Source organism: Gallinula chloropus, assembly GCF_964237585.1.
Source record: "Gallinula chloropus genome assembly, chromosome: 22".
Classification (NCBI taxonomy): domain Eukaryota; kingdom Metazoa; phylum Chordata; class Aves; order Gruiformes; family Rallidae; genus Gallinula; species Gallinula chloropus.
The window spans coordinates 1,210,518-1,282,171 of NC_140107.1; the positions used below are offsets into that span (position 1 = coordinate 1,210,518).

General features: G+C 49.8%; 1 protein-coding gene and 1 pseudogene across 2 annotated transcripts; both read left to right on the forward strand.

Annotated features, from left to right (window-relative positions):
* Positions 1 to 12,018: 12,018 nt before the first annotated feature.
* LOC311199975 (olfactory receptor 14C36-like) lies at positions 12,019 to 12,942 on the forward strand (the record flags this gene model as incomplete). The annotated part of the gene is made up of 1 exon (XM_084274125.1): positions 12,019 to 12,942. One exon carries the CDS (start codon positions 12,019 to 12,021, stop codon positions 12,940 to 12,942), a length of 924 nt encoding a protein of 307 aa, XP_084130251.1.
* Positions 12,943 to 25,605: 12,663 nt separating this feature from the next.
* On the forward strand, positions 25,606 to 26,533 carry LOC311199976 (olfactory receptor 14A16-like; annotated as a pseudogene). Its single transcript has one exon. The product of its transcript is annotated as an olfactory receptor 14A16-like (transcript).
* The last annotated feature ends 45,121 nt before the right edge of the window (positions 26,534 to 71,654 follow it).

Here is a 71,654-nt window from a genome sequence, read left to right on the forward strand (position 1 = left end):
ATCAAGAGTGAATTTCGTGACCTAGGGCGCTTTGTTGGGGGGACGGGTGCCCAAATAATATTTTCTTCTATCCCCACTTGTGGGAGGTGGGGTTCAGAGTGGGTCAGGAGAACACATGAATTGAATCAGTGGTTGAAAGGCTGGTGCCTGCACAAGAAGTTTGGGTTTTTTGACCAGGGGATGGTGTACTCTGCTCCGGACATGAGTACTGCTAATGGGGCTCGCCTGTCCCATAGAGGAAAGCGGATCCTAGCTCAGGAGATGGCAGGGCTCATTGATAGGGCTTTAAACTAGTTAGGAAGGGGGAAGGGGATATTACAAAGGCCGCTGGGGTAAGGCAGGTGCTTTGGGAGTCACAGCACGAGTTGATGGAGGAAATAGATAAATGCCAACAACACAATGGCAGACTTCGGGATGTTGCTCCACATGAGAGTAGGGATAACTCTGTGGATTACCCCGTGAACTCCTCAGTGGAGCCGCTTTTGTCCATCCCCTATCGAAAAACTCGCTGTGAGCTATTGGGGATATCTGCATCTGCTGCCCCACTAAAATGCCTATATACAAACGCACGTAGCATGGGGAACAAACAAGAAGAATTGGAGATCTTTGTGCGGTCACAGGGCCACGATCTCATTGCCATCACTGAGGCGTGGTGGGACAGCCTGGATGACTGGCATGCTACCATGGATGGCTACGTGCTTTTTAGGAAAGATAGGCTAGGGAGACGAGGTGGAGGAGTTGCTCTTTATGTTAGAGAGCACCTAGAGTGTATTGACCTCCAGCTGGGTAGGGACGAACCACTTGTCGAGAGCTTGTGGGTAAGAATTAAAAGGCAGGCCAGTATGTGTGATGTAGTCGTGGGCGTGTACTACAGGCCCCCTGATCAAGAGGAGTGGGTTGACAGTGCATTTTTCAAGCAATTGGAAGTAGCCTCAAGATCGCAGGCACTGGTCATTATGGGGGATTTCAATTACCCAGATATTTGCTGGGCAAGCAATACGGCCAGTCGTCTGCAGTCCAGACAATTTCTGCGGCATATGGAAGACAACTTCCTGATACAGATGGTGCAGGAACCTACGAGGAGAGGGCGGGTGCTGGACCTTGTTTTCACTAACAAGGATGGGCTCGTTAGGGAGGTGAAGGTCGGGGGCAGCTTAGGACAAAGTGACCATGAAATGATCGAGTTCAAGATCCTGAGTGGAAGAGGCAAGCCAAAAAGTAGGACAGCTACCCTGAATTTTGGAAGAGCTAACTTTGATCTCCTCCAAAATCAAATAGGGGCTATCCCTTGGGCTGCTCTGTTTGAAGGAATGGGAGCCTGCGAGAGCTGGCTAACATTCAAACAGCACTTCTTCCAAGCACAGTATAGGTGCATCCCTTTGAGTAAGAAATCGGGAAGGAGAGGTAGAAGACCTGCGTGGATAAGCAGGGAGCTTTTAAGTAAACTCAAAGGGAAGCAGAAGACCTATAAACTGTGGAAACAGGGTCTGGGATCATGGGATGAATATAAGGATGTTGCCAGGGCCTGCAGGGATGCAACTAGGAGGGCTAAAGCCTGCTTAGAAATTAAGCTGGCAAGGGACATAAAAGATAATAAAAAGAGTTTTTTCAGGTATGTGAATAGTAAAAGGATAACCAGGGATAATGTAGGTCCCTTGTTAAATGAGGCGGGTATCTTGGTAACGGGAGATGATGAGAAGGTGGAGATACTGAATGCCTTCTTTGCCTCGGTCTTTACTCCGAAGGCTTCTCGGGACCCACAGATACCAGACGAAAGTAGCAGTGGTTGGGGAATGAACGGCTCACCTCTAGTTGAGGTAGGGGTAGTCCAGGAGCGACTCAAAGGATTGGATGCACACAAATCCATGGGTCCAGATGGGATACACCCACGTGTGCTGAGAGAACTGGCGGAGGTGATTGCGGAGCCACTCTCTATCATCTTCAATAGGTCCTGGACTACAGGAGAAGTGCCTGAAGATTGGAGAATAGCCAATGTGACTCCAGTCTTTAAAAAAGGCAAGAAGGAGGATCCCAGTAACTACAGGCCAGTCAGCCTCACTTCTGTCCCTGGAAAGGTGATGGAACAGTTTGTTTTGGATGCCATCTCCAAACAACTGGAAGAGAAGAAGGTTATGAGGAGTAGTCAGCATGGATTCACCAAGGGGAAATCGTGCTCGACCAATCTCATAGCCTTCTATGATGTCATCACCAACTGGGTGGATGGAGGGAGAGCAGTGGATGTCGTCTACCTTGACTTTAGCAAAGCTTTCGATACTGTCTCCCACGACATCCTGATAGAGAAGCTGAGGGAACAAGGGTTAGATGAGTGGACAGTGAGGTGGGTCGAGAACTGGCTGTCGGACCGGGCTCAGAGGGTCGTGATCAGTGGAGTAGAATCTGAATGGAGGCCTGTGACTAGCGGTGTTCCCCAGGGCTCGGTGTTGGGTCCAGTCCTGTTTAATATCTTCATTGACGATCTTGATGAGGGTATAGCATCCACCCTCAGCAAGTACGCCGATGATACAAAGCTGGGAGGATTGGCTGACACGCAGGAACACTGCGCTGCCATCCAGCGAGACCTTGACAGGCTGGAGAGCTGGGCTGGGAGAAACCAGATGAGGTTCAACAAGAGCAAGTGTAAAGTCTTGCACCTGGGGAGGAACAACCGACTGTATCAGTACAGGCTGGGGGATGACCTGCTGGAAAGGAGCTCTGTGGAGAAGGACCTGGGGGTCCTGGTTGATGACAGGTTGGCTATGAGCCGGCAGTGCGCACTGGTGGCTAAGAGAGCCAATGGGATCCTGGGATGCATCAGGAAGAGTATGTCCAGCAGGTCGAAGGAAGTGATGCTCCCCCTCTACTCTGCGTTGGTCAGGCCCCACCTGGAGTACTGTGTCCAGTTCTGGGCTCCATGGTATAAAAAAGACAGGGATCTCCTGGAGAGAGTCCAGAGAAGGGCCACGAAGATGATTAAGGGCCTGGAACATCTCCCATATGAGGAAAGGCTGAGTAAGCTGGGTCTGTTCAGCCTGGAGAAAAGAAGGCTTAGGGGAGACCTAATTAGTGTTTATAAATATCTTAGACTTGGGACGCAGGGGGATTTGGCCAGCCCCTTTTCAGTGGTCTGTGGGGACAGGACTAGGGGCAATGGCTGTAAGCTGGAGCATAGGAAGTTCCACACCAACATGCGGAAGAACTTTTTCACAGTGAGGGTGACGGAGCAGTGGAATAGGCTGCCCAGGGAGGTGGTTGAGTCTCCTTCTCTGGAGATATTCAAGTCTCGTCTGGATGCCTATCTGTGTAATATGAGATAGCGAGCCTGCTTTGGCAGGGGGGTTGGACCCGATGATCTCTTGAGGTCCCTTCCAACCCCTAAGATTCTGTGATTCTGTGATTCTGTGATTCTGTGTCTATTACAGGCCGCCTGATCAAGAGAGCCTTCCCCTCATCCATTTACCTGCTTAATGAATGAGGGGAAGGCTGTGGATGTGTCTACCTGGAGTTCAGGAAAGCCTTTGACATGGATTCTCACAGCATTCTGACTGAGAAACTGGCTGCCACTGGCCTGGACAGGTGGACCCTCAGCTGGGTTCAAAACTGGCTGGATGGCCGGGCCCAAAGGGGGGTGGTGAATGGAACCAAATCCAGCTGGAGGCCGGTCACGAGTGGCACCCCCAGGGCTCAGTCCTCGGTCCAGTTCTGTTCAACATCTTTATCAATGACCTGGATGAAGGGATTGAATGTTCCCTCAGTAAGTTTGGACATGACACTAAACTAGGAGGAAGTGTTGATCTGCCTGAGGGGAGGGAGGCTCTTCAGAGGGATCTGAACAGGCTGGACTGATGGGCTGAGACCAACAGGATGTAGTTTAACATGGCCAAGTGTAGAGTGCTGCACATGGGACAGAACAACCCCATGCAGTGCAACAGGCTGGGGGAGACTGGCTGGAGAGCTGTCAGGCAGAGAAGGGCCTGGGGATGTTTGGTGACTGTCAACTGAACATGGCCAGAAAGGCCAATGGCATCTTGGCTTGTATCAAAAATAGTGTGGACAGTAGGTCTAGAGAGGTGATTTTGCCAATGTTCTTGGCATTGGTGAAGCTGCACTTGAGTACTGTGTCCAGTTCTGGGCTTCTCACCATAGGAAGGATGTTGAGGTCCTGGAGTGAGTCCAGAGAAGGGCAACCAGGCTGGTGAAGGGGATGGAGGGCAAATCCTCTGAGGAGCAGCTGAGGGAGCTGGGGGTGTTCAGCCTGGAGAAGAGGAGGCTGAGGGGAGACCTTCTCACTGCCCTGACAGGAGGGTGCAGAGAGGTGGGTGATGGTCTCTTCAGCCAGGGGAAAGGAGATGGAAGAAGGTGAAATGGCCTCTCAAGCTGCACAAGGGAAGGGTCAGATGTTAGGAAGAAATTTTTTACTGAAGGGGGTGTCAGGGCCTGGAACAGGCTGCCCAGGGAGGGGGGTTGAGTCACCTTCCCTGGATGTGTTCAAAAAACAGGTAGATGAGGTACTTTAGGGATATGGTATAGCATAGGAAGGGAACAGTTGGACGCGATACCCTTAAAGGTCTTTTCCAACCTGGTGATTCTGTGATTCTTTTTAATGTTTTCAGAAATGACCAGAAAACAGGACTAGAGGGTGTGTTAAGTAAATTTGCATATGACACCAAATTGGGAGAAGCTGTTGACTCTGCTGAGTGTGGAGAAGCCTTGCAGAGACCTGGACAGGTCAGAGAGCTGGGCAGTCACCAACACCATGGAGTTTAACAAGGGCAAGCACCAGATCCTGCACCTGGGAAAGGGCAGCCCTGGCTGCACATTCAGACTGGGGGGGATCAGACGCTGGAGGTATTTGGGGGGTCTTGGTAGACAGCAAGTTAAACACGAGCCAGCAGTGTGCCCAGGCAGCCAGGAGGGCCAAGCGTATCCTGGGGTGCATCAAGCATGGCATTGCCAGACGGTCCAGGGAGGGGATGCTGGTGCAGCCTCACCTCAAGTGCTGGGTGCAGTTTTGGGCACCAGAGTAGAAGTGGGACATGAGAATATTGGAAAGTGTCCAGAGGAGGACAATGAGGATGGTGAAGAGTCTGGAGGGGAAGTCTCATGAGGAGGGGATGAAGTCCCTTGGTTTGTTCAGCCTGGAGAAAAGGAGGCTGAGGGGAGACCTCATTGCAGTCTGTGGCATCCTGAGGAGGGGGAGCAAAGGGGCAGGCGCTGATCTCTCTTTGGTGGTGGCCAGTGATAGAACCTGAGGGAACAGCATGAAGCTGTGACAGGGGAGGTTTAGGCTAGATATTGGGGAGAGGTTATTTACTGAAAGGGTGGTCGGGCCCTGGAACAGGCTGCCCAGGGAAGGGGTCTCAGCACTGAGCTTGACCAAGTTCAAGAAGCATCTGGATGATGCACTCAGTCCCGTGCTCTGAGTTGGCTGGCCCTGTGTGGAGCCAGGAGTTGTACTGGATGATCCTTATGGGTCCCTTCCAACTCAGGAGATTCTATGATTCCATGACCATGACTGAAAGCACCACTTAGCAGTGGATCTGCACACCAGCACTTGTGATTGCTCTACAGATTTCCCTTCCACTTGGACCATTCTGACACCTCCCAACTATCCAGATGCTGCTCTGAGTTTCAGGGGGTTAAACCCTTGCCTTTCTGGCAGTTGTCTGACTCATTCTCTTGTCTTTAGCCAGCTTTTGAGCTGCAGTGATTTCACAGTCTCCCTCCTCTCACAAAAACATTTCTCACTTGGTTAAGCTTTGTGGCAGGTGAACCTCATTGCTGGCAGATTGCACTTGGCACAGAGTGAGGAGTGTTGAATTTAATGATGAATCTTGTCAGGTTTCTTCTGTTGTTGGGAAAATAACTCCCTGTGTGCTGCCTGTGTGCAGCCAGTTCTCTAAGGAAAGCAGGGGAGCTGGTACAGAGGGGCTGTAATGCCCCACTGTGGAGTGCAGCAGAGAGACCTGATGTAAGGACAAGGGATGCAAGTCCCAGTTGGCTGGTGAGAGTTATGGTGGCCTTGTGGAGATGTGCAGCAAGGTTGTCCCCACTGCCTCAATGGACATATTTTCAGAGCAGTCCAGACCTAATTAGGAGGCATCCTGGATCAATCTCAGTCAGAGGTTGTCACCTCTCCTCTAAAGTGAAAATAATAACCTACACCCTTAAAAAGAAATCAGTTTTACTCTGAGCTCCCTTTGAAACAGCTCCAATGATCTGTACATCTCTTGAAGACAATTACATGAAGAGACATAGCTCATTAGGGCTTGATTTTCTTTTTAATGAGCCCTGGGGTGCATTTGGTGCTGAGTCCTTGAAGCTCAGGTACTGAGAGGAGATTACACAAAAAACTCCATGTCAAAAGCAGAAGCCAAAGTACCTGAAGTATTAATGAGTCCCGCTGAGAGCCATTGCTGGCTGAGCCTCCCCAGGGACTCGTTAGAACAGGTAATTGGAGGCCATGTTGGCTGGTAGGCAAAGGCAATGTACAAGCAGCTGAGATGCTGAGCAAGCCTTGGGTTGGTTTGATGAAACATAAAGGCCAAGCCCTGACCCCCAGCCCCAGGAAAGACACGTCCTGTCCCTCAGGCATTGCTCAGGCTCTTCTTGGCTCAGCGTGAGATGTATAACACTGGGGGTAGAACAACAGGATGAGTTTCTCCTCATTATTGGTCTGAAGCCCAGCTAGAAATTCTTCTGTCCTTCATCTAAAAAAGGAGAAAGACCAGGGATACCCTCCATCCCCGATCAGATTCAGGAGGAAACATTATGGAAAGATGAGGACAAGGCTGAGGTGCTTAATGAAATCTTTGCCACTGTCTTTAGTAATAGGAGCAGTTGTACAGAGAGAATCCAATTCCCTGAGCTAGGACACAGGGGCAGGGAGCAGAATGACCCCACCTCAATCCAGGAGGAGATGGTCCTGCTGCACCACAGAGATGTGCAGAGATCTGTGGGGCTGAATGGGATGCAGCCAAGGGTGCTGAAATATCTGGCAAGGGGGGTTCACCAAGCCACTTTCCATCAGTCCTGGCTGACCGGAGAGGTATCAGTAGATTGGAAATCAGTCTATATAACCCCCTATATAAGAAGGGACAGAAGGATGATCAGGGAAATTACAGGTCTGATAGGTTGACTTTAGTCCCAGAGAAGCTGGTGGAGCAGATCATCCTGAGCAGCATTATCCAGTTCATGAAGAACCCCAGGTAATCAGGTCCAGTCAGCTTGGGTTCGTAAAGGCAGGTCCTGTTTGACCAACTGGATCTCCCTCTATGACAGGGTGACCTGCTTCTTGGACAAGGGAAGGGCTCTGGATGTTTTCTACCTTGACTTTAGCAAGGCCTTGGACACAGTTTCCCACCACCGTCTCTTCGAGTAGCTCACTGCTTGTGGCTTGGAAACTGTGGTGGTTCAGCCCCAAACAATGGCTGAGCACCACATGCTGCTTGCTCACTCCCGGAGGAGAAACAGACAGTGCTTCTGTGGGTTGGGATAAGGACAGTTTACTGACAAAAGCACCATAAAAGGGGAACAATTACATCCCCAATTGCACTCACACCCAGTGACAATACAGAGTACCTTACAAACTCAACAATAACAGAGTGCTGCACCATGCAACGACCACCCCTCCCCAGTCAGCCCCTTTGAATGGGAAATTATGTCAGAATGCTGATTTTGGCTGGTATGGAGTTATTTTCTTTTCTAATAGGGGATGGAATATTGTGTTTGGGTGTTGGGAGGAGAGCAGTGCTGATAACATCCTGATGTTACTGGTTGTTGCCAAGTAATCAAGGACTTTTCAGTTGTTCCTATTTCCCTACTAAGGAGAAGGAAGGGGACACAGCCAGGACAGGTGACCCGAACTGGCCAAAGAGTGTATTCCATGCCAATTACATCATGTTCAGCATAAAAGGGGAGCTGGTGGGAGGAGGACGAGGCGGCTCCAGGACGTGCAGTTTGGGGATGGTCGGGTTCCGGGAATGCTCTGGGCTGCACGGCCAGAGATGTGTGGTTCAGTGAGAAACTGCATTGTGTATCACCAGTTTCATATATATTTGCTACAAAGTCCTGTTATCATTATTATATCTCCCTTTCTGCTATTCTAGTAAACTATCCTTATCCCAACCTGTGGGGTTTTGTTTCCTTGGCTTTGTTTTTTTTACCTTTCCTTTCCCTCTCCCTCCCCCCCCTTGGCTTCCCCCACACACACTCCCTTTTAAAGAACAAGTGACTGTGTGGTGCTCAGCTCTCAGCTGGGGGAAAACCACATCTACTAAAATCCAAAACAAATCTATTCTTAAGAACACGAAAATTCTTATATTAAAGTTATATTAATTGTCTCTTAAGCTGCATCTCCATCAATCTATTCAGCATGATTACATTTCATTGAGTCAACAGGGCCAGCAATTCATTGAAGAAGATGATGAGTTGGTTGCTGCTTAGAAACATCCAGTCCCGTTTCCACATGGCATCCTTGAGCTCCTGGTTCCTTATGCTGTAGGTGAGGGGGGGTTCACTGCTGGTGGAACCACCATGTAAAGAAATACCTCTACCAGGTTAAGCTGTCTGTGGAGACTGGACAGGGGCCAATGGCTCCAAGTTGGAGCATAGGAAGTTCCACACCAAAATGCAGAAGAAATTTTAAAAGTGAAGGTGACAGAACCCTGGGACAGTCAGAGGGTTGTAGATTCTCCTTCTCTGGAGATATTCAGGACCCATCTGGATGCCGACCTGTCCCACCCGTCTGAGGACCCTGCTTTTGAAGGGGGGCCCTTCCTTTTGTGAATCAGTGAATCTGTAAATATGGAGAAGATTGAGAGGGGCATCAGGTAGGCAAACAAGTCAGTGCTGACAAAGAAGGATTCCACTCCCATGTAAGGAAGGCAGGTGGAAAAGGCTTTGTGCCGTCTCTGAGGGGATCCTCAGCACAGCCCTGAAGAGCTGCACATAGGACACCACAATGAACACAAAACACCCAAAAGCTAAACAAGCTCTGACCACAGTTTCCCTGAGTGAAGCCTGTGAGCAGGAGAGCTTGAGGATCTGGGGGATTTCATAGAAAAACTGGTCAGCAGCATTGCCTTGGCAGAGGGGGAGTGAAAATATATTTGCTGTGACAATATATTTAATAAGGAATTAAAAATTATCTGCTGCTTTTTGCTGCCAGAGAAAGGAGTGAGAATCTATAAGCAACTTTGCAGACAACAAGATCACTGATGTAGGAGGAGAAGGTCCTCCAAGCCCCACAGTAGAGATACCCTTGTAGCTCATGGAGAAGACCATGGTAAATGAGGCTGTTCCCCCTCAGCCCATGCTGGATGATATGGAACAGTGATTCTACATGCAGCCTATAGAGATCACCATGCTCAGGCAGGTGCAGACATCTGAAGGAGGCTGTGACCTCATAGGAAGCCTGTGCTGGAGCAGGTTTGCTGGCAGGGCTGTGGAGGACCCAGGCTGGAGCAGTCTGTTGCTGAAGGAGGGCAGCCCATTAAAGTGACCCACCCTGGAGCAGTTGGTGATGCTCTGAAGCTCTGTGGGAAGAACTTGGAGGGGTTCATGGAGGACTGTCTGCCATGGGTGGGACCCAATGCTGGAGCAAGGGGAGACTGTGAGGAGTCCTCCCATGAGGGGGAAGGAGCAGCTGAGACAATGTGTGATGAACTGACCCCAATGCCCATTCCCCATCCTCCTGTGCTGCTCACTTAGAGGAAGGAGAGAATTAGAGACGGAGTGGACCCTGGGAAAAACAGGGAGGCATGGTTGTGGGTGTCTTAATTATTTTTTTCTTTCTTATTACTCTGCCCTCTTTGATTGGGTAATGAATTAGATGGGCTTATTGAGAGGAACTCAGGAGAGTGGTCTCTCCCCGTCCTTATCTTGACCTTTCATAACATCTTCTTTCCCTTATGCAGCAGAGGAAGGGGAGTGATAGAGCACCTTTGGTGAGCAGCTGGGTCAACCCACTTCAACAAGAGGTTGAAGAGGAAGAAGTACATGGGCATGTAGAGTCAATGGTCATAGACTACAATAATGATCATGACACTCTTGCCCAGGAGAGCAGCCAGGTAGATGCCCAGGAAGAGCCAGAAGTGCAGGAGCTGCAGCTCCCGTGTGTCTACAAAGGGCAGAAGGAGGAACTGGCTGAGGGAGCTGCTGCTGGAAATCTGCTGACTCTGGGTATGGGAAAGTGTTTTCAGAAGTAAAAGACAGGAGTGAGGAGAGATTTATAACAAGGAAAACTACAATCTTGATCTGTCTTACAAACTCCCAGGTGTGCCTGAGGAGCAGAAGCCTCTCCCATGGGCTCGGAAAGAGTCATTCCTGGTCCTCAGTTATGAGTACAGGTGAATGGGGGTGACACACAGTTTCCATCAGATCAAAGTCCACTCTCATGGAGAAGGGTGTATGACAACTTGCCTCCACCCCCAGTAACTCCCATGGGAGCTGGGACCAGCATCTCCATGGCAGAAGGAGCCTATTTGTGCCACCAGAACTGTGGCAAGAGGAATCCCAGCACAGGTGGGTTTGTGGAAGCCATAGGTCACAGCTGCTTCTCCTTCCAGCCCCAGGGCTGCAAAGCAAGGATGAGGGGTCTGGAATGATTCTCACAGGGGGAAAGAGTCACTACCTGGGGGTCCTGTCTCATATGAGAACAAGGAAACGTGATTGTCCTGCCCAGCTCAGGTTTGATCAGCAGAAACAGCTCTGCTGGACAGAAGAATTTCTCCCCACCCAAGGGAAGGAAAGTCAGTAAAGACTTAGTGTCTTTCAAAGTAGATTCCTTGGAGCTCCAGGGACACCTCACAGGAGACTCTGGGGAACGGAGTATGTGACGTATTCGCCTGCTCATCTGCTGGGAGCTGGGCTGGGCTCCTGGGATGGTGGGAGCTCATGAAACATTACAGCGCTGCAGAGAGACACCTCTGGCCAGGAGCAGCTCCTCTGCCAAGCACACAGGGCTGGGGACACTGCCTGTAGGCACCGAGGAGAGACCTAGGAGGCTGAGAGAGCTGACGGATGCTGAGAGCTCACTGGAGGAGAAATCTCCACAGCACTCTGCCTGGTATGTCTGTGAGTGCAGGGCAGTGCAGGTTCTGTTCCTGGAGGGATCTCCTAAAGCTGGGACATGGGGCAGTGTTGGGGGGTCCGTCAGGAGGACAGGTTCTCTATAGGACCAGAAGGTGCTGCCTGGAAGGGATTGCCTTCTGCCCCATCAGAGGGACAGGGCAGGACAGCTGTCTTCTCCTGGGCATGGCTGAGGGGTGCTCAGGGCTGTCCTTGTGAGCAGGGTCCTTGTGACCTTGGGGTCTGTGTGCTGGGGCAGAAACTCTGCTGCTGACACTGGGGTCAGCACTCAGCCTGCCTGCTGGGCTTTCCACAGGGATATAGACAGCACCTCTGGGTTAAAGCAGTGACCCAGGGAAGGGCAACGTAAGGTCCCTCTGCTGTAAGAAAGTGCTGCCTGGGTCAGCTTTGCTCCCAGCCAGAGCTGATCCTTGAGAAATGCCAAAGAGAATATTTCTCCAAAGGCAGAGTCTTTGCTTTGACTTTTCCTCTCCTGTGGGCTGTGCTGAGTGTGGTAGATGAGAACTTATTTCTCCCCTTGAAAATATGCAGAGAAAATTTGATTATCATGAAGACATTTGAGCTTTCCCTGATCCCTGCAAAAATAGAGGTTCCCAGGGCAGTGCCCTGATGCCAAGAGGGGTCTGCAGAGCAGAGCTGAGCACAGGGCAGGTTGGATGCGGTCTGTGAGCACAGAGCAGGAGGCAACATGGGCAAACAGAAGCAGCTGCAGGGACAGCTCCAAGCAGCAGAGACATTGTCAGGGAGGAAGAATGAGCTGCTCCCAGCAGTGCCCTGGCAGTGGGGATTTGGTACCTCCTGCCAGCCCCACAGTGCTGATATGATGAGGGCATTCCATGAGAAGTAGAAGGGGTTTTCCTCAAAGAAGCATTCCCTAACTTCTCGCTGCCTTTCCCTCCTTGGACAGGTCTCCACACCTGATGGCATCAGATGTCCAACAGCAGCTCCATCAGCCAGTTCCTCCTCCTGCCCTTTGCAGACACACGGGAGCTGCAGCTCCTGCACTTCTGGCTCTTCCTGGGCATCTACCTGGCTGCTCTCCTGGGCAATGGCCTCATCATCATCACCATAGCCTGTGACCACCACCTCCACACCCCCATGTACTTCTTCCTCCTCAACCTCTCTGTTACTGACCTTGGCTGCATCTCCACCACTGTTCCCAAATCCATGTCCAATTCCTTGTGGGACACCAGGGCCATTTCCTACACAGGATGTGTGGCTCAAATATTTCTCTTTTTATTTTTGTTCACAACAGAGTACTGTCTCCTCACTGTTATGGCCTATGACCGCTACGTTGCCATCTGCCACCCCCTGCACTACGGGACCCTCCTGGGCAGCAGAGCTTGTGTCCACATGGCAGCAGCTGCCTGGGCCAGTGGGTTTCTCAATGCTGTGCTGCACACAGCCAGTACATTTTCACTCCCCCTGTGCAAGGGCAGTGCCCTTGACCAGTTCTTCTGTGAAATCCCCCAGATCCTCAAGCTCTCCTGCTCAGATACCTACCTCAGGGAAACTGGAGTCCTTGTGGTCAGTGCCTCTTTTGCTACTGGGTGTTTTGTGTTCATTGTGGTGTCCTATGTGCAGATCTTCAGGGCTGTTCTGAGGATCCCCTCGAAGCAGGGACGGCACAAAGCCTTTTCCACCTGCCTGCCTCACCTGGCTGTGGTGTCCCTGTTTGTCAGCACTGCCATATTTGCCTACCTGAAGCCCCCCTCCATCTCCTCCCTATTTCTGGACCTGGTAGTGTCATTTCTTTACTCAGTGTTTCCACCAGCAGTGAACCCCCTCATCTACAGCATGAGGAACCAGGAGCTCAAGGATGCCATGTGGAAACTGAGGACTGGATATTTCTAAGCAGCTCATCTTTGGCATATCACTGGCCATGGAACTCACATTAGGACCAGTCTATATTTAGTACGAATTTTGCTGGTTGTTTTGTCTTCTCAGTAGCCTAGAGACATGTATTCACTTCACTTTTCTCAGCAGGTTTCCACCTCTGCTTGCTCTTTGGTCATTTCCATGCTGCTGAGCTCTCCAGTGTCTTCCGAGACTTGGAAAACTTCTCATCTTTCAGATGTCTAATAAAGAGTTGTCTCAGAAGTTCAGTGTGTTGATAAGTGACCTTTCTATGTATCTGAACACAAGTTGGTTTGGAGACAATCTGCTCTGAAAGCTGACCCCATTGATATGCTGCAGGATCAGCATGAGCCAGCAATGCGCCCTCCTGGCTAAGAAGGCCAATGGAATCCTGGGGTGCCAAGGTAGATCACTGGCAGGCCCAGTACCTTAGGGCTCAGAGCAGCGTTCAGAGAGAAAAGAAGGGTCCTAACTTTGCTTGATGTCATTTCTGGCCATACCAGTGTCCACCTTTGAACCTGCTAAATGCACAGCAATACATCCCAAACTAAAGGTGTGAGGGATGAAAGATGTTCATGGCCTTACATGTCCCCTGGTATCCCACTAGCACCCCAGGAACATGGGGTCAGGGCTTTTGTAGCCATGGGAGTGGATGTAACTCTGCCCAATGTGATTTCCAGCTTTAATAGTGTCCACCTTCGACACTGCTCAATGTGCAGCACCAGCTCCATGGCAAAAGGTGCCCTGAAAGCTCCCCAGGTAGCCCACTAACAGCCCCATTAACCTTGGGGCTCAGGGCATTCCTAGCCACAGGAACAGTCCTAAAAATGTCATTTTCAGGCTCTACCATCATCCACTCTTGAACATGCTAGATGTCCAGCAGTAGAGTCCCAGGTTCTTTAGCACTTACTGCTGTCATTTTGTTAGAAGCACCGTCAGTTAGAGAGAAATCAGCAAGCACATGTGAACTATTAGTAAAACAGAGATTCCCTTCAGAGAGACCTTGAGAAATTCTGGGATTGGATGAACAGGAACATCAGGAAGATTTCCAAGCAGAAGAGATCTTCTCCTCCTGACCATATTTTCTCTGCGGCTGGAATTAATTCTCATGCTGGTGGCCCCCATAGTTCTGGTGTTTTGGATTTGTAAGTCATAAAGTCTAAATAAATACATTTGTCCCATGCTGAGCAGGGCTTGCACAGCATCAAGGCCTTTTTTCTAGTTCTGCTCCAGAAATGAGTCAGCTGGGAGTGCACAAGTGCCTGGAAGGGGACAGAACAGGCCCAGCTGACCATAACTAACCAAGGGGATTATCCATCCTGCATGACTACAGGAGTGAGCCAACCATTGTGGTGCACTTGTTGTCTGCAAAGGTGGGCTGGTTTCAGGAGGAATACAGTTGATTTTCTTTCTAGCAGCCCATGTGGTGCCACATTTGGCTGTTAGGATGAGAGCAGTGCTGATAACAGGGAGGCTTTAGTTGTGTCCAAGCAATCAGACTTTTCTGTTGTTCATTCTCTACTACTAACGGGAAGGTGGGGAGCACCCTGGGAGCAGGAAGGGGACACAGCCAAGACAGGTGACCCAAACTGCCCAAAAAAGCCTATTTCATTCAGATCACACCATAAAAGGAGTGTGGTGGGGGCAGGAGAACTCAGCTCCAGGACACACGTGCTTTCAGGATGGCTGTGAGCTGTGCGGCCAGAGCTGTGGGGTTCAGTGAGAAACTGCATTGTGCATCACCTGTTGTGTGTATTTTGCTACAATGTCCTCTTGTTGTTGTTGTTTCTCTCTCTGCTGTCCCAGTAAACTGTCCTTATTGCCGCCCATGAGATATAGGGTTTCTTTGGTTTCCTTTTACCTTCCTTTCCCCCCCACCCCCAATTCCCCCACACCCCCCCTCTTAGAGAGAGAGCGGCTGTGTGGTGCTCGGCTCTGGGCTGGGGTGAAATCATGAGAAAAGGTTCCAGCACAACACCCCCACATCAAGGCAGCTCAGACATGATGGGTGGAGAACCGGACACCATGAGAAGAATTTGGGCATTGCAGGGGCTGCCATAGCAGTCAGAGGTGCTGAACAGGGATGTGGCCATGAGCACATTGGGCTGCACTGGGAGGAGTGTGGCTGCACAGACAAGGGCCCTTCTGGTCCATCTGGACTCAGCACTGGTGATGCCACCTCTGGAGCAGTCAGTCAGTCCCAGTGTGGGGCTCCCCGATCTGGAGGAATGTGGAGGAACATGTATGTGGTCAGGGAAAGTCTGCCAAGAGACCTTTGCTTCTTTAGCCTGGGGAAGGGGAGGCTGAGGGAAGCCCTCTTTGTGCTATGTGAAAAGAATATAAGAAAGGAAGTCCATGTGAACTGACGGCTCTGAAGGCCAGGGTGGACATGAGGATAAAGAAATGTCATTCTGAGGGTAGAGCTGTGGTGCAAGCAGTCACTGGGAGGAAGTGTGGATGAGCTGGTGGCTTTGTGCTTGTGGGAACAGCTGGTGAGGATGGAGAGACAGCAGTACAGGCGGGGACATTGTTAGGTGACAATGAGGTGGGGAAGCGTGTTGCATCCCTGCAGCCTACAAAGAACCAGGTACAGGGGTGAGGCCGTGTGGGATGGGCTGTGGTGCAGATGGCCAAGGGTGCCATCCAGGATGAAATGGCCTGATAGAAATGAGGTCTTTGCCCCCTTGGCTGTGGCTGATGGCCCTGCCACAGAGGCCTCAGGTGAGACACATTGTCCTCATGGCCATGGAGCATGGCTGCCTTCTTGCATCTACCCCAGGGGAGGTCACCATGTGTCATACCCCTTTCCTTCCCTTGGTGTCACACTCCCCACATTCTAAGGAAGAGCCCTGAGACACAGGTGAGGGTCAGGATCTCCCTGCCCAGGGGCTGGGGGTCAGCACTTGGCATTTCTGCTTCATCAGACCAAGCCAGGGTGTCCTCAGCATCAGAGCTGCCTGTGCTTTGTCTGTGTTTGTCCTCATGGCCTCCAGTTGTCTGCTCTAAGGAGCCCATGGAGAGGCTTTGTCAGGAATGGCTCCCAGTGGGGCCTGTTAGTGCTTCAAGGTACTTTGGGCATTACTCCTGACTTGAACTTCTTGAGAAGTTTCTTCAGTCTCCTCTTGGTGTCTGAGTTCTGTGGACACACCAGAGACACCGTGAGGCTCATTAACATCCAGAAAGCCCTTACAAGCATGGCTCTTCACGTAATCTTATTCAAAAATTAAGACTTGTATAAGTAATTGGAGAGGTTTTAGTTGGGTGATGAAACAATCACAGTAATTTCACAATGGAGGATTTTTTCATAGAAAAAAAAAGTGTCTGTCATTTTTCACTCCATGGAAGATGTCGTAGCAGCATTCTACAAGAGATGTTTGTCCAAAGGTCTCGTAGAGGGTTCTGGACAGGATGGGAAAGCAGTCCCTTGAGATCCAACCCTGTCTGGAGAACTTTGCTCATCCCCAAGACCAGCAGTTCCCTCACTGGCCTCCTGGGACTCCCAACACTTTTCCTCACATCATCTGTGTTCACAGACACAGACAGATTTCTCTGACAACAAACATCAGTTAAACATGACACAGTTTAATACCCATGAAATCTCTCTCCTCAGCTGCCTGCCACGGCCAAGCAGCGTGTGAAGGGGGTCAGCTTTCAGAGGAGATTCTCTCCCAGAACAGTTTCAATCAGATAGATAGAAAGGTCACATAACACCCTGAACTTCAGACAGAACAGTTCATTAGACTTCTGGAAGATGGGATGTTTTCCAACTCTCTGAAGCTCAAAGTTTATCAGCATCTGAATGACCAAAGAGCGAGTGGAGGTGGAAACCGTTGAGCAACGTGAAGTGCACACATCAGGGTAGTCTGGAGAAGGTGTCCTTGGGCATGGCTGTGTCACCAGGAGAGGTGGAAACACCTCAGTGATGAGGGAGATGAAGAGACAGACTGGGGGTAATGCAGGTTCAGGGGAAGGTGAGTATGACACTTCCTTGAAATTCCCAAGTTGTGAAGTGATTCAAGGAGTCAAGTGATTCAGCTGATGAAGATGCTTGTAAAGTGTTTATAAAAATAAAATAAAGAAAAATAAAGAGGAAAACTTTTGGCTGTTTGCAGACAGACATGATGCAAAGAGAGCACAGCTCGTCATTCCGTAGTGTCAGGGTCACACAAGGCCTGGAGATACTGCATGAGGAATGGGATGACTGTGGCCCATGTTGTTACAGCTTAGACAAACCAGAACGAACAAGGCCCACGCCTTTGAAATACCAACAGGGATGGTGACTGCACCACTGCCCTGGGCAGCCTGTTCCAATACTTGACTACCCCTTCAGGAAAGAAATTCTTCCTGATATGAGAACTAAATCTCCCCTGGGGCAATTTGAAACCATTTCCTCTCATCTCAACTCTGTTCACCACAACTCTTTGGGCCCGGCCTTCAGCCAGTTTCTAACCCAGCACAGAGTATACCCATGGAACCCATGAGCAGCGAGTTCCTCCAGCAGGATGTTTTGGGAGGCAGTGATGAAGGATTTACTGAAGTCCATGTAGATCACATCCACAGCCTTCCCCTCCTCCACTAAACAGGTCACCTTGTCATGGAAGGAGTTCAGCTTCCTCAAGCACATTCTAAACCCATGCTGACTGGGTCTGATCACCTGAGTGTGCTGCATGTGCAGCATGATCGTACTCAAGATAATTAATTCCATCCCCTTCCCCAGCACTGAGGTTAGGTTGACAGGCCTGTAGTTCCCCGGGTCCTCTTTCTGTCCCTTCTTGTAGATGGGTGTCACATGTGCCACCTTCCAATCAGGCAGAACCACCCTGGTCAGCCAGGACTTCTGGTAAATAAGGGAAAGTGTCTTGGGGAGCACTTCTGCCAGCTCCCTCAGTGCTTTCAGGTGTTTCCCATCCAGACACATTGACCTTTGCAGATCTAAGCAGGGCTTCAGTCTACTTCCTGTCCCCATCTTTTCACTCAGGGCTCTGGGAATGGAGAGACAACTGGCCTTACCACTAAAGATTGAGGTAAAAAAGGCATTCAGTACATCAGCCTATTCTTCATCATCTGTCACAGTTGTTCCCCCCTGGATCAATAAAGGTGGGAGATTCCCTCTGTCCCATATAATATTAATGTATTCTATAAATACATTAATAACCAAAGGAGGGCCAGGGAGAATCTCCCACCTTCATTGTAGGTTGCAAACAAAACTTGCAAAGGCTGAAAAAGCTTCCTGGCCAGAAACCTCCCCAGGCAGCCCACAAGCAGCCCCAGGAACTTTGGGGAGAAGGCCATTCCTAGCCAAGGGAATGGTCCTATAATACCAGACACCATTTTCTGGCTCTACCAGTGTCCACATTCAAAAATGCTAAGCATCCAGTAATAGCTCCCAAACAAAAGGTTTGGGAGATGAAATAACTTGGGAGCCCTAAACTTCCTCTGGCAAAGGGATCAGCCCCTGAAACTTCGGGGCTCAGAGCTTCTGTAGCTGAGGGACTGGTCTGCAGAGAGCCTGGTGTCATTTTCGGGCTCTACCCACATCCAAATTCAAAAATGCCAAATGTCAAGTAACAGCCCCCAAACAACAGGTGTGAGGGCTGAAAGATGCTTCTGGCATGAAACCTCCCCAGGTAGTAGACTTGCAGTGCAACAAACCTTGAGGTTCAGGGCATTCCTAGCCAAGGCAACTGTCCTAAGAGTGCCTGTCGTCATTTTTCAATCTACCAGCAACAACCTCTAAAACTGCTAAACCTCCAGCAACAGGTCTCAAACAAAAGAAGTGAGGGCTTGTAGATATTCCTGGCCTGAAACCTCCACAGGTATCCCACTAGTAGCCCCTGTATACCATTGGGCTCAGGGCATTTCTTCCAAGGAACTGGTCCAAACTCTATCAGAGATAATATTCCCGATCTAAAAGCATCCAAATTTGAAACTGGTAAATGTCCAGTAATAACTCTAAACCAAATGTGTGAGGGCTGAAAACATTCCTGGCTTGAAACCTACCCAGATGGGACACTAGCAGCCCTGTTAATATTTCAGCTCAGGGCTTTCATGCTCAAGGGTATCATCCTAACAGTGCCTGCTGCCATTTTCAGGCTCTACCTGTGTCCGTCTTCGAAACCTCTAATCATCCAGCAACAGCTCCCAAACAACAGTGTGAGAGCTTAAAGATGTTACTGCCCTGAAACCTGCTCCAGGTGTCGACTAGCAGCCCCAGCAACCGTTAGGATCAGGGTATTCCTAGTGGGGGGAATGGTCCTAACAGTGCCTGATGTTGTTTTCAGGCTCCACCAGCGTCCAGATTTGAAACTTCTAAATGTCCAGCAATAGTTCCTAAAGAGAAGGGGTGAGGGCTGAAAGAGGTTCCTGGCTTGAAATCTCCCTTGTTAGACCTCTAGCAGCCTCAGTAATCTTGGGGCTCAGCTTTCTCCTTACCAAGGTAATGTCCTAACAGTGCCTGACGTCATTTTCAGGCTCTCCCAGCATCCAACATTGAAACTTCTCAAAGTCCAGCAAGAGCTGCCAAACAAAAAGGGTTGATGGCCAAAGACGTTCCTGACCTGAAATCTCCCTAGATAACCCACTGGCAGCATGAGTAGCTTCTAATCATCTCAGCCCATTCCGAGCCAATGGAACAACCCTAATAGTGCCTGACGTCATTGCACGGCTCTGCAGTCCTCCACCTTTGAAACTGCTGAACTGTATGAATAGTTCCAAAACAAGAGGTGCAGGGGTTGAAAGAAATTCCGGGCCTGCAACCTCCCCATGTAGAATACAAACAGGCCCACTGACCTTGGCGCTCAGGGCTTTCATAGGCAAGGGAGAGGCCTTAAATGTGCCTGATGTAATTTTCAGGCTCTACCAGTTTCCACCTCAAAACTGTTAAATGTAGAGCAATAGGTGTCAAGCTCAATGTGCGTGGGCTGAGAAAGGTTTGTGGCATTAAACCTCCCCAGGTTGTGTCCTAGAAGAACCAGTAACCTTGGGGTTCAAGGCTTTCCTATCCAATGGTTTGGTCCTAACACTGCCTGACATCATTTTCTGGCTCTTAGCAGCATCAAGATTCAAAAATGCTAAATACCCATCAATAGCACCCAAACAAAAGTTGTGAGGGATGAAGGATCTTACTGGCCTGAAACCTCCCCAGGTTGCACACTCTGAGAACCACTAACCTTGGGGCTCAGGGCTTTCCTAGCCAAGGGAACAGTCGTAACAGTGCCTGACGTCATTTTCCAGCTCTACCAGCACCCACTGTCAAAACTGATAAACATCCAGCAACAGCTCCCAAACTAAATGTGTGAAGGCTGAAAAGCATTCCTGACCTCATACCTCCCATAGTGTCACACTTCCAGGCCCAGTAACCCTAAGGCTCAGAGCACTCCTTTTAAGGGAACAGTCTATACAGTGCCTGACATCACTTTCTGACTCTACCTGTGTTCTACTTCAACCCTGCTGAACTTCCAGCAATACCTCCCCCCCAAAAAAGGTGTGAGAACTACAAGATGTTCCTGACCTAAAACCTCCCCAGGTAGTGCAGTACCAGCACCAGTAACTTTGAATCTCAGGTTTTTCCATTCCAAGGGAACAGTCCTAACAATGTCTGACATCATCTACAGGTTATACAAGTGTCCAACTTGGAGACTGGTAAACACGCAGCAATATCTCCCAAAGAAAAGGGGTGACAGCCTAAAGAGGTTCCTTGATGAAACCTCCCTAGGTAACCCACTAGCAGCACCTTAAGACTCAGAACATTCATAGCCAGTGGAACAACTCAAATAGTGCCTGATGTCATTGCATGACTCTACAGTCCTCCACCTTGAAACTGATAAACTGCACTACTAGTTCCAAAACAAAATGTGCAAGGGAGGAAAGAAGTTCCTGGCCTGAAACCTCCCCATGTAGACTGAAAAAAGGATCATGAATTTTGGGGCTAAGAGCTTCCAAGGGAGGCTGTAGAAGCATCAAATTCAACTATGCTAAACAACCAGCAATAGCTCCCAAACAAAAGGGGCAAGGGTCAAAAGATATTCCTGGCCTTTAACCTCCTCACGTATCTCACAAAACACCCCAAAACTAAACAGGTACTGAATACAAGAAGAACAATGTCCCTGGGGTAGGCATCTGAGCATGTGAGGCTGAGGATCTGGGGGATTTCACAGAAGAACTGGTCAGCAACATTGCCCTTGCAGAGGGGGAGGGAAAACGTATTGGTTGTGAACAGCACAGCATGGGACTTGAAGTCAGAGATGAGATCACAGAATGATCCCCATGAGGAGAGGAGGGAGCCTAGAAGAACTGGTCTTCACCTCCTGAGCTGGGCCAGGATCCTGGGACAGTAGGAACTCATGGCAACCCAGCAGAGCTAGAGAGAGACAGCTCTGCCCAGGAGCAGCTCCTCTGCCAAGGACACAGGGCTGGGGACGCTAACTGTTGAAGGTTCAGCACATTCTAAGCCAAGGGAACAACCATAATAGTGCCTGACAAGATTGCACAGCTCTGCAGTTCTCCACCTTTGAAACTGCTGAAATCCAGTAGTCATTTAAAAACAAAAGGTGCAAGGAATGAAAGAAGTTTCTGGCCTGAAACCTCCCCATGTGGACTGCAAACAGGACCACTGACCTTGGGGCTCAGAGCTTTCACAGCCAAGGGAACAGTCCTTAAATGTGCCTCACTTCATTTTCAGCTCTATCAGCATCAAGGTTCAAAAATGCTAAATACCCAGCAACAGCACCCAAAGAAAAGTTGTGAGGGATGAAGGATTTTACTGGCCTGAAACCTCCCTAGGTTGTGCACTAGAAGAGCCAGTAACCTTGGGGCTCAGGGCTTTCCTAGCTCAGGGAACAGTCATCATAGTGCCTGATGTCATTTTCAAACTCTACCAGCACCCACTTTCAAAACTGATAAACACCCAGCAATAGCTCCCCAAAAAAAGGTGTGAGAGATGAAAGATGTTACTGGCCTGTAACCTCCCAGGGTAGCCCACTAGCAGACCAGGTTACCACTGGGATCAGGGCATTCCTAGCCACAGGAATGGTCCTAAAATTGACCGACATCTTTTTTCCAGCTCTACCAGCATCCACTTTTGACACTGCTAAATGTCCAGCAATAGCTCCCAAACAAAAGGAGCAAGGGTCTTCCTGGCCTGAAACCTCTCCAGGCAACCCACTAGCAGCATGAGGAAACTTAAGGCTCAGCCCATCCCTAGCCAAGGGAAAAACCCTTATAGTGCTTGAACTCATTGCACAGCTCTACAGTCCTCCAACTTTGAAACCGCCAAACTGCACCAATAGCTCAAATACAAAGGGTTCAAGGGATGAAAGAAGTTCCTGGCCTGAAATGTCCCCATGTAGACTACAAACACAACCACTAATTTTGGGGCTCAGGGCTTTCCCTTCCAAAGAAGGTCCTAACATTGCCTGACTTCATTTTCATGCTCTACCAGCAACCGCCTTCAAATATGATAAATATCCAGCAATTGCACCTTAAAAAATGGTATGAGGACTGAAAGATGTTCCTCACATGATCCTCCTCAGGGACTGGATGAGAAGCACCAGTAACCTTGGGGCTCAGGGTGTTCCTTGCCAAGGGAACAGTCCTAACATTGCCTGAAGTCATTTTGGGGCTCGACCAGTGTCCATCTAGGAAACTGCCAAATGTCCAGCCAAAGCTCCCAAGCAAAACATGCGAGGGCCAAAAGATGTTCCTGACTGTAAATCTCCCCATGTATCCCATAAAACACCCCAAAACTAAACAGCTGCTGGATACAAGAAGACCAATCTCCCTGGGGTAGGTGTATGAGCATGTGAGGCTGAGGATCTGGGGGATTTCACAGCAGAACTGGTCACCAGAATTGCCCTTGCAGAGGGGGAGGGAAAATGTCTTGGTTGTGAGCAGCACAGCATGGAGAAACCCACTGCAGCTCCCCTGTGTCTGCCAAGGGCAGGAGGAGGAAGTGGGGAATGAAGCTGCCATAGGACATTCTCTGCCTCTTTGCATGAAGAACAAGGCAGTGAGAACTTGGGCACTCTTCTCTCAGCAAAACGTTCTCATTGCCAGCCCAAGGACTGCTTCTCCCTGTTCTACTAGACATTGGAAAGGTCCTTTTTGGGGGGTTCATTTCCTGCTGGCTGAGGGTGCCACAGTTTGTATGGGGCTCTGAGGGGAGCTCTCCAGGGGTCAGTTTGTCCTTGCAGCAGCAGGTCTATCTTTTTTGATCTCTAGGATCTTGTCTGGATTGTGGTTTCCATTTCCCCCAACTGCAGAGCAGAGCTTTGTAGATTTGTTTTTCCTGATTTTGTTCTTGGGAAACCCTGAGAAACGCCAAATGCTCACCTAAACCCCTTCCTTACACAGTGGGAAAGAGTCCACTCCCTGTCCCAGACCTGGGGGTCCTGTCTCATGTGGAGACAAGGGAAGGTGATTCTCCTGCCCAGCTCTGGTTTGATCAGGAGAAAGGACTCTGCTGGACAGAAGGATTTCTCACCAGCTGAGGGAGGAAACATCAGAGATGAGATCACAGAATGATCCCCATGAGGCCTGAGGCCCCAGGAGGAACCCTAGAAGAACTGGTCTTCTCCTGCTGAGCTGGGACAGGCTCCTGGGATGGAGGGAGCTCATGGCAACCCGGCAGCACTGAAGAGAGACAGCTCTGGCCAGGAGCAGCTCCTCTGCCAAGCACACAGGGCTGGGGACACTGCCTGGAGGCACCGAGGGGGGACCTGTGAGGCTGCGAGAGCTGATGGATGCTGAGAGCTCACTGGAGGAGAAATCTTCACAGTACTCTCCCTGGTATGTCTGTGGGTGCAGGGCAATGCAGGTTCTGTTCCTGGAGGGATCTCCTAAAGCTGGGACATGGGACAGTGTGTGGGGTCTGTCAGGAGGACAGGTTCTCACTAGGACCAGAAAGTTCTGCCTGGAAGGGATGCCCTTCTGCCCCATCAGAGGGACAGGGCAGGACAGGTGTCTTCTCCTGGGCATGGCTGCAGAGGTGTGAAGCAGTGAGTACAAGCAGGGGTGCCCAGAGCTGTCCTTGTGAGCAGGGTCCCTGCACTCCAGGGTCTGTGTGCTGGGGCAGGGACTCTGCTGCTGCCAGGGTCAGCACTCAGCCTGCCTGCTGGGCTTTCCACAGCATCGCTGCAGAAAGAAGCTGTGGGTGGCAAGTGTGACCCATGGAAGGACAGTGTAGGGTCCTTCTGCTGTCAGCATGTTGGGTAGGACAGGTTTGCTCCCAGCTCCAGCTCATCCCGGGAAACTTCCCAGGGTCTTTTCAAGAACACCAGGGATGCATTTTCCACTCCAGGTAGAGAATTTGCTCTGAATATTCAGCTCTTGAAGGCTGTATGGGATGTGGGAGCTGAGCTTTTCCTGATAACTTTGCAGCAGGCAGTGCAAACTCATTGGTCATTAGGACTTGTCAGAGCATCTCCTGAGTCCTGCACACACAGAGGTTCCCAGGGCAGCGTCCTGATGCCAGGAGGGGTCTGCAGAGCTGAGCTGAGCACAGGGCAGGATGGATGAGGTCTGTGAGCAAAGAGTGGGAGTTGACATGGGCACAGAGAAGCAGCTGCAGGGACCGCTCCAGGCAGCAAAGACCTTGGCAGGGAGGGAGAAGGAGCTGCTCCCAGAAATGCCCTGGCAGTGGGGATTTGGGACCTCCCTGACATCCCCTGCAGTGCTAAAACTTTCCCACAGAGAACCCCTGGTTTCTGCCACCCAGCACAGACACTTCAAAAAACTTTTCCAGGATTTAAGGATGAGACTTCTCTTTGGAAGCTCAACCTGCAGTGAGGAGAAACCCCTGAGTGCCTGCCTGTCCGTCACTGTCTTTCCAGCCTGGGCTGCAGCATTTCTTTCTGTTTCCCTTCCTGTATTTGCTGTCTTTGTCCCACCATTACCTGGGACTATGGGCAAGTCCATTGGTGGGTCTGGCACTGACCTGAACCTCACTTCACGACCCCCATCTGCAGGACTGATGTTCAGCAGTGTGTGGGCAGCTGCACTGAGCCCTGTGTGTCCCTGGCTGGGAGCGGGGAGCTGAGATCCTCCTTGGGTGGGATGAGACCACAGGAGGGCTTTGGAGCTCTGCCCTGTGAGACTGGATTCCTCAGCTCTCTGTGGGGTCCAGTTTCTTTTGCAGGGAACATCAGGGTGTGATCACAGAGCGTCCAGCACAGGGCAGCTGAGAGCAGGGCTGATGGACAGAGCAGCTCTCCACACTCTGCACTCAGGGGAATGTTTCACTGGCACTGCAGCAGCAATGTCAGGCAGTTCTGACAGAAGAAACACTCCTCAGGTACAGTCAGGAGAAAACCAAAGCTCCAAAGCTCTGCTCTGCCCTCAGGTGAGACTGGAGCGACAGTGATGAAAAGCTCATTCCTATCCATAGGGGATTTAGTCTGAGATCACACCATCCTTCTATTTACTGACTGCTGCCAGGCAGGACTGAGTTCTCCAGAGCCCACAGCCAACCCTCCTCCCAGCAGTGGTATGCTCAAGGCAGCACAATGCAGAACCCCAAAAGGGACCTGACAAAAGGCTTCCTGAATACAGAGAGTCAATCTGAGTGTATTCCATTACAATTAGAAGAGGTTTTCTGTCAGAGTTCCCTAACTTCTCACTGTGCCTTTTCCTCCTTGGACAGGTCTCCACACTTGATGGCAGCAGATGTCCAACAGCAGCAGCTCCATCAGCCAGTTCCTCCTCCTGCCCTTTGCAGACACACAGCATCTGCAGCTCCTGCACTTCTGGCTCTTCCTGGGCATCTACCTGGCTGCTCTCCTGGGCAATGGCCTCATCATCATCACCATAGCCTGTGACCACCACCTCCACACCCCCATGTACTTCTTCCTTCTCAACCTCTCTGTTACTGACCTTGGCTGCATCTCCACCACTGTTCCCAAATCCATGGCCAATTCCTTGTGGGACACCAGGGCCATTTCCTACACAGGATGTCTGGCTCAAATCTTTTCCTTTTTAATTTTTGATCTCCACAGAGTACTATATTCTCACTGTCATGGCCTATGACCGCTACGTTGCCATCTGCCACCCCCTGCACTACGGGACCCTCCTGGGCAGCAGAGCTTGTGTCCACATGGCAGCAGCTGCCTGGGCCAGTGGGTTTCTCCATGCTGTGCTGCACACAGCCAACACATTTTCACTCCCCCTCTGCCATGGCAATGCCCTTGACCAGTTCTTCTGTGAAATCCCCCAGATCCTCAAGCTCTCCTGCTCAGATGCCTATCTCAGGGAATTTGGCGTCATTGTGGTGTGCTTCTGTTTCTCTTTTGGCTGTTTTGTGTTCATTGTGGTGTCCTATGTGCAGATCTTCAGGGCTGTGCTGAGGATCCCCTCGAAGCAGGGACGGCACAAAGCCTTTTCCACCTGCCTCCCTCACCTGGCCGTGGTCTCCCTGTTTCTCAGCACTGCCTTCTTTGCCTACCTGAAGCCTCCCTCCATCTCCTCCCTATTTCTGGATCTGTTATCATCATTTCTTTACTCAGTGGTTCCACCAGCAGTGAACCCCCTCATCTACAGCATGAGGAACCAGGAGCTCAAGGATGCCATGTGGAAACTGAGGACTGGATCTTTCTAAGCAACAATAAAGTTCTCGTATCACCAACCATGGAGCTCACATTATGACCACTCCCTCTCTAGTAGGGTTTTATAGTTTGGGAGGCAGTTGTTTTTTGGGTGTTTTTCCTTCTAGATTGTCTAATCTTTAACATGATCCACGTTTATCCCATTCCTAATGAAGTATCTCCCTGTCTTGTGTGACCCAGACACTGTGCTCTATTTACATCGTGTCTGCCAGCAAAGGCCATATTTTTCTTCCTTTTTTTTCCCCCTGACATTTATAAACACGTTACAAGCACATCTTCATCACCTGAATGTACTAATGGTCGCAGAAGAAATACACACCTTCCCCTGTACCTTCACTACTGTCTCTGTCATCTCCCCCATCAATCAGGTGTTTCCACCTCTCCAGATGATACCCTGGTGCCTAAGGACTTCTTTTCAGTAGACTAAGCTGAAATATGAACCTTACTTTGCTTAGAGGATTCTATCTCCACTTATTCTTTGGACATTCAGAGGTTGCTGAACTCTCCAGTGTTTTCTTTTACATATAGAGAGTTAGGAACCCTCCAATTTTCGGAATTTTAATGAACTGTTCTGTCATATGATCGGGGTGTTGATATATAACCTTTCTATGTACCTGAATAAAACTGTTCTGGGAGAGAATCTCCTGTGAAAACTGACCCCCTTCACACGCTGCTTGGCCGTAGCAGGCAGCTGAGGAGAGAGATTTCATGGTTATTAAGAAGGGTCATGTTTAACTGATGTTTGTTGTCAGAGAAATCTGTCTGTGCCTGTGAGCAGAGATGATGCCAGGAAAAGTGTTGGGAGTCCCAGGAGGCCAGTGAGGGAAGTGCTGGGCTTGGGGAAGAGCAAGGTTCTCCATGCAGGGTTGGATCTCAAGAGACTGCTTTTCCTGTCTGTCCAGATCCCCTTTAGCAGACCCATGTCCATCACAGAATGCTGCTGTCACTTCTTCTATCAACTGAGCCGTGACAGAAAATACCCGTGACTGGAGAAAGGTCCTTCATGGGAAATTCCTTTGACATCTTCATCACCAAGGACCCAACTAAAATCCAAGTAGCTATAGAAGTTTTGAGTTTTTTAAGGAAAGTGACTTGAAGAGACATGCTTGTAAGGGCTTATAAGGTTAATGAGCCCCAGGGTGCCTCTGGTGAGCCCAGAGACCTCAGATACCAAAAGGAGAGTGAAGAAGCCTCTCGAGAAGTCCAAGTCAGGAGTAATGCCCTTGAAGCATTTACAGGCCCCAGTGGCAGCCATTACAGACAAAGCCTCCCCAGGGGTTCCGTAGAGCAGACAACTGGAGGCCATGAGGACAAACCCAGGCAAAGCACAGGCAGCTCTGATGCTGAGGACACCCTGGCTTGGTCTGATGAAACAGAAGCGCTGACCCCCAGCCCCTGGGGGCTCACTGACCCTCACCTGTGTCTCAGGGCTCTTCCTTGGGATGTGGCGAGTGTGATGCCAGGGGAAGGACAGGGCAATGACACATGGTGGCCTCCCCTGGGATGGGTGCAAGAAGGCAACCATGCTCCATGGCCATGAGGACAATGTGTCTTCCCTGAGGCCTTTGTGGCAGGGACATCAGCCATAGCCAAGAGGGAAAAGACCTAACAGTGACTTGTAGCCTCAATGGCACACTTGGCCATCTGCAGCACAGCCTGTGCCACACTGCCTCACACCTCTGCACGTTTCCTTTAGGCTGCAGGGACACAACACACTTTCCAACCTCATTCCCACCCCACGATGTCCCTGCCTGTACTGCTGTCTCTCCATCCTCAACAGCTGTTCCCACAAACACAAAGCCACCAGCTCATCCAGACTTCCTCCCAGTGACTTCTTGATCACAGCACTATCCTCAAAATGCTGTATTTGCCTGCCTTCTGCACCTGGTAATGGCATTTCTTTACCCGGTGTTTCCACCAGCTGTCAACCCCTTTCATCTAAAGCATGAGGAACCAGGAGCTCAAGAATGCTGTGTGGAAACTGAGGACTGGGTATTTCTAAGCAGTAATAAACTGCTCATCCTCTTCTGCACAGAGCTGGCCATGTAACTCACGTGAGGACCCGTGTGTATTTAGTAGCTTTGTGAGTTGTTCGTTTTTTCCTCCTAGTTTGTCTAGGCTGGAATAACATGGTTCACTTCCATCCTTTCCCAATGCAGTATCTCTTGGTCCAGTGTTGCCCAGACACTTTGCAATGACCTGCTATAGAATCATCAAGGGACCCTTGATACCGACTGAGGTCGTCATAGACCTTCATTCCCAAACTCTTTCCACGTTGGTCTGGACACAACAACAACAAAAAGAAGGGGTGTATATAACCTACATAACATGTTCTGCTCCAGTTATTTGGTCATTTTCAATAAGCATGGTGGCCACCAATCCAGTAATGACATTTAAAACCAAATGGTCCATTCCCTTTGAGACTTAAATCAGAACTACCTGGAGTATCAACATAAATGGTGTTTTTTAAACCCAAAGGATGCTTAATTCTATTATTTGATTTTATTCCATTAATCCAAAGGTTGCATCTTTGTGCCTCTACACGATTGCTATAGTTACACTGAATGGTAACTTCCTGGTTGGTTATGTCAACCAGGTTCTGCCACAAGCCAAAGGGTTTGATTTCCTCAATATCTCAACTCCCATAAGATTTCTATTAGACCAAAAGCTATCAAATCATTTCTTATGACCAATTTCATTGACCCATGCCCAATTTAGCCATGGAGGGATGAGTTTTGCTCATCAGTGGTGTTTCTCAACATACAGCATAACATGTCACCTCTGACAGGAAAAGAGTGATTATGGGCTGCACAATTAATGGGTTGACACCCAGGGAAGATACAAGAATTTCCACACCTGAAGGTCCAATCACACACACTACAACCCTCAAAACCTCCATTGTTGTCATTCCGATTCAGACAATATTCCCCCTTTTCTGGAACTGGGGTTTTCCATGGATTTGTTTCCTCATTCCAATAGAATGAATCATTACCAATGGTTATGTCACTTAGATCACTCAGGAGCCATTTTGGGGATATTGTTTCAACGTCCATGGCCAGTCTTTAAATCCTGAAGGGCTCCCACATCCCCAACCATTTGTCAGGTTAAAAGTGTTGGGCACCTGCTGGACCAAAACAATGTTTTTGATAGTCTGCTAAACGCCCTATAAATATTAACAAAGCAGTTATTAACTAAACTATATGTCGCCATTCGCGGCGTGGCGACCTGGTTCAGTAACGGCACGGCAGCCACCCTCTGGCCACTCGGGCCATCAGCACGCAGACACCAATGTGGTGGACGGCAATTGGCGTTTAATGGTCGGTACAACAGCCTTATATAGCTTACATTCATGACATCACTTCCGCCCACTTACATCATAGGCATAACACTATTGGCGACCTGAAAGAGTCCTGAAAGAGTCCTGAAAGGGTCCTGAAAGGGTCCTACCTTTCCATACAGCACGACATCTTCCGACCGCCAGACCCTAACTACCTACCTCTCCCCCCGCCTTTATGCTTATTTAAACTACTGAAAGTGCAAAGTGGCTTACAACACTGATAGCTTATAACACTGATAGCTTATAATACTGATAGTATAAGGTACACTAGGTAAGTGATAGAGGTTATTGTGATAGTAGTTTGTACTAGGGACAACTGCAAGATAGTAAAGATAGTACTTATAAGTTGCATTCTTAAAGCATCTGTTGGTTGTCTAGAAAGAAAATGTTAACCTTCTCTAACCGACTCTTGACAAATGATGCGAGCTTGTTGAGAATACAGGGTCTGAAAATTAATGCTATTATGACCACTATGATAGGCACATTAGAGTAGATATTAGGGTGGTCAGCCACGGTGAATAATTAAAACACGATTCCAATTATCCTCGTTGAGCCTCTCTTTCCCTTTTCTCTGAGCCAACCTTTCTTTTAGCTGGGCCATCAAATCTCTAACTACCCCAGTGTGGTCAGCATAAAAGCAACACTCCTCTTTCAAGGCCGCACAAAGGCCTCCTTGTTGCATGAACAGGAGGTCTAAACCCCGTCTGTTCTGCAAAACAACCTCTGAGAGTGAGGAGACAGACTGTTCTAGAAAGGTTATAGATTGCTCGATTTTTTGCAGATCTTCATCGATGGCGTTTTGTAGTTGAGACAGGTCTCGCTATTGGATCACCAGAGAGGTGAGTCCCGTGGCTGTGCCGGCTGCTCCCAGGCCGAGCAGTGTTGCTATTGTCAGTGCTGTCAGTATTTCTCTCTTTTGGATCCTGTTGTCTACATCTCCCCACTGATAGCTCATTTCTTCATCCGAATGATATAGGATCCTGGGAACAATCAAAATTTGTGCACAAAAGTCAGTTGCAGGGTTGAAACGCTCAAGGGACACACAGGGGGTTAGACCTGTCTGATGACAGATCCACATCCCTGATGTGGATGGAATTGCCCATTTATGGGTTCTATCGATCGCAACGGTTTCTGCACAAACCGCACTGTTCCAGCTCGCTAAGGTGGCATTGCCAAAACATATGCCTTGGCCTCTAACCTGGTCCAAAGTGATTCCTCTCCGTGGTGTATCCCACTTGCACTGAGTCGGATTATCATCCGATGAGTAGCTAAAAGGAGTGTCGAGGGCAATGCCCTCATAGAAAGGAGGATAGACATCATAACACAACCAACATGAGCTTGTGAGAGTTGGGTTGGATTGATTCAATGACCTAAAGGTAGCATCCAACACACCAAAGAATGGTTTGTCAGTCAAATGGTGAGAATGCATGACCGACTTACCTGAGGAGACCATTCGTTTAGGTGGTAGGGGACTGGTTGGGACAGAGGTAGGAATTGGTAAGTTGTCTCTTCCTTGCTGATTATTGCTTTTGATTACGACATTGGGACCGATTGCCGAGATGCTTCTTAGCTCCTGTTTTTTAATAAAAAAACAGTCCTCCCCTATCCTTGCCAGATTCCCAGTACCTAAATCCCCAGGTCTTACTGATAGTCCATCCCAGGTCATTTTCATTGGTTACATTTAACATAAGATATTCACATAACACTCTATCCTTAGGCTTTATTGCCATCCGAATTCTCGAAGTTCTCACCCATGTTTGATCTTTGTACCTAAGGCATTTGTGAGGTCCGAATTGAACCTTTAGGTACTTATCCGGTCCTGCTCCTGGTTTCCAGTCAGAGGCTATGGTCTCACATCCCCAAGAAGGACAGTAGTAGTGACTTGGGGAGTTGCAATGAGATTTGCCAGGATTAAAGCTAGGACACACATAGTACCTCACATCATTTAAGCAAGGCTTCACTGGGACTAGGTCACAGGGGGACACCTCAAAGCTCGGGGGCCCTGAGGTGACGATCTTTTGTAATATTTTCTGATCCTCCCATCTTCCTAGCACCCATTCCCATGGTTGATGTTCATACAAACCCATAGATGGTACGACAAACCCAAAAAGTAAAAGCACAGAGAACCATCTCTGCACTTTCCCACGGAGGTTGTTTCGCCGTTGTTTGGATTCTGCCAGCGTGGAACCTCCAAGTGCGAGCAGGGTGTTTGCCGACTTGTCCTCCTTTGAGTCGGAATCAGTTGTGAGCTGCTCGCCCTGACTCATGTCAGAGTCGGAGCCGGAACTCGACTGACTGGCCATTTCCGGTGTTACCCTTCTTTTTGTCGGGCTCTGGCCCTGCCCACAACATCTGTGATTGCTCCGTTCTTGTTTCCTCCCCCTCGACCCGCTCCGCCTTCTAGGCGGGTTCTGATTGATTCTCTGCCTGTCGCTCAAGTTGTTTTCCCTTTCCTGTCCACGTGAGCTAGCTGGCCGCGGTATTTCCTTCCTGTTCCCGTGAGAGGCGCCTTCGCCCCGCCCTTCTTCTTCGCTGCCGGCGCCATCTTTGGGCGCACATGGCAGCGGCCATATTTCCTGAGATTCTGAGATCTCGGCGGCGCTTCTGGCTCCCTCAGCTAGCCCACCCCACAAAGATCTTTCTTGCTCTTGTCCCTCTGAAAGCCGATCGAGGTTTAAGGGTTGAAGAGGTATATCATCCTCAGATGAACGTTTAAGGTCTGTAGTCCCGTTATAATCTGGGAGCTGCAAAGTTTGTGTGGCGGCCCTGATTGCCAATTTTTGGGATGACCAACAAACATTCTTTCGCCTCCCTCCAAGTGTCCTGCTCTTGTATCGCTTTCCAGAGTGCCTGCACGACCCTCCCCCACGATTTCAGATTTTTCCCACTGCCAGAGGACATAGTTTCCTCGGCTGAAACTTTAGTACATTTATCCCACACCTTAGGATGGAGAATATCAACCGGCTGGTCAATGACCCCAAGTTTTAAAAGTCTCGCAATGGCGAGAGTAAAATCTTTAACCTCACACTCAATACCCCACTGCGTACGCAATCCCAATATGACCTTCACAAGTGCTCCTTGCGGGTCCAAGGGCTTCCCCTCCGCCGGGCTGGTCCTGCCACCCGGCTGCTGTTCACTGAATTGCAGGCGAATTCTCCGAATTCCAGGTGAGGTTTTTTCCCCTCCCGGGTTTCGGCGCCAATTGTCACCGTTCACAGCGTAGCGACCTGGTTCAGTAACGGCACAGCAGCCACCCTCTGGCCACTCGGGCCATCAGCACACAGAAACCAATGTGGTGGATGGCAAAATGGCATTTAATGGTCGATACAACAGCCTTATATAGCTTACATTCATGACATCACTTCTACCCACTTACATCATAGACTTAACGCTATTGGCTACCTGAGAAAGTCCTGAAAAGGTCCTGGAAGGGTCCTAGCAGGGTCCTAGAAGAGTCCTAGAACGGTCCTACCTTTCCGTACAGCACGACATCTTCCGACTGCCAGACCCTAACTACCTATAGGAGATTTCATGGTTATTAAACTGTGTCATGTTGAACTGCTGTTTGTTGTCAGAGAAATTTGTCCGTGCCTGGGAGCACAGATGATGTGAGGAAAAGTGTTGGGAGTCCCAGGAGGCCAGTGAGGGAACTGCTGCTCTGTCAGAATAGCAAAGTTCTCCAGGCAGGTTTTGATCTGAAGAGACTGCTTTTCCTGCCTGTCCACATCTTCTTAGGAGACCTCTGGACCAGCACCCATTGCAGCATGCTGCTGAACTTTCTTCCATGATCCCTTTAGGTTTATATCAATAAACACATAATTGCCTCTCTCTTAAGAGTGAAGTGTATCCCTCTTACTTATCCCATCTGTGACAGTTGGGGAATGGCCTGTTGGAGAGTGATGGGGTACCTGGGGTCCTGGTAGACAGTAGGATGACCATGAGCCAGCAATGTGCCCTCCTGGGTAAGAGGGCCAATGGCACCCTGGGGTGTATTGGAAGGGGTGCTGTTACTAGGCCAAGAGAGGTCTTTCTCCCCCTCTTCTCTGCCCTGGTAAGACTTCACCTGGAATGTTTGGTCCAGTTCTGGGCCCCTCAGTTCAAGAAGGACAGAGAACTCCTTGAAAGAATCACAGAGTCACAGAATCACAAGGTTGGAAAAGACCTTTAAGATCATCAAGTCCAACCATTCCCATCCTATGCTAAAACATATCCCTAACTACCTCATCAACCCTTTTTTTGAACACATCCAGGGATGTGTTCAACCCCCTCCCTGGGCAGCCTGTTCCACCCCTGATAACTCTTTCAGTAATTTTTTTTTCTAATATCCAATCTGTCCCTGCCCTGGCACAGCTTCATGCCATTGCCCCTTGTTCTATCTCCTGTCACCTGGCTGAAGAGACCATCGCCCACCTCTCGACAACCTCCCTTCAGGTAGTTGTAGGTGGTGATAAGGTCTCCCCTCATCTTCCTCTTCTCCAAGCAAAACAGCCCCAGCTCCCTCGACCGTTCCTCATAGGATTTGACCTCCAGCCCCTTCCCCAGCCTGGCTGTTCTTCTCTGCACTTGCTCGAGGACCTCAATGTCCTTCTTATGGTGAGGAGCCCAGAACTGGATACAGCACTCAAGGTGTAGTGTGGGCTGAAAGAGGCCAGTGCAGGGCCACCAAGATTGTTCAGGGAGTGGAATACCTTCCTTATGAGGAAAGGCTGAGGGAGCTGGGCCTCTTGAGCTCGGAGGAGAGGAGACTGAGGGGTGACCTTATTCATGTTTATAAATATATAAAGGGCGAGATTCAGGAGGACAGAGCCAGGCTCTTCTCAGTGATGGTCAGTGATAAGACAAGGGGCAATGGGTACAAGCTGGAGCAGAGGAAGTTCCATGTGAATGTAAAGAGGAACTTTTTCACTGTGAGGGTGATGGAGCACTGGGACAGACTGCCCAGAGCAGTTGGGGAGTCTCCTCCTCTGGAGACATTCAAACCCACCTGTATGATTTAGTTTAGATGATCCTACTCTGGCAGGGAAGGTTGTACTGTGTGATCTTTCAAGGTCCTTTCTAACCCCCAATGTTCTGTGATTCTGTGATTCTGTGGCACTACTTCTATCACCTGTTGCAAAGTCTCCTTTACCTTCAGAAGTGCTATTCCCATTTCCTTGCTTTATTGGGGGGTGGGGCTGGTGTTGGGCTTTTTACAGTGTAGGACAAAGGCATTTTCTCCTCATTCCCTTTCCTGCTATTCCAAACACACCTGCTTTATTTCTATCCATGCCAGTCCCTTCCCTTCTGCAGATGAACAGGCTGAGGAACAACAGCTCATTCCCAGGAGCAAAATGAGCCAGCAGAAGAAGGATGAGGCAAAGCAAGATGGCCCATTCAAGATTGAACATGCTTGATCTCAGCACTGGCATAAAGGAGACCTTTCTCCTGCCAAGCACTTACTTGCACACCCCCTCAGCACCATATTGCCCCCTGCTACAGCAGGGTTTTGCAGGGTTACATGGTGTTTGGGGGTATAAACATGCTTGGGGAGTTAAGACAGGGCTGGAGAGGGAGGGGGGACACTTACTGTTGTTGGGGGGGTGTAGGGGTTGAGGCAGGATATTGGGGGAAGGTATGGTGGAATTTGAAGGTGAAAAGGAAGGGGTTTGGAGGAGTAATATGGTGCTGGGGGGTATAGAGTTTGCTGGGTTGTTAATATTTGGCTGAGGGGGCTTAGGTGGTGCTGAGGAACCCATTAGTGCTGGGGAGGTGGGGAGTGGGGGACGCAGGGTAGTGCTGCAGGGGACATGGGAGGATTTTTGGGGGGAGTGTGGGGTTTGGGGTTTATGGGGGCATTTGAGGGGCAACCAGGGGTACTAGGTAGGTTTAAGGTTGGGCTGGATGTGGGGGTTAATTTGGGGGGAACCCATAGGTGGTCGGGGAGGCATTTTGGGGGGAGGTATAGTGTGTACTGGGGAGAGATATGTTAGGATTTGAGGGGGAAAATAGGAGGTTTGGGGTTATGGGGGGTGTTGGGGGACCACCGGTGGTGCAGAGGGATTAACACAGTGCTGGGGAGTGAGGTAGGGCACCCATGGGTTCTGGAGGGAACCTGTGGGTGGCATAGGAAGTGCTTGGGGTTTATGAGTGGGATTTCTTTGGGGGTAGCAGGGGGTCAAGGGGGATACAGGGGGGTGGGGGGTGCCTGCCAGGGTGCCTGGGAAGGATTAAGGGTTTGCTGGGGGGCAGGATGAAGGTGTGGAGGGCACCCATGATTGCAGAAGGGAGGGCATCTGGAGGGAGTAGAGGAGTGTTTGGGTGAGATATGGGGGGGTTTGGAGGTGAAAATGAAGGGGTGGGGGTAATTAGGTTTTGGGGGGCCACCAGGGGTGCTGGGAGGGTTAATTGTGGGGGCACCCATGGGTGATGGGAAGGGTGTGGGGATGTTGTACAAGGGTTCTGGGGGTGGATATGGGTGAATCTGTGGGGGAAAAGGGGAGGTTCAGGGTAGTAATATGGTGCTATATGTTCCAGCTGTACCAGCACCCACCTTCCAACCTGTTAAACGTCCATCAGTACGTCCCAAGCAAAAGGTGTGAGGGATGGCAGATGTTCCTGGCCTGAAACCTCCCCAGGAGTACACAAGTAACCCCATAAACCTTGGGGCTCATGAATTCCCAGCCAAGGGAACAGTCCTAACAGTGCCAGAGGTCATTTTCTGGCTCTTCCATAGTCCAACATCGAACATGCTGAACGTCCAGCAATGGAGTCCCAGGGTCTCTAACACCTATTGCTGCCATTTCATTGGAGGCATCACAAGTTGGAGAGACACCTGCAAGCACATGTGGATCATTAAAAAGATGGAGTTTCCCTTCAGACCTTGACAAACTTGCACAGGTGACCCAAAATTGGCCAAAGAGGGTGTTCCATGCCAATTCCATCAAGCTCAGCATAAAGGGGGCTGGTGGGGGAGTGGATCGCAGGGCTCTGAGCTGTAGGGCCTGAGCTGTGTGGTTTGGTGAGAAACTGCACTGGGCATCACCAGTGTTGTATATTTTACTATTTTTTTTTGTTTTCATTTCCCTCCCCTCCCCCTGTCTCCAATCCCTCCCACCCCACATCCTCCTTCCAGAGAGAACGTGGCCTCTTGATGTCCAGCTCTTGGCTGGAACGAAACCATGACAAAAGGTTCCAGCACAACACCCACACATCAAGGCAGCTCAGACATGATGGGTGGAGAACAGGCTGCAGGGAGAAGAATTTGGTCATTCCAGGGGATGCCATAGCAGTCAGAGGTGCTGAACAGGAATCTGGCCATGAGCACATTGGGCTGCACTGGGAGGAGAGTGGCCACGCAGACAAGGACCCTTCTTGTCCGTTTGGACTCAGCATCGGTGAAGCCACCTCTGGAGCAGCCAGTCCCAGTGTGGGGCTCCCCGATCTGGTGAAATGTGGAGAAACCCTCGTGTGGTCACAGAAAGTCTGACCAGATACAGTTATGGGTCTTGTGTGGAGAGGCTGAGAGACAGGTGCTTCTTTAGCCTGAGGAAGTGCAGCCTGAGGGCAACCCTCTTTGTGCTACAGGGAAAGAACATAAGAAAGGAAGTCTACGTGAAACTGCAGCTTTGAAGGTCAGAGTGGACATGAGGATAAAGAAATGTCATTCTGAGGATAGTGCTGTGGTGCAAAATGTCACTTTGAGGAAGTGTGGATGAGCTGGTGGCTTTGTGTTTGTGGGAACAGCTGGCAAGGATGGAGACAGCAGTACAGGCAGGGACGTCATGGGGTGAGAACATGGTTGGAAAGGGGATAAGGTGCCTTCAGGGAAACAGGCACAGGTGTTGGGAACTGTAGGATAGACTGTGGTGCAGATGGCCAAGGATGCCGGCCAGGCTAAAAGGGCCTGATAGAAACAAGGTCTCTGCCCCCTTGGCTATGGTAATGTCCCTGACACAGAGGCCTCAGAGGAGACACATTGTCCTCATGGCGATGGAGCATCATTGCCTCCTTGCACACGACCCAGGGAGGACACCATGTATTAAACCCCTGTCCTTCCATTGGGTCACACTGCCCACATCCAAAGGAATAGCCCTCAGACACACGTGAGGGTCAGGATCTCCCTGCCCAGGGGCTGGGGGGTCAAGACTTGGCATTGTTGCTTCATCAGACCAAGCCAGGGTGTCCTCAGCATCAGGGCTGCCTGAGCTTTGCCTGTGTTTGTCCTCATGGCCCCCAGTTGTCTGCTCTAACGAGCCCCTGGGGAGGCTTTGTCAGTAATGGCTCCCAGTGGGGCCTGTTAGTGCTTCAAGGTACTTTGGGCATTACTCCTGACTTGAACTTCTTGAGAGGTTTCTTGAGTCTCCTCTTGGTATCTTGAGGTCTCCGGACTCTGAAGAAAAGACACCATGGGGCTCATTAACATCCAGAAATCTCTTACAACCATGACTCTTCAACACATTTTAATTAAAAATATTAAGATTTGTGTAACTAATTGGAGAAGTTTTATTTGACTGATGAAAACTTCAAAGGAGTTTCACAATGGAGGATTTTTTCACAGGAAAAAATATTTCTGTCACATCTCAGATCATGGAAGACAGTTCAGCAGCATGCTGCAATGGGGGCTGGTCCAGAGGTCAACTAAGGAGATCTGGACAGACAGGAAAAGCAGTCTCTTCAGATCAAAACCTGCATGGAGATCCTTGCTCTTCCCCAAGCCCAGCAGTTCCCTCGCTGGCCTCCTGGGACTCCCAACACTTTTCCTGGCATCATCTGTGCTCACAGGCACAGACAGATTTCTCTGACAATAAACAGCAGTTAAACACGACACAGTTTAATAACCATGAAATCTCTCTCCTCAGCTGCCTGCTATGGCCAAGCAGCGTGTGAAGGGGGTCAGCTTTCAGAGGGGATTCTCTCCCAGAACAGTTTCAATCAGACACATAGAAAGGTCACTGATCAACACACTGACCTCCTGACAGAACAGCTCATTTGACTTCTGAAAGATGGGATGTTTTCCAACTCTCTAAATCTCAAAGCAGGAACTGGAGACTGAGCAACTTCTGAATGACCAAAGAGCAAGTGGAGGTGGAATTCAGTGAGGATACGTCCATCTAGTCTGCTGAAAATTGTCCTTAGGCATGGCCACATCATCAGGAGAGGTGGAAACACCTAAATGATGATGGAGATGAAAGAGACAGACTGGAGGTAAGACAGGTACAGGGGCGTGTGAGTATTTCTTCTGCTGCCGTGGGTACCAATCCTGGCATTTCCCATTCTGTCCTTGTGGGAAAGCATTGCCACTCCAGACAAGTAGGCAAATGATAGAGGAGATGAAGTGGTGCTTGTAAATTTAAAAAAAACCCAAAAAAACAAAACAAAACAACAAAAAACAAAGAAGGAAAAATTGTGTCCCTTTGGAGGCAGACATGCTGCTAAGTGTGCATACTTTGTCATTTTGTGGTGTCTGGAGCAAAGAAGACCTATAGATACTGTGTTAGGAATAGGACTAATGTGCACCATGTAATTCTAACATAGACAATCTAAAAGGAAAAAAATACTTCAAAAATTAAAACCTACTAAATAGAGACTACACAGTTGTTGATATGAGCAGTTTATTGCTGCTTAAAATATCCAGTCATCAGTTTCCACATGGCATCCTTCAGCTCCTGGTTCCTCATGCTATAGATGAGGGGGTTCACTGCTGGTGGAAACACACAGTAAAGAAATGCCACTACGAGGTCGAGAAATAGGGAGGAGAGGAAGGGGGGCTTCAGGTGGGCAAACACGACAGTGCTGGCAAACAGGGAAACCACGGCCAGGTGAGGGAGGCAGGTGGAAAAGGCTTTGTGCCGTCCCTGCTGTGAGGGGATCCTCAGCACAACCCTGAAGATCTGCACATAGGACACCACAATGAACACAAAACACCCAAAAACTAAACAGGAACTGAACACAACAACTCCGGTTTCCCTGAGGTAGGCATCTGAGCAGGAGAGCTTGAGGATCTGGGGGACTTCACAGAAGAACTGGTCCACAGCATTGCCATGGCAGAGGGGCAGGGAAAATGTACTGACTGTGTGCAGCACAGCATTGAGAAACCCACTGGCCCAGGCAGCTGCTGCCATGTGGACACAAGCTCTGCTGCCCAGGAGGGTCCCGTAGTGCAGGGGGTGGCAGATGGCAACATAGCGGTCGTAGGCCATGACAGTGAGAAGGGAGTACTCTGATGAGAACAAAAATAAGAAGAAAAAGAGTTGAGCCACACATCCTGTGTAGGAAATGGCCCTGGTGTCCCACAGGGAATTGGACATGGATTTGGGAACAGTGGTGGAGATGCAGCTAAAGTCAAGAACAGAGAGGTTGAGGAGGAAGAAGTACATGGGAGTGTGGAGGTGGTGGTCACAGGCTATGGTGATGATGAGGAGGCCATTGTCCAGGAGAGCAACGAGGTAGATGCCCAGGAAGAGCCAGAAGTGCAGGAGCTGCAGCTCCCGTTTGTCTGCAAAGGCCAGGAGGAGGAACTGGCTGATGGAGCTGCTGTTGGACATCTGCTGCTGTCAAGTGTAGAGACCTGACAGAGGAAGAAAAGGCAAAGTAAGATGTTAGGGAACTCATCTTGGAGGAAAACCTCTTCCAATTCCCATTGAATCTCTGTATTCAGGAAGACATTTGGCAGGTCCCCTTTGTGCTGGCTTGAGGAGGGTCAGCTGTGGCCCTCGAGAACTCAGTCCTGCCTGACATAGGAATGAGCTTTTCAGCACTGTCACTCCAGTTTGAATGGAGGGCAGAGCAGAGCTGTGGAGCTTTGTTTTTCTCCTCACTGTTCCTGAGGAGTGTTTCTTCTGTCAGAACTGCCTGATATTGCTGCTGCAGTGCCAGTGAAACCTCCCCCTGAGTGCAGAGTGGGGAGAGCTGCTCTGTCCATCAGCCCTGCTCTCAGCTGCCTTGTGCTGGGTCGTCTGTGATCACACCCTGCTGTTCCTGTACAATATCAGTGTCTGCACTTCGGGGGTGGGGGGGGGGGGGAGGGCGGGGGAATATCAGGGATGTCCCAAATCCCCACTGCCATGGAATTTCTGGGAGCAGCTCCTTGTTTCTCCCTCCTAGCCAACGTCTCCGCTGCCTGGAGCTGTCCCTGCAGCTGCTTCTGTTTGCCCATGTCACCTCCTGCTCTGTGCTCAGAGACCTCATCAATCCTGCCCTATGGTCAGCTCTGCTCTGCAGATCCCTCCTGGCATCAGGGCTCTGCCCTGGGAACCTCTGTGTGTGCAGGGATAAAGAAATTTTCTGATGTGGACATTCTTGAGGGCAAAAATTAGTTCTGATACACCACAGTCAGCACAGCCCACAGGAGAGGAAAAGTCAAAGCAAAGACGCTGCCTGGCAGGAAAATGATTCCTTGATGTTGTTCTTCAAATTCCCTTTGGAATTTCTCAAGGATCAGTTGGAGCTGAGAGCAAAGCTGACCCAGGCAGCACTGTCTTACTGCAGAAGGACCTCACACTGCTCTTCCCTTGGTCACTCCTTCATCCCACAGGTCCTTCTCTATCCCTGGGGAAAGCCCACAAGCCAGGCTGAGTGCTGATCCTGCCAGCAGCAGAGTCCCTGCCCCAGCACACAGTCCCAGGGGCTCAAGGACACTGTTTAAAAGGACAGCCCTGGGCACCCCTGGGTGCACACGCTGCTTCACACCTCTGCAGCCATGCCCAGGAGAAGACAGATGTCCTGCCCTGTCCCACTGATGGGGCAGAAGGGCATCCCTTCCAGGCAGCACCTTCTGGTCCTAGAGAGAACCTGTCCTCCTGACAGACCCCACACACTGCCCCATGTCCCAGCTTTAGGAGATGCCTCCAGGAACAGAACCTGCATTGCCCTGCACCCACAGACATACCAGGGAGAGTACTGTGGAGATTTCTCCTCCAGTGAGCTCTCAGCATCCATCAGCTCTCTCAGCCTCACAGGTCCCCACTCGGTGCCTACAGGCAGTGTCCCCAGCCCTGTGTGCTTGGCAGAGGAGCTGCTCCTGGGCAGAGCTGTCTCTCTGCAGGGCTGCAATATTTCTTGAGCTCCTACTGTCCATCCCAGGAGCCCAGCCCAGCAACAGCAGAGCAGCAAGTGAAGACATCATACCCTCGGTTCCCTCTGGGCTCCACCCTTAACATCCAGGGAACCTACTTGGAATGACATTGAAGTTCTCACTGATGTTTCCTCCCTCAGCCTGGGACAAATCCTTCTGTCCTGCAGAGTTCTTTCTCCTGATCAAAGTAAGCTGGGCAGGACAATCACCTTTCCTTGCCTCTGCATGAGACAGAAGACCCTGACAGGGACGGGAGGGTTCTCTGTCCCCCTGCAGAGGTTAAGGAGCATGGCTGCCTGGGACCTGCTGGTCCCAGTGCCCATGGGAATTACTGAGTTTGGAGGCCAGGAGAGAGTTGCTCAGACACCAACCCCTGTTGTCACCTGAAGGGCCAGAAGTGGTCCAAGAGACATGAGTGGGTTCAAGGTCCAATGGAGCAATGGTGAAAGAGGGCAGTGCCTGGGAGCAGCAGTTTTGAGCCTGGTGGGGAATTCCTTTGGCCAAATGAAAAGACACCAGATGGCCACAGTTAGGACCATCTGTGCCCAGAGGCATCACATGTCCAACAGCAGCTCCATCAGCCAGTTCCTCCTCCTGGCCTTTACAGAACCCATGGGAGCTGCAGCTCCTGCACTTCTGGCTCTTCCTGGGCATCTACCTGGCTGCTCCTCTGGGCAACAGTTTAATGATAATTGTTATAGTCTTTCCAGCATTTCCTCCTCCCTCAGCAGCCAGTCCCTGGCTGGCAGAGTTTGTGGAAGGATTTGGGCAGGTCTTAGGGCAGTTATCACCTCCTTCAGCCAGTGACTTTACAGCTGCACAGGCAAACAACCCTGGCAAACTGACACGCCACCTGATCAATGGGTGCCTTGACTACATCATCCCTATCCCAATCCCATCCCATCTGTACTTGCCAGGGCAGTATTAACCTCCCCAGGCAGGCAGCACAGGTGAGCTGAGTTAGCCCAGGCTGTTTTTCACACCACTTGATATCACTCCCCTATAAAAAGGGCTTGTTGGGGAGGGGCACTCCTGGTGCCTCCAGGGCAGTGCAAGTGCAGCCAAGTCATTGGGTTGGTCATCATGTTGTGCAGTTATTGGGTCATAACTGGGTATAAGTGAAATTCACTGTAGGCTGTCTTCCTTTCATGGTGATTTGGTCAGTAAACTGACCTTAGGCCAGCCCACGGAGGTTCTGTCTGTTTCTCCTGCAGGAGTGAGTGAGCGGAATGTGGTGCTGAGCCACTGGTTGGAGCTGAAGCACCACAGCCCTTTTTGGTGCCTAATATTAGGTCTGAAGGTTTGGGATAACGGTAGGGGATGAGGTGAGGGGTGCTTTCTCCTCCCCTTTTCCCTTTAGGCTTTTTACAGCATCTGCTGAGAATGTTGACTATCCCTGGGATGTTCAGACCAGCGTATGTGTCTTGCTCGCTCTCCTGAATGTCTGTCTGGACCTACGTGTTACCAACAACTGTTCCAAGAATATTGCCAAGAGGTCTTCCCTGGGCTGAAGGGTCAGGGGTGACATGGTGTGTGGGAGGGCATTAAAAAATACCTAGACAAGAAAAACAGATCCAGAGGCACTGTGGCTGCCCAAGCCTCAGAAACCAACACCACAGCTGAGCCAGAAAGAACCCTTACAACAGGCACTGGAGCTACCCGTGCCTCAGAGAGCGCAGCTCCTCCAGTCTCTCCAAGCACCATAGGTACTCAAACCTCAGAGGCCAACCCCAGAGCTGTCAGTACAGCTGACAGTCACCTCTATCCAGAAGAAGAAATACATGCACCCTGGGCATAGACTTTGGCATTTCAAAGACCCAAAAGGGTACCAGTGGGCTTTTGGAAGAGCTGCCGCAGAGACAGAAGACATTGAACAAGTGTCTCTTCTGCCTGGACAGTCAGAAGACCCTGCTGTTGTGGGGCTGATAAAGATTGAAGAACAGTGAGTACCAATTGCTACCATGATGGTGCACAGGCAACAATACCACACCCAACAGAGACTCCCTGATTCCCATTCAGAAACTGATCATCAACTGGAGAGTCAGGGAGTGATTGGTAGAACCCGCTCACCCTTCAACAGTGCAATCTGGCCAGTGCAGAAGTCCAGTGGAGAGTGGAAGCTGACACTGGAGTATTGTTCCCTGAATGAGGTCACGCTGCCTCTGAGTGCTGCAGTGCTGGACATGCTGGAACTCCAGTATGAACTGGAGTCAAAAGCAGCCAAGTGCTACGCCACAGTCGACATTGCAAATGCTTTATTCTTGATTCCTTTGGTGGCAGAGTGCAGGCCAGACTTTGCTTTCACTTGGAAGGGAATCCAGTACACCTGGGATTGACTGCCCCAGGGCTGGAAACACATCCCCACCATCTGCCATGGACTGATCCAGTCTGCATTAGAGCAGGGTGAAGCCCCAGGTCACCTACAGTATATTGATGATGTTATGGCATGGGACAGCACAGCAGAGGAATTTTTTGGGAAAGGGAAGAAAATGATCTGAATTCTGCTAAAGCTGGTTTTGCCATCAAAGTAAGGGCAAGAGACCTGCTCCAGAAATCCACTTTTAAGGATTAAAATAGCAGGATGGGTGTCATCAGATCCCAGTGGATGTTACCAATACAACAGCAGCTATGTCTCCACCAACCAACACAAAGGAGACACAAGCTTTCCTAGGCACTGTGGGTTTCTGGAGAATGCATATCCCAAACCACAGTCTCATTGTCAGCCCTCTCTACTGTGTAACCTGGTAAGAGAATGATTTCCAATGGGTTCCTGAGCAATGAGAAGCCTTTGAAGAGATCAAACAGGAGATAGTCTGTGTAGTAGCCCTTGGGCCCGTCCAGACTGGGCCAGATGTAAAAAATGTGTTCTACAGGTCAGCCTGGGAGAATGACCCTACCTGGAGTCTCTGGCAGGAAGCACCAGGGGAGGCTCAAGGTCAATCTCTGTGGTTTTGGAGTTGGGGCTACAGAGGATCCAGACACTCTAACAGAAAAGGAAATAGTGGCAGCACATGAAGGGGTTTGAGCCACTTAAGAAGGGATTGGGACTGAAGCCCAGCTCCTCCTGGCACCCCGACTGCCAGTACTGTGCTGGATGTTCAAAGGGAAGGCCCCCTTCTACACAACATGCCACTCACGCTACGTGGAGCAAGTGGGTCACATTTATCCCACAGCAGGCTTGAACAGGAAACCCCAATCACCCAGTAATCCTGGAAGTGATCACAGACTGGCCAGAAGGCAAAGATTGTGGAATATCACCAGAGGAGCAGGTGACACATGCTGAAGAGACCTCCCTGTACAGTGAACTGCCAGAAAATGAGAAAAAATATGCCCTGTTAGCCCTTGTGTCCTGAGGCATTGCTGGCAAACATCAGAGGTGGAAGGCTGCTGTACGAAGTCCTACACAACAAGTTGCAGAAGCTGCCTATGGAGAAGGCAAATCCAGCCAGTTTGCAGAGGTGAAAGCCATCCAGCTGGCTTTAAACACTGGCAAACAAGAAAAGTGGCCACATATGTAGCTCTATACTGATGCCTGGATGGTGGTCCATGGCAGATGGTCTAAATAATAAATGATGTTATTAACCTCCCCAATACGCTGAAAACATAAGATCTGGGCATGATGTAGATGGTGTGGAAACAGGGGTGGATAATGTCCTGGTTCTAGCTAGGCCAAAGCTCACCTCCCCAAGCAGCCACCACAGCTGAGCTGAGTTCGCCTGGGCTGTTTTCCACTCCACCTGAGATCACTTCCCCATCCAAGGGGCTGGTTAGGGAGGGGTGGTCCTGGCATGGTGCAGCACTCTGTTGTTGTTGGGATTGTAAGGTACTCTCTGTGCTATCACTGGGTGTGAGTACAATTGGGGCTGTTATTGTTCCCCTTTTATGGTGCTTTTGTCAGTAAACTGTCCTTATCCCAACCCACAGAGGCTCTGTCTGTTTCTCCTCTGGGAGTGAGTGAGCAGCATGTGGTGCTCAGCCATTGCTTGGGGCTGAACCACCACAAAGCAGTGAGCCACAAGCAGTGAGCTTCTCTAGGAGAAGGTGGTGGGAAACTGTGTCCAAGGCCTTGCTAAAGTCAAGGTAGACAATATCCAGAGCCCTTCCTTTGTCCAAGAAGCAGATCACTCTGTCATAGAGGGAGATCCGGTTGGTCAAACAGGACCCAAGCTGACTGGGCCTGATCACTTGGGGGTTCTTCATGAACTGCATAATGCTGCTCAGGATGATCTGCTCCATCAGCTTCTCTGGGACAGAAGTCAAATTATCAGGCCTCTAATTTCCCTGATCATCCTTCTGTCCCTTCTTATAGGGGGGGTTATGTTGACTGATCCAGTCAGCCAGGACTGATGGAAAGTGGCTTGGTGAACCCCTCTTGCCAGCTCTTTCAGCACCTTTGGGTGCATCCCATTCAGCCCCACAGATCTCTGCACATCTCTGTGGTGCAGCAAGACCATCTCCTCCTGGATTGAGGTGGGCTCATTCTGCTCCCTGTCCCTGTCTTCGAGCTCAGGGAATTGGATTCTCTCTGTACAACTGCTCCTATTACTAAAGAGAGTGGCAAAGATTTCATTAAGCACCTCAGCCTTGTCCTCATCTCTCAATAATGTTTCCTCCTGAATCTGATAGGGGATGGAGGGTCTCCCTGCTCTTTCTTTTATTTAAATGGAGGACAGATGAATTTCTAGCTGGGCTTTGGACCAACAATGAGGAGAAACTCTCATCCTGTTGTTCTTCCCTCAGCGTTACACACCCCATGCTGTCCCAGGAAGAGCCTGAGCAATGCCTGAGGGACAGGACCTTTCTTCCCTGGGGCTGGGGGTCAGGACTTGGCCTTTCTCCTTCATCAAACCAACCCAGGGCTTGCTCAGCATCTCAGCTGCTTGTACATTGCCTTTGCCTACCAACCAACATGGCCTCCAATTACCTGTGCTAACGAGTCCCTGGGGAGGCTCAGCCAGCAGTGGCTCTCAGCGGGACTCATTAATACTTCAGGTACTTTGGCTTCTGCTTTTGACATGGAGTTTTTTGTGTAATTTCCTCTCAGTACCTGAGCTTCAAGGACTCAGCACCAAACGCACCCCAGGGCTCATTAAACTGACAAGCAAGCCCTAACAAGCTATGTCTCTTCATGTAATTATCTTCAAGTCTTCAAGAGATGTACAGACCATTGAAGCTGTTTCAAAGGGAACTCAGAGTAAAATTGATTTCTTTTTAAGGGTATAGGTTATTATTTTCACTGTAGAGGAGAGGTGACAACCTCTGATTGAGATTGATCCAGGGTGCCTCCTAAGGAGGTCTGGACTGGTCTGAAAAATGGTTCCTTGAAGCAGTGGGGACAAGCTTGCTGCACATCTCCACAAGCCCACCATGACCGTCACCAGCCAACTGGGACTTGCATCCCTTGTCCTTACATCAGGTCTCTCTGCTGCACTCCACAGTGGGGCATTACAGCCCCTCTGTACCAGCTCCCCTGCTTTCCTTAGAGAACTGGCTGCACACAGGCAGCACACAGGGAGTTATTTTCCCCAACAACAGAAGATACCTGACAAGATTCACCATTAAATCAAACACTCCTCACTCTATGCCAAGTGCAATCTGCCACCAATGAGGTTCATCTTCCACAAAGCTTAACCCTGTGAGGAAGGAGACTGTGAAATCACTGCAACTCAAGAGCTGGCTAAAGACAGAATGAGTCAGGCAGCTGCCAGAAAGGCAAGGGTTTAACTCCCTTAAACTCAGAGTAGCAGCTGGATGGTTGAGAGGTGTCTGAATGGTCCAAGGGGAAGGGAAATCTAGAGAGCAACCACAAATGCTGGTGTGTAGGTCCATTGATGGAATGATGATTTCAGACATGGTCAATTGACTTTGGAGAGGTAGAAATATGTGAAAGATTGGGGAGATTAAATGCACAGCTGTCCTGTTTCAGGCCAGGCAAGAGTTCACCTCCCCAAGCAGACAGAAGATGTGAGCTAAGTTAGCAGAGGTGACCTGAGTTAGCACAGCTGAGCTGAGTGTATTCAGGCTGTTTTCCACACCACCTGACATCTCTCCACCATGAAAGGGGCTGGTTGGGGAGGGGCAGTCCTGGGTTCCTTAAGGACAGTCTGAGTGTGGTTGGGGCCTTTGGTTGGTCCTTGCATTGTGCAGTACCTTCTTGTCCTTTGGTCAGTAAAGTACTCTCTGTTATCACTGGATGTGAGTGTAGTTTTCAATGTGCTGTTATCATTTTTTCACAGTGATTTTGTCAGTAAACTGTCCTCCTCCCAGCCCACATAAGGTCTGTCTGTTTCTCCTCCAGGAGTGAGCATTATAACCTGACCCTTGTACATGAGTGAGCTGGGAGAAATGAGAAAAGCTTTCACCTGCCTTCCAGGGGAGCACATCATCACCTGGCTACTGTGATGCTGAGACAATGGGGCACGCAGCCTGGAATTAGAAGGCAGGTAGGCCAAGCAGCTGGGATCCCTGTTCAGAAAAGGAGTTATTGACAAGGTGATTGGAAAGATGTCTGAAGCCCTCAGCCTCTGGAGACAACTTCTGTCAAGTGTGGGGGAAAGGTACATGTTCAGTGAAGATGTCATGTGTTGGCCCAGCAAGTGGATGACCACAGAGCAGAGTATGCAGTGTTTGAGGGGATTAGCCATGCGAGAGATGAATTATTATGATCCTGATGATCTGCAGCTACTCACCAATCCTGATGAATTCCAATGTCCCTCACCCATGTGGTGTAAGTCTGTGTGGAGTGCACCAGCATCATATGCCAACTGACAGGCAGTAATAGATTGGGGAAAGGAAGAAGCACCGACAGCGGCTGAGGTGTCTGGCCAACTCCTGTGGGGGTGCCCTGTGGGGATGGTTGCAGCAATAGAAACAAAGCAACTGGGAGTGCAGAGGCAAACCCATCTGGGCATGATGTAGATAGTGAGCAAAAAGGGGTGGATATTGTCCTGGTTCTGGTCAGGCCACAGTTATCTCACCTGTGCTGGCTGCTTGGGGAGGTTGAGTTAGCCCTGGCTGTTTTCCACACCACCTGACATCACTTCTCTGTAAAGGGACTGGTTTGGGCACCACTCCTGGGTGCCTCCAGGGCAGTCTGAGTGCAGCTGGGGTGTTGGGTTGATCCTCCTGTCCTGCAGCACTCTGTAATCCTCAGGTGGGTAAGGTACTCTGTGTTCTCACCAGGTATGAGTGTAATGGGCTGTTTATTGTTCTAGTTTCATGGTGCTTTTTTCAGTAAACTCTCCTTATCCCAACTGACAGAGGCTCTGTCTCTTTCTCCTCTGGGAGTGAGCCAGTGGTGTGTGGTGCTGAGACACTGTTTGGGGCTGAATCACCACAAGCATTTACAGCACTCTCTCCTCTATTTATTTTCTATCATGTCCTTTAATGCCTCTTGCTGAGGCACCACAAGTCAGCTGAGGCTTCTACACTCACACATTAACCACTGACACATCGGAGCTTCACTTCCAGCAGATCCTGGCAAAACCCTCCGTGGTTTTACAAAGAGAAAACTCAAGAACTTTTCCAACCAGAGCTGACCTGCTCCTTCTGATCTTGTGGTGTTCTGCATCAGGGGATAACCAGAACAGGGGGTAGAACCAACACATTGTCCTGTTTTGTGACCAATCCAGCACTGGTGGCACATGATAATTTATTCATTGCTGCCCAGTGCTTGCACAGCATCAAGGCCCTTCCTGATTTGTGTGCTGCTCCACTAGAAAGTAAGCTCAGGGAGCACTGGTTGTTGTGAGGGAGGACTGCCAGGGCAGCTGATGCCAACTGCCCAAAAGAATCTCCCATGCATGATGACATCATCAGTGAGCAGGGTTAAACCTCAACACCCGCACATCAAGGGAATTCAGACATGACTGCTGGAGCAGCAGTGTCAAGAAGGAAGCTTTGGGCGTTCTGAGGGATGCCGTAGCGGCCAGGGCTGCTACACAGGAATGTGGCCATGAGCACATTGGGCAGCACTGGGAGCAGTACGGCCACCCAGGCAAAGGCACTTACTGTCAGTTTGACTCAGCACTGGTATGGACACCAGCAGAGAGTCCAGGAGTAGGGTGGGCGCGGTCAGGACGAATGTGGCGAAACAGTCACGAGGTTGAGAGAAATTCTGCTAAGATAGGGTAGGGGTCTTGTGTGGAGAGGCTGTGAGACCCAGGCTTCTTTAGCCTGGGGAAAGGGAGTCTGAGGAGAGTATAGGGGTAGCTCCAGAGAGCTTGAAATTTCCTTTTCAAATGAATGGCAATTAAAAATAGAGGTGCAGATGGGTTATGAGCATGAAGAAATGCCATTCTGAGGGTAGTGCCGTGGTGCTTGGAGTTACTTGGTGGAACTATGGATGAGATGGTGGCTTGGTTTATCTGGGATCAGCTGGTGAGGAGGGGGAGACAGCAGTACAGGCAGGGGACATCGTGGGGTGAGAACAAGGTGGGGAAGGTCATTGGGTGCCTGCAGCCATCAGGGAAACAGGCCCAGTTGTGGGACAGTGTGGGATGGCCTGTGGTGCAGATGGCCAAAGGTGCTGGACAGGCTAAAAGGCCCCGATAAAAATGAGGTCTTTGCCCGCTTGGCTATGGCTGATGTCCCTGCACAGAGGCCTCAGAGGAGACATATTGTCTTCATGGCCATGGAGCATCATTGTCTCCTTAAACCCATCCTGTGGAGGCCACCATGTGTCAATGTCATGAGACTAGCAGTAATGCAATAGAGGAAAATGCCAAGGACGGGCTCATTAGGGAGGTGAAGGTCAGGTGCAGGATAGGACAAAGCGACCACGAAATGGTCGAGTTCAAGATCCTGTGTGGAAGAATCAAGCCAAAAAGCAGGATAGCTACCCTGAATTTTGGAAGAGCTAACTTTGATCTCCTCCGCAACCTATTAGGAGCTGTCCCATTGGCTACACTGTTAGAAGGTAAAGGAGCCTGAGAGAGCTGGGTAGCATTTAAACAACTCTTCTTCCAAGCACAGGAACGATGCATCCCTTTGAGTAAAAAATCAGCAAAGAGAGGCAGAAGACCTGTGTGGATGAGCAGGGAGCTAATGAGTAAACTCAAAGGGAAGCAGAAGGTTTATGAACTGTTGAAACAGGGTCTGAGCACCTGGGGAGAATATAGGGATGTTGTCAGGGCCTGTAGGGATGCGACTAGGAAGATGAAAGGCCACATGGAAAAGAAGCAAGCAAGGGACATAAAGGATAATAAAAAGGTTTTTTTCAGATATCTGAATAGTAAGAGGATGACCAGGGATAATGTGGGTCCCTTGCTGAACAAGGTGGGTGTCCTGGTAAAGGGGGATGCTGAGAAGGTGGAGATACTGAATGCCGCCTTTGCTTCGGTCTTCACTTCAAAGGCCCCCTGGGACCCACAGACACTGGATGAAAGCAGGAGTGCTTGGGAAATGAAGAACTTCCTTCTAGTTGTGGCAGGGGAGGTCCAGGAGCGGCTCAAAGGGATTAATGCACACAAATCCATGGGCCCTGGTGGGTTTCATCCACATGTGCTGAGGGAGATGGCGGAGGTGATTGCTGAGCCGCTCTCTATCATCTTCAACAGGTCTTGGAGGATAGGAGAAGTGCCTGAAGACTGGAGGATAGCCAATGACACTCCAGTCTTAAAAAGGGCAAGAAAGAGGAACCTAGTAACTATAGGCCAGTCAGCCTCACCTCTGTCCCCGGAAAGGTGATGGAACAGCTTGTTCTGGATGCCATCTCCAAGCAACTGGAAGAGAAGAAGGTCATGAGGAGCAGTCAGCATGGATTCACCAAGGGGAAATCGTGCTTGACCAATCTCACAGCCTTCTACGATCTCATCACCAGCTGGGTGGATGGAGGGAGAGCAGTGAATGTCATCTACCTTGACTTCAGCAAGGCCTTTGATACTGTCTCCCATGACATCCTGATAGCAAAGCTGAGAGAGCATGGGATAGATGAGTGGACAGAGAGGTGGGTTGAGAACTGGCTGTCAGACCGAGCCCAGAGGGTTGTGATTCATGGAGCAGAATCTGACTGGAGGCCTGTGACTAGCGGTGTTCCCCAGGGCTGGGTGTTGGGTCCAGTCCTGTTTAATATCTTCATTGATGACCTTGATGAGGGAACAGCATCCACCCTCAGCAAGTACCTGATGATCCAAAGCTGGAAGGAGTGGCTGACACGCAGGACACTGCGCTGCCATACAGAGAGAGCTGGCCAGGCTGGAGAGCTGGGCAGGGAGAAACCAGATGAGGTTCAACAAAAGCAAGTGTAGAGTCTGGCACCTGGGAAGGAACAGCCCTTTGTATCAGTACAGGCTGGGGGAAATGGCTTACTGGAGAAGAGCTCTATGGAGAAGGACCTGGGGGTCCTGGTAGATGACAGGTTGGCCATGAGCCAGCAGTGTGCCCTGTTGGCTAAAAGAGCCAATGGGATCCTGGGGGACATAAAAAAGAGAGTGGCCAGCAGGTCAAGGAGGTGATCCTCTCCCTCTACTCTGTCCTGGTCAGGCCCCACCTGGAGTGCTGTGCCCAGTTCTGGGCTCCCTGGTATAAAAAAGCCAGAGATCTCCTGGAGAGATTTGAGCGGAGGCTACAAAGGCAATTAAAGGCCTGGAGCATCTCCCCTATGAGGAAAGGCTGAGTCCCCCAGGGGTATTCATCCTTGAGAAAAGAAGGTTAAGAGAGGATCTTATCAATGTTTATAAGTATCTGAAGTGTAGGACACAGGGGAAAATTTTCAGCCTCTTTTCAATGGTCTGTGGGGCAATGAACAAGGGGCAATGGTTACAAGTTGGAGCACAGGAAGTTCCGCACCAACATGTGGGAAGACTTTTTCACAGTGAGGGTGACAGAGCCCTGGGACAGGCTGCCCAGGGAGGTTGTGAAGTGTCCCTCTCTGGAGATATTCAAGACCCTTCTGGACACTGACCTATGCGACCTGTCCTAGGGAACCTATTTTGGCTGGGAATTGGACCCGATGATCTCTCGAGGTCCCTCCAACCCCTAAAATTCTGTGACTCTGTGACTGATAGATAGATAGTTTGTGAGGCAAGGGGATTGTGAGGTAAAGGGATTGTGAGATAAAGGGATTGTGACATAAGCAGATTGTTAGGTAAAGGGATTGTGAGGTAAGGGGATTGTAAGGTAAGGGGATTGTGAGGTAAAGGGATTGTGAGGTAAGGGGATTGTAAGGTAAGGGGATTGTGAGGTAAAGGGATTGTGAGGTAAGGGGATTGTAAGGTAAGGGGATTGTGAGGTAAAGGGATTGTGAGGTAAGGGGATTGCGAGGTAAGGGGATTGTGAGCTAAGGAGATTGTGAGGTAAGGGGATTGTGAGGTAAGGGGATTGTGAGGTAAGGGGATTGTGAGGTAAAGGGATTGTGAGGTAAAGGGATTGTGAGATAAGCAGATTGTTAGGTAAAGGGATTGTGAGGTAAGGGGATTGTAAGGTAAGGGGATTGTGAGGTAAAGGGATTGTGAGGTAAAGGGATTGTGAGATAAGCAGATTGTTAGGTAAAGGGATTGTGAGGTAAGGGGATTGTAAGGTAAGGGGATTGTGAGGTATGATGATTGTGAGTTGGGGGCATTATGAAGTCACAGAATTGATCGCCAGATGGATTGTGAGGTAAGGAGATTAATTGAGGTAGATTGTGTGATAAGGAGAGTAACTAATATATTGAGAGTTAAAGGGATTGAGAGGTAAGGGGATTGTGAGGTAAGCGGATTGTAAGGTGTCCTGGTTTTGGTCAGGATGGAGTTAAATTCATTTGTGACAGCAGATGAATGCTGTGTTTGAGAGTTAAAATGAAAGCAGTGCTGGTAACACCCTGATGTTTCTAGTTGCTGTCAGACAGTCAAGGACTTTCTCAGCTCTTCATGAGAAAGGAGGGGCGAAGCCAGGACAGGTGACCGAGCTGACCAAAGAGAGTATTCCACGCCAATTACATCCTACCCAGGATATCGGGGGCTGACGGGAGGAAGAACAGGGGCAGCTCCGGGACGCGCGGTTCTTGGGGGACAGTCGGGTTCTGGGACGGCTCTGGGTGGCACGGCCTGAGTTGTGGGTTTGGCGAGAAACTGCATTGTGTAGCAACAGCTTCATATATTTTTGCTCTGAATTCTTGTTAGCATTGTTATATTGTATCTTTCTGTTATCTTAGTAAACTATCCTTATCCCAACCCACGGCCTCTTATTTCTTGGTTTGGGGTTATTTGCCCCTTCCACTTCCTTTTCCCTTCCCTTACCTCTTCCCCCCCGGGGTGAAACCACGACAGTCTTTTTGGCACCCAACGTGGGGCCCGAAAGGTTGGGATAACGGTAGATCTGACCCTGACCCGATTGTAATTAAGACAAAGTTGTGATAAGCACTTTGATTTAAGCAGTCTCTGGTCACGATGCTCTGGTATTTATTCACAAGGCTGTGCTCACAGCTGTGGCAGCAAAACCACTGTCTGCTGTCTGCAATTCTAGCAGGATTTTTTAACATCTTGGGGCTGCGGCTCCTGTTTTCGTTCCCGTACCTCCTTTTGGTGTACTTTATGACAACAGTCTATGATGCAGTGATATCGATGGTCATGAACTTGTTCTGGTACTTGTATGAGATTTTGCTGCCCTGTCCATTCTTTAGACAGGGAGGGATTAATAACGGCAGCTGGTATGGTGGGAGTGCAGCAAGAAATATCTACGCTGCTTTCTCTTCCTTTGGGCTAAATACAACAGCTCTGGTAACAGTTTTTGAAAATTTCCAATATCCCTGGGATATTCAAACTAGCATTTTGCTGTTGTTATGTTTGGTGCAGATGGTTCAGCTTTTGTTAAATATTAAGCAAAGGTTTATGAATACCACTCTAGAGTGTTCTGCAAGGCCAGATAATCACGAGTGGCAGGGTATGTGTCAGAGTATGGGCAACTACCTAGGCACTTTCTCACGTCCGATGTTTTGGAGTTTCACCCCTGAACAGTTACAGGACCCTGATAAAGTGGCTGCATATCTGAAAAGAAATTGCTGTAAGTTTCCCAGAGATGCACAGCTTACTGCACTGTGCTGGGCCCCGGCCACTATTTACCAAACACTGCTTGATAGCAGTCAGCACTGTCAGAGGGAAAGGAAGGAAAACAGACCAGCAGAAACTGCAGCTACTGTAACCACTGGGACTAACACTGAGGCCACTGTAACTTCTGTGACTAGCACTGTGGTTACCGCAACCTGCCCAACTGATGCTGCCGCTACTGCTGCCCCTACAGCAGATACTGCCGGTAAAATAAAAAATCAACCCACATCAGTGTCTGTTGCTCCCGTACGAAAGAGGAAATACACAAAGAGAGTTGTTCCTGTAGTGAAGGATGAGGATGAGGATGAAATTGAATCAGGGCCACCTGATGAAGGTCAGGATAAAGCAGGGTCATCTGATGAATGTCAGGATAAAGCGGTGTAATCTGATGAATGTCAGGATGAAGCAGGGCCATCCAAACCATCTCAGGATAAGGCAGGGCCATCTCAACCATCTCAGGATAAGGCAAAGCCATCTCAGCCATCTCAGGATGAGGTTGTTGTCACACGATCCCTGTCCCTGAGTGAGCTGCGTGAGATTCGAAAAGATTTCAGCCGCCGCCCAGGTGAGCACATCATCACTTGGCTGCTCCGATGCTGGGATCATGGGGCCAGTAGTCTGGAATTAGATGGCAGGGAGGCCAAGCAGTTGGGATCCCTAGCTAGAGAAGGAGGCATTGATAAGGCAATTGGGGAAAAGCCTGAAATCCTCAGCCTCTGGAGGTGACTACTGTCAAGTGTGAGGGAAAGGTATCCCATAAAGGAATACATCACATGTCAAACACCCAAGTGTAGCAACATAGAGGCAGTTATCCAGCACCTGAGAGAATTAGCTGTACGGGAGGTAATTTATTATGATCTGGACAACTCACAGCTTCCCTCTGATCCTGATGAGGTCCTATGCACCCCAGATATGTGGCGTAAGATTGTACAAAGTGCACCAGCATGGCACACCAATTCATTGGCAACAATGGACTGGAGTGATGTATATACAGTATATGAGGTGTCCGGCCATCTCCGGAGATACCAGGACAATGTTTCCCTCTCTGTGATCGCAGTGGTAGAGAAACTGGTCAAGCGACTTGATGAAAATATGTCCATCTCCCAACCCATATGCAGCCATGTTGCAGCTATTGGGAGAAAGCGTCCATCATCCCAGAAGGGAGGATACAGTAGGTACACACCGCGAGAAACGCTGTGGTTTTACCTGCGTGACCATGGTGAGGACATGAGTAAGTGGGGTATGCAGCCCACCTCAGCCCTTCAAGCACGAGTAAATGAGCTGCGAGGCAAAAAAAATCGCACAACGCGATTCTGCCAGGAAGAACGTTGCACCAGTGAACAGCCAACACAGTCAGCAACAATAGAGGGGCCCTGCCTCCAGCCAGGTGGAGGAGAGGGATAACCGTGTTTATTGGACTTTGTGGATCCGATGGCCTGGCACGTCAGACCCACAAGAGTACAAGGCTCTGGTGGATACTGGTGCCCAGTGTACGCTAATGCCATCGAATCCTGTTGGGACAGAACCTGTCAGCATTTCTGGAGTGTCAGGGGGATCCCAACAATTGACTGTGTTAGAGGCTGAAGTGAGCTTAACTGGGAAGGACTGGGAGAAACACCCAATTGTGACTGGCCCAGAAGCTCCATGCATTTTGGGTATGGATTATCTCCGTAGAGGTTATTTTAAAGACCCAAATGAGTACCGATGGGCTTTTGGAATAGCTGCTTTGGAGACAGAAGACATTGAACAATTGCGTGCCTTGCCTGGACTCTCGGAGGATCCTTCTGTTGTGGGGTTGTTGAAGGTCGAAGAACAGCAAGTGCCAATTGCTACAACGACAGTGCACAGAAGACAATACCGTACTAACCGGGATTCCCTGATCCCCATCCATAAACTGATTCATCAACTGGAGAGTCAAGGAGTGATCAGCCGAACCCGCTCACCCTTTAACAGTCCCATATGGCCAGTGTGGAAGTCCCATGGAGAGTCGAGGCTGACAGTGGATTATCGTGGCCTAAATGAAGTCACTCCAGGTATGAGTGCTGCTGTACCGGACATGCTGGAACTGCAGTATGAACTGGAGTCAAAGGCAGCCAAGTGGTATGCCACAATTGACATCATTGCAAATGCTTTCTTCTCAATACCACTGGCGCCAGAGTGCAGGCCACAGTTTGCTTTCACCTGGAGGGGCATCCAATACATTCAGAATCGTCTGCCCCAGGGGTGGAAACACAGCCCCACAATCTGCCATGGACTAATCCAGACTACACTGGAAAAGGGTGAGGCCCCAGAGCACCTGCAGTATATTGATGACATCATTGTATGGGGCAATACAGCAGAGGAAGTATTTGAGAAAGGAAAAATGATAATTCAAATCCTTCTAGAAGCTGGTTTTGCTATAAAATAAAGTAAAGTCAAGGGACCTACGCAAGAAATCCAGTTTTTAGGAATAAAATGGCAGGATGGGCGTCGTCAGATCCCAATGGACATTATCAATAAAATAGCAGCTATGTCTCCACCAAGCAACAAAAAGGAAACACAGGTTTTCTTAGGTGTTATAGGTTTTTGGCGGATGCATGTCCCAAACTACAGTCTCACTGTGAGCCCACTTTACCACGTAACTCGGAAGAAGAATGATTTCCAATGGGGCCCTGAGCAGCAACAAGCCTTTGAGCAGATCAAGCACGAGAGAGTCCATGCAGTGGCCCTTGGGCCTGTCCGGACAGGGACAGATGTTAACAATGTGCTTTACATGGCAGCCGGGGAGAATGGCCCTACCTGGAGTCTCTGGCAGAAAGCACAAGGGGAGACTCGAGGTCGACCGCTGGGGTTTTGGAGTCGGGCCTACAAAGGCTCTGAGGCCAATTATACTCCAACAGAAAAGGAAATACTGGCCGCCTATGAAGGGGTTCAAGCCGCTTCAGAAGTGATTGGAACTGAAGCCCAGCTCCTCCGGCACCCCGACTGCCGGTGCTGGGCTGGATGTTCAAAGGGAAAGTCCCTTCTACACACCATGCCACTGATGCTACGTGGAGCAAGTGGATTGCACTAATTACTCAGCGGGCTCAAATAGGAAACCCTAATCAGCCAGGAATCATGGAAGTGATCATAGACTGGCCTGAAGGCAAAGATTTTGGGATGTCACCAGAGGATGAGGAGGTAACACGGACTGAAGAAGCCCCACCTTACAACAAACTGCCAGATAATGAGAAGCAATATGCCCTGTTCACTGATGGCTCCTGTCGCCTTGTGGGAAAGCATCGAAGATGGAAAGCTGCTGTATGGAGTCCTACAAGACGAGTAGCAGAAGCCGCTGAAGGAAAAGGTGAATCAAGCCAGTTTGCTGAGGTGAAGGCCATCCAGTTAGCCCTGGACATTGCTGAGAGAGAAAAGTGGCCAATGCTCTACCTTTATACTGATTCATGGATGGTACCTTATGACCTGTGGGGGTGGTTGCAGCAGTGGAAAAAGAACAACTGGCAGCGTAGAGGCAAACCCATATGGGCTGCTGACTTTTGGCAAGATATTGCTGCCCGGTTAGAGAAGCTTGTTGTAAAGGTACGTCATGTTGATGCCCATGTACCTAAGAGTCGGGTCATGGAGGAACATCGAAACAACCATCAGGTGGATAAGGCTGCTAGGATTGAAGAGGATCAGGTAGATCTAGACTGGCAACGTAAGTGTGAATTATTCCTAGATCGATGGTCTCATGATTCCTCAGGTCATCAAGGGAGAGATGCAACATATAGATGGGCTCGAGATCGAGGGGTGGACTTAACCATGGATGCTATTGCACAAGTTATCCATGAATGTGAGACGTGCGCCACAATCAAGCAAGCGAAGCGGTTGAAGTCCCTTTGGTATGGAGGACGGTGGATGAAATACAAATATGGGGAGGCCTGGCAGATTGATTACATCACCCTCCCACACACCCTCCATGGCAAACGTTACGTGCTTACGATGGTGGAGGCAACCACTGGCTGGCTAGAAACATACCCCATACCCCATGCCACTGCCCGGAATACAATCCTGGGCCTGGAAAGACAAGTCCTGTGGCGACACGGCAGCCCAGAAAGAATTGAGTCAGACAACGGGACTCATTTCTGAAACACTCTCATAGACACCTGGGCCAAAGAGCATGGCATTGAGTGGGTGTACCACATTCCTTATCATGCACCAGCCTCTGGGAAAATTGAACGATATAATGGGCTCTTAAAGACTACCCTGAAAGCGATGGGTGGTGGAACATTCAAACACTGGGATACACATCTAGCCAAAGCCACATGGTTAGTTAACTCTAGAGGATCCACCAATCGAGCTGGTCCTGCCTAGTCAAAATTTCCACACAATGTAGAAGGAGACAGAGTCCCAGTGGTGCATATGAAGAGTATATTAGGGAAGATGGTTTGGGTCATCCCTGCTTCAGGCAAAGGTAAACCCATGTCTGGGATTGTTTTTGCTCAAGGACCTGGTTGTACCTGGTGAGTAATGCAGAAGGATGGAGAAGTTCGATGTGTACCTCAAAGGGATTGGATTTTAGGTGAGAATAGCCAATATAATTAATAAGGTAGGAATTGTATTATAATAATTGCTAATTAACCAATTACTGTACATTCATTATTGCTGTTATTGCTGTATGTTGCTGCATGTTGTACCAATGGAGTTACAGCCGGAGTCATACAAGTCAATGAAGGAAGAGTGCCACGATGACGGGACCAAGACCTGGTGTCCCAAGAACTTTTTCCTCCTTCCCTTTGAAAATGAACATCTTTGATTCACAGACTATGAACATGGACCATGTCAGGTGTATCGGTCAAGAGCCCGAGATGCAGCATGAAACGATCCAATGGCGCATACTAACAACATTGGAGCCTGTTACGACGAATGAAGCCTGAAAATCATCATGGACTAAATGTTCATTCACTCAATGAACTCAGAGGAATGGTCCATAGACTAAGGGAATAATACTTGTATGCACATGTGTGCGTATACATGTGTACATATATATGTGTGTGTCTGAAACAAGAAATGGTTGGATCTGGTCATGACGTAAATGGTATGGAAAAAGGGGTGGATAATGTCCTGGTTTTGGTCAGGATGGAGTTAACTTCATTTGTAGCAGCGGATGGAATGCTGTCTTTGAGAGTTAAAATTGGAGTAGTGCTGATAACACCCTGATGGTTTTCAGTTGCTGTCAGACAGTCAAGGACTTTCTCAGCTCTTCATGAGAAAGGAGGGGCGAAGCCAGGACAGGTGACCCAAACTGGCCAAAGAGAGTATTCCATGCCAATCACGTCCTGCCCAGGATATCGGGGGCTGATGGGAGGAGGAGCAGGGGCGGCTCCGGGACACGCGGTTCTTGTGAGACTGTCGGGTTCTGGGACGGCTCTGGGTGGCACGGCCTGAGTTGTGTGGTTTGGTGAGAAACTGCATTGTGTATCAACAGCTTCATATCTTTTTGCTCTAAAGTCCTGTTAGCATTGTTATAGTTTATCTTTCTGTTATCTTAGTAAACTATCCTTATCCCAACCCACGGGCCTCTTATTTCTTGGTTTTGGGGTTATTTGCCCCTTCTTTTTCCCTTCCCTTACCTCTTTCCCCCCTTCCCTCTTCCCCTGCTCTTTTCCTTTAAGGAGCAGGCAGCTGCCTGGATCTCGGCTCTCAGCCGGGGTGAAACCACGACAGGGGGATATCAATGTTATTGGGGGTTAAGATAAGGTTAGGGAGGGAGGACATTTACTGTTGCTGGGGAGGTCTAGGCGTTGAAGCGGGGTGCTGGGGGAGATATGGTGGAATTTGAAGTTGAAAAGAAAGGCATTTGGGTGAGTAACATGGGGCTGGTGGGGTATAGATTTTTGTGGTCGGTTAATGTTTGGCTGAGGGTGCATAAGTTGTGCTGGGGGAATGCTTAGTGCTGTGGGGTTGGGGCATGGGGGATGTAGAGTAGTGCTGCAGGGGACATGGGAGGATTTTGGGTGGGAAGGGTGGGGTTTGGGCTTTCTAGAGGGCTTTGGGGGCAACCAGGGTCACTGGGTAGCTTTAATGTTGGGTTTGGAGTGGAGCTTAAGTGGGTAGGGGGTGAAACCAAAGGTGGTCCAAGAGGCATCGCAGCAGGGGGCATAGAGGGTGCTAGGGGGAGATATGGAGTTATTTGAGGAGGAAAGGAGGGGGCTTGGGGTTTTGGGGTTGTTGGGGGACCACCAGTGGTGCAGGGGGTTTAACACAGTGCTGGGGAGTGGGGGGGGGGGGCATCTATGGGTTCTGGAAGGAGCCTGGGAGTGGTGTAGGCAGTGCTGGGCGTGTATGAGTGGGATTTCTTTGGGGGAAGCAGGGGGTCAAGAGGGTTAAAGGGGGGTGGGGAGTGCCTGCCAGAGTACCTGGGCAGGATTAAGGGTGGGCTGGGGGGCAGGATGAAGGTGTGGAGGGCACCCATGATTGCAGAAGGGAGGGAATCTGGGGGGTGTAGAGGAGTGTTTGGGTGAGATATGAGGGGATTTGGAGGTGAAAATGAAGGGGTGGGGGTATTTGGGTTTTGGGGGGCCACCAGAGGTGCTGGGACGGTTAATTATGGGGGCACCCATAGCTGATAGGAGGGGTGTGGGGATGTTGTACAAAGGTTCTGGGGGTGGATATAAGGAAATTTGGGGGGTAAAAGGGGAGGTTTAGGGTAGTAATATGGTGCTATATGTTCCAGCTATACCAGTGCCCACCTTCCAACCTGTTAAAGGTCCAGCAGTATGTCCCAAGCAAAAGGTGTGAGGGATGGCAGATGTTCCTGGCCTGAAACCTCCCCAGGAGTACACAAGTAGCCCCATAAACCTTGAGGCTCATGAATTCCCAGCCAAGGGAACAGTCCTAACAGTGCCAGAGGTCATTTTCTGGCTCTTCCATAGTCCAACATCGAACATGCTGAACGTCCAGCAATGGAGTCCCAGGGTCTCTAACACCTATTGCTGCCATTTCATTGGAGGCACCACAAGTTGGAGAGACACCTGCAAGCACATGTGCACCATGAAAACGATGGAGTTTCCCTTCAGACCTTGACAAACTTGCACAGGTGACCCAAAATTGGCCAAGGAGGGTGTTCCATGCCAATTCCATCAAGCTCAGCATAAAGGGGGCTGGTGGGGGGGAGGAGCGCAGGGCTCTCAGCTGTAGGGCCTGAGCTGTGTGGTTTGGTGAGAAACTGCACTGGGCATCACCAGTGTTGTATATTTTACTATTTTTTTTGTTTTCATTTCCCTCCCCTCCCCCTGTCTCCAATCCCTCCCACCCCACATCCTCCTCCCAGAGAGAACGTGGCCTCTTGATGTCCAGCTCTTGGCTGGAACGAAACCATGACAAAAGGTTCCAGCACAACACCCACACATCAAGGCAGCTCAGACATGATGGGTGGAGAACAGGCTGCAGGGAGAAGAATTTAGTCATTCCAGGGGCTGCCATAGCAGTCAGAGGTGCTGAACAGGAATCTGGCCATGAGCACATTGGGCTGCACTGGGAGGAGAGTGGCCACGCAGACAAGGACCCTTCTTGTCCATTTGGACTCAGCACCGGTGAAGACACCTCTGGAGCAGCCAGTCCCAGTGTGGGGCTCCCCAGTTGTGGAATGTGGAGGAACCCTCGTGTGGTCACAGAAAGTCTGACCAGATACAGTTATGGGTCTTGTGTGGAGAGGCTGAGAGACAGGTGCTTCTTTAGCCTGAGGAAGTGCAGCCTGAGGGCAGCCCACTTTGTGCTGCAGGGAAAGAACATAAGAAAGGAAGTCTATGTGAAACTGCAGCTTTGAAGGTCAGAGTGGACATGAGGATAAGGAAATGTCATTCTGAGGGCAGTGCTGTGGTGCAAAATGTCACTTTGAGGAAGTGTGGATGAGCTGGTGGCTTTGTGTTTGTGGGAACAGCTGGTGAGGATGGAGACACAGCAGTACAGGCAGGGACATCATGGGGTGAGAACACGGTTGGGAAAGGGGATAAGGTGCCTGCAGGGAAACAGGCATAGGTGTTGGGAACTGTAGGATGGGCTGTGGTGCAGATGGCCAAGGGTGCCGGCCAGGCTGAAAGGGCCTGATAGAAACAAGGTCTCTGCCCCGTTGGCTATGGCTGATGTCCCTGCCATAGAGGCCTCAGAGGAGACACATTGTCCTCATGGTGATGGAGCATCATTGCCTCCTTGCACACGACCCAGGGAGGACACCATGTATTAAACCCCTGTCCTTCCATTGGGTCACACTGCCCACATCCCAAGGAATAGCCCTCAGACACAGATGAGGGTCAGGATCTCCCTGCCCAGGGGCTGGGGTCAGTGCTTGGCATTTCTGCTTCATCAGACCAAGCCAGGGTGTCCTCAGCATCAGAGCTGCCTGTGCTTTGTCTGTGTTTGTCCTCATGGCCTCCAGTTGTCTGCTCTAACAAGCTCATGGGGAGGCTTTGTCAGGAATGGCTCCCAGTGGGGCCTTGTTAATGCTTCAAGGTACTTTGGGCATTACTCCTGACTTGAACTTCTTGAGAGTTTACTTGAGTCTCTTTTTGGTATCTAGAGATCTGTGGACTCAGAAGAAAAGACACCATGGGGCTCATTAACATCCAGAAAGCCCTTACAACCATGGCTTTTCAACACATTTTAATTAAAAAAATTAAGATTTGTATGACTAATTGGAGAGGTTTTATTTGAGTGATGAAAATTTCAAAGGAGTTTCATAATGAAGAGTTTTTTCATAGGAAAAAAAGTTTCTGTCATATCTCAGATCATGGAAGAAAGTTCAGCAGCATGCTGCACTGGGTGCTGGGGCAGAGGTCTCCTAAGGAGATCTGGACAGGCAGGAAAAGCAGTCTCTTCAGATCCAACACTGCTTGGAAGCCCTTGCTCTTCCCCAAGCCCAGCAGTTCCCTCACTGGCCTCCTGGGACTCCCAACACTTTTCCTGGCATCATCTCTGCTCACAGGCACAGACATATTTCTCTGACAACAAACAGCAGTTCAACATGACATAGTTTAATGCCCATGAAATCTCTCTCTTCAGCTGCCTGCTACAGCCAAGCAGCGTGTGCAGGGGGTCAGCTTTCAGAGGAGATTCTCTCCCAGAACAGTTTTTCATCAGATACATAGAAAGGTCACTTATCAACACACTGACCTCCTGACAGATCAGTTCATTAGACTTCTGAAAGATGGGACATTTTATAACTCTCAGAGGCTCAAAGGAGGAACCGGAGACTGAGCAGCATCTGAATGACCAAAGAGGAGCGGAGGTGGAATTCAGTGAGGATATGTCCATCTAGTAAGATGAAAAGCTGTCCTTAGGCATGGCCACATCATCAGGAGAGGTGGAAACACCTGAATGATGAGGGAGATGAAAGAGACAAACTAGTGGGAAGACGGGTACAGGGGAAGGTGAGTATTTCTTCTGCTGTCCTGGATACCAATCCTGGAAATTCCCATTCTGTCCTGGTGGGAAAGCATTGCCATTCCAGACAAGCAGCCGAGTGATTCAGGAGATGAAGAGGTGCTCGTAAATTTGTTTAAATAAACCCAAAAAACAAGGAAGGAAAAATTGTGTCCCTTTGGAGGCTGACATGCTGCAAAGTGTGCATACTTTGTCATTTCGTAGTGTCTGGAGTAAGGAGACCTAGAGATACTGTGTTAGGAATAGGATGAATGTGAACGACGTTGTTATACCTTAGACAATCAAAGAGGAAAAAATATTGAAAGAATTAAAACCTGCTAAACAGAGACTAGTCCTAATGTGAGTTTCATGGTCAGTGATATGCAGAAGACCATGAGCAGTTCATTGCTGCTTAGAAACTACCGGTCATCAGTTTCCACATGGCATCCTTGAGCTCCTGGTTCCTCATGCTGTAGATGAGGGGGTTCACTGCTGGTGGAAACACCGAGTAAAGAAATGCAAATAGCAGGTCCAGAAATAGGGAGGAGATGGAGGGGGGCTTCAGGTGGGCAAATACGACAGTGCTGACAAACAGTGAGACCACGGCCAGGTGAGGGAGGCAGGTGGAAAAGGCTTTGTGCCGTCCCTGCTGTGAGGGGATCCTCAGCACGGCCCTGAAGATCTGCACATAGGACACAAAAATGTACCCAAAACACCCAAAAATTAAACAGACACTGACCACAATGAGTCCAGTTTCCCTGAGGTAGGCATCTGAGCAGGAGAGCTTGAGGATCTGGGGGACTTCACAGAAGAACTGGTCAAGGGCATTGCCATGGCAGAGGGGCAGTGAAAATGTACTGACTGTGTGCAGCAGAGCATTGAGAAACCCACTGGCCCAGGCAGCTGCTGCCATGTGGACACAAGCTCTGCTGCCCAGGAGGGTCCCGTAGTGCAGGGGGTGGCAGATGGCAACATAGCGGTCGTAGGCCATGACAGTGAGGATACAGTACTCTGATGAGAACAAAAATAAGAAGAAAAAGATTTGAGCCAGACATCCTGTGTAGGAAATGGCCCTGGTGTCCCACAAGGAATTGGACATGGATTTGAGAACAGTGGTGGAGATACAGCCAAAGTCAGCAACAGAGAGGTTGAGGAGGAAGAAGTACATGGGGGTGTGGAGGTGGTGGTCACAGGCTATGGTGATGATGATGAGGCCATTGCCCATGAGGGCAGCCAGGTAGATGCCCAGGAAGAGCCAGAAATGCAAGAGCTGCAGCTCCCGGGTGTCTGCAAAAGCCATGAGGAGGAACTGGCTGATGGAGCTGCTGTTGGACATCTGGGAGAGCTGTGAGCGGCAGAAAATGCAATGAAACCTTAGGGAACACTTCTATGAGGACAACCTCTTCCAATTCACATTGACTCTCTGTATTCAGGAGGCGTTTTGTCAGGTCCCTTTTCGGAGGTCTGTTTTGTGCCGCATTGAACATGACACTGCTGGGACCCTCTGGTCAGCTGTGGCCTCTCCAGAACTCATTCCTGCCTGAGTTCTGTAGAATATCAGTGTCTTCACTGCAGGGAATATCAGGGAGGTCCCAAATCCCCTCTGCCAGGGCATTTCTGGAAGCAGCTCCTTCTTTCTCCCTCCCTGAAATTGTCTCTGATGCCTGGAGCTGTCCCTGCAGGTGCTTATCTTTACCCATGTCACCTCCCTCTCTGTTCTCACAGACCTCATCCAACCTGCCCTGTGCTCTTCTCTTCTCTGCAGACCCTTCCTAGCATCAAGCAGTGCCCCGGGGAACCTCTGTGTGTTCAGGGATCAGGAAATCCTCTGATGTGGACATTCTTGAGGGGAGAAATGAGTTCTAATGTACCACATCCAGCACAGCCCACAGGAGAGGAAAAGTCAAAGGAAAGACTCTTCCTGACAGGAAAATGCTTCCTTGGTGTTACTATTCAAATACCCTTTGGAATTTGTCAAGGATCAGCTGAAGCTGGCAGACAAGCTGACCTATGCAGCACTTTCTTGCAGCAGAAGGACCTTATGCTGCTCTTCCCTTGGTCACTCCTTCAACCCACCGCTCATTGTCTATCCCTGTGGAAAGCCCACCAGTCAGCAGCAGAGACCCTGCCCCAGCACACAACCCCCGGGGTGCAAGGACCCCAATCACAAGGACAGCCCTGGGCACCCCTGAGTGCACACGCTGCTTCACACCTCTGCAGCCATGCCCAGGAGAAGACAGCTGTCCTGACCTCTCCCTCTGATAAGGCAGAAAAGCATCCCTTCCAGGCAGCACTTTCTGGTCCTATAGAGAACCTGTCCTCCTGACAGACCCCACACACTGCCCCATGTCCCAGCTTTAGGAGATCCCTCCAGGAACAGAACCTGCATTGCCCTGCACCCACAGACATACCAGGGAGAGTGCTGTGGAGATTTCTCCTCCAGTGAGCTCTCAGCATCCGCCAGCTCTCTCAGCCTCACAGGTCTCCCCTCGGTGCCTACAGGCAGTGTCCTCAGCCCTGTGCACTCGGTAGAGGAGCTGCTCCTGGCAGAGCTGTCTCTTGTCAGGGCTGCTGGGTTGCAGTGAGCTCCCTCCATCCCAGGAGCCCAGCCCAGCTCACAGCAGAGGAGCAGGCGAATACGTCACATACTCCATTCCCCAGAGTCTCCTGTGAGGTGTCCCTGGAGCTCCAAGGAAACATCTTGGAAAGACACTAAGTCTTTACTGACTTTCTCTTCCTTGGGTGGGAAGAAACCCTTGTGTCCAGCAGAGTCATTTCTCCTGATCAAACATGAGCTGGGCAGGACAATCAACTTTACTTGCTCTCATATAAGACAGGACCCCCAGGTACTGACTCTTTCCCCCTGTGACAGTCATTCCAGAACCCTCATCCTTGCTTTTCAGCCCTGGGGCTGGAAGGAGAAGCAGCTGTGACCCATGGCTTCCACAAACCCACCAGTGCTGGTATTCTTCTTGTCACAGTTCTGGTGGCACAAATAGGCTCCTTCTGTCTGGGAGCTGCTGGTCCCAGCTTTCATAGGAGTTATTGGGGGGGAAGCCAAGAAGGAGGTGTTCAAACACCAACACCCAGTGAAACCTGAGGGGCCAGAGGTGCTCCAAGAGATGTGCAGGGAGATCCAAGGTCAAGGAATCACAGAACGTTAGGAGTTGGAAGGGACCTCAAAAGGTCATCTAGTCCAACGCCCCTGCCAGAGCAGGATCACCTGGACTAAACCACACAGGAACACATCCAGGTGGGTGTGAATGTCTCCAGAGGAGGAGACTCCACAACCTATCTGGGCAGTCTGTCCCAGGGCTCTGGCACCCTCACAGTGAAAGAGTTTCTCCTGACATTCACATGGAACTTCCTCTGCTCCAGCTTTGACCCATTGACCTGAATAAGGCCACCCCTCAGTCTCCTCTTCTCCAAGCTAACGAGGCCCAGCTCCCTCAGCTCAGAGGAACTGGCCAGCATTGCCCCTCTGCAGCAAGAGGACCAGCTCAGAGGACATTGGGACAGACTCCTGGAATGGCTGCATGTGAAATGTGGCCAGGCAGGATCCAAGGATTCCCACAGGGAGGCACATGCCAGGGGGTGGCCTGTCACTGGGAAGCTTGCCCCACCTGGCTCTGGGCCTGTGAACAATGCTGCCTGCGGTTAGAGCGGCGCCCCATGGAAGAGACCCCCCTGCAGCTGAGAGAGAAAAAGACCCTTTGGGAGGCCTGGCAAATCGACTCTATTGGAGCCCTTGTGAAGGCAGAGGGGAAACAATAGTATTAGTGGGAGTGGAAATCATTTCTGTCCTAGTCCCAGCCGAGGCATTTCCAGGAGCAGCAGGAGAACATCCAGGGCGGGCCCTGACAAACTGGTTTCGCTTTCTGCCAACCCCCAGTCTGTTCAGTCAGCCCAGGGCAGTCATTTCACTGCTGCCAAGGGGCAGGAGAGGGCCAAGGAAGGAGGAGTCAGGTGGGGATTTCACACCCCGTGTTACCCCCAAGCTAATGGGATAGTGGGGGGAACTAATGGGCTTTTGAAAGGGTTTTTAAAAGCTCACAAGCCACACTGGGCAGAACGTCTCTGGGATGAAGTTCCCCGATTCAGTGATTGCTGGGGAACAATTGGATGTCCCAACTCAATGCCTTTTCTCCCAAACCCCAAATTTAATCCCCAAATCCCACACTCCCAGCACACCAGAAAAGCCATTTTCTCTCCTGTTCTGCCAGTCTCGGTAGAAATGCCGACCATTGGGACCGTTCCCCTCGTCCTGGCTGAGCCCCTCAACAAATATGCTTGGAAAGCAAAAGATGCCCATGGGAAGGAACACAAAGTCAATACAAGGTGGATTATTCCATCCTTCTAATAACAATCTACGACCGGTGCCTTAATACAAACTGAGTCTGGGTTTCTTCTCTTTTCTTTTCCAGATGGAATCTCTGACACCTGCTTGAAGGAATAGATGAAGCTGTTAATTGTCTGTATAGTTTAGTTAATAACTGCTTTGTTAATATTTATAGGATGTTTAGCAGACTGTCACAAACATTGTTTTGGTCGACCATTCTCACCACCTTTAATATCTGTGGAAACATTTGTGCCCCCCTCTTCAGCCTGGGGTGGCAAATGCATTTGTAACTTTAGGCCAGCAGGTGCCCAGAGCTTTTAACGTGACAAATTGTTGGGGATGTGGGAGCCCTTCAGGATTTAAAGACTGGCCATGGACGTTGAAACAATATCCCCAAAATGGCTCCTGAGTGATCTAAGTGACATAACCATTGGTAATGATTCATTCTATTGGAATGAGGAAGCAAAACCATGGAAAACCCCAGTTCCAGAAAAGGGGGAATATTGTCTGAATCGGAATGACAACAATGGAGCTTTTGTGGGTTGTAGTGTGTGTGATTGGACTTTCAGCTTTGGAAATCCTGCTGTCTTCCCTGGGTGTTGACCCATTAATTGTGCAACTTATAATCACTCTTTTCCTTTCAGAGGTGACATGTTATGGTGCATGTTGAGCAACACCACTGGTGAGCAAAACTCATCCCTCAGTGGCTAAATTGGGCATGGGTCAATGAAACTGGTCATCAAAAACAATTTGGTATCTGTTGGTCTAATAGGAATCTTATGGGAGTTGAGATATTGAGGGAATGCAACCCTTTGGCTTGAGGCAGAACCTGGTTGGCATAACCAACCAGGAAGTTACCATTCAGTGTAACTATAGCAATCGGGTAGTAGCATGGAGATGCAATTATTGGAACAATAATTAATATCAAATAATCGAATTAGGTATCCTTTGGGTTTAAAAAACTCCATTTATTTTGAAACTCCATGTAGTTCCGATTTAAGACTCAAAGTGTAAGGCCCATTTGGCTTTAAATGTCATTACTGGATTGGTGGCCACCATGCTTATCGAAAATGACGAAATAATTGGACCAGAACATGTTTTGGGTTGGTTTTTTGTGTCCAGACCAGAGTGGAAACAGTTTGGGAATTAAGGTCTATGACGACCTCAGTCGGTATCGAGGGTCCATTGATGTTTCTATAGCAGGTAGGAGTAGTCAGTCCTGGGGAAAAGACAGGTGGACCCTCCAAAGTGTCGTACAACATTTTGGACCTGCAACCTAGAATCCTGACAAATGGATTAGGGCTGCTCGAGACCCAATCTATAATCTAAATGTCATTATTCGTCTACAAGCCATCGTAGGAATTATTACTGATGACACAGCTCATGCCCTCCATCTATTGGCCAATCAGGGGGCACAAATGTGAAGAGCAATATTAACACATCACATGGTTCTCAATTACCTGCCAGCCAAAGGAGGAGGCATTTGTGGTCATAAATGATTCTAATTGTGGTTTGAAAATAGATGACAATGGCAAGGTTGATAAACAAACCACAGCCAGAATACAGAACTTAGCCCATGTCCCCGTTCAAACATGGGAAGGCTGGGACATTGATATGTTGTCCTGGCTCCCCGTTGGGCCATGGGTTAAGTGAATCTTATTTTATTTGACATGTGGATTCACCACATTGTTGTTTTTAGCACGTATTATTCCATGCTTTATACAATTGATTCAACATGTCGTAGCCAATAGGCAATTTGTAACTCCTGCTTCACCTGAGGGCGTTAAAGAAATGCCCAACGACACTGTCAGCAGTATGGATCATATTAAATAGGGTGTTTTTACTTGCCTTTGCTTAAATCTAGAACAGGAGTTTTGAGACCCCGACAAAACATGTGCATTAGACTAAGGGGGTGTGGAAATCCATTTTCCTACTGTGTATGCCGACCCCAACCAGAATAGACCAGGGCAGCAGACCACATGAACCACAAAGGCCACAATCACTCTGCTTTGTATCACCAAAACCACACAGGTACCAGAATGCATAGATGTTCTGAATTGATAATAATAGAATCACAGACTGGTCTGGGTTGGAAGGGACCCCAAGGATTATACAGTTCAAACCCCCCTGCCACAGGCAGGGCCACCAACCTCCAGACCTGGAGCTACACAAGGCTGCCCAGGGCCCCATCCAACCTGGCCTTGAACATCTGCAGGGATCAGGCATCCACCACCTCTCTGGGCAGCCTGTTCCAGCAGGAAGAGATTTACATTTTAAGAAGTAAAAGTACAATAGTTAATTGGATGTTGTTAGCTATTGTGACCATGCTGTCTCTTTTCCTTCTTCCTCTCTTTACCTCCTATCATTCATGCCACCGTGGTGTAACACGAACGAAACAGCCATGTGGAGCCATAGGGTGGTCTAGGTGACTGTGTCAAACAATGAAGAGACTGTGTCAGGTGTTTGTCTCAACACTGCTGGAACATTACAGCACCAACTATCACCACTGTCAGCAGTAGAGCAACAGTCACACTGCAAGACCAGATGCATCCTGCCTTCCTATGGACCTGAATGCAGAGCTGATTAAATTTAACCCAACCACTGTGCATGTGTCCCGACCCGGGGTCTGGAAGAGACAGGGGCCAGAGACCCCTGAAGACCACCTAAAACCTCCCAGTGATGGTATTGGGCAGACACACCACCACTGCGTGGGGGGTGCAGCTAAACAAAGTAGTTCTTGGAATATTCTGATAGATTCCTGGAAGGAGTGAATACAACACAATAAAAGAACAGAGGTGACCGACATGGAGGGAACATTGCCCCACCAGACCTGAAGACATTGGCCTGACAGGACACTGCAGCTCCATGGTGGTAGATATCACATTTCTTTCCCCCCCCTTCTCTTGCACACTTGTTGTTGGCCAAATAAAGTGACTTGACCCTTGACTCGGTTCTGAGTCTTAATTCTGTTCCTGAAAATTGT